Source organism: Aegilops tauschii, chromosome 5 (genome assembly GCF_002575655.3).
Source record: "Aegilops tauschii subsp. strangulata cultivar AL8/78 chromosome 5, Aet v6.0, whole genome shotgun sequence".
NCBI lineage: Eukaryota > Viridiplantae > Streptophyta > Magnoliopsida > Poales > Poaceae > Aegilops > Aegilops tauschii.
Genome location: NC_053039.3, coordinates 93,996,767 through 94,068,855, shown reverse-complemented (window position 1 = coordinate 94,068,855; position 72,089 = coordinate 93,996,767). Strand labels below are relative to the sequence as shown.

The 72,089-nt window shown below is 44.2% G+C and overlaps 2 protein-coding genes across 2 annotated transcripts; one reads left to right on the top strand and one right to left on the bottom strand.

Annotated features, from left to right (window-relative positions):
• The first annotated feature begins 20,730 nt into the window (after positions 1-20,730).
• On the top strand, positions 20,731-24,296 carry LOC109783774 (probable protein phosphatase 2C 78). The gene is made up of 4 exons (XM_020342371.4): positions 20,731-21,330; positions 21,755-22,122; positions 23,076-23,312; positions 23,414-24,296. Exons 1-4 carry the CDS (start codon positions 21,045-21,047, stop codon positions 23,672-23,674), a joined length of 1,152 nt encoding a protein of 383 aa, XP_020197960.1. The 5' UTR covers positions 20,731-21,044; the 3' UTR covers positions 23,675-24,296.
• A 502-nt stretch (positions 24,297-24,798) lies between these two features.
• Positions 24,799-27,009, bottom strand: LOC109783776 (uncharacterized). Its single transcript, XM_073498857.1, has 3 exons — positions 26,886-27,009; positions 25,633-26,358; positions 24,799-25,198 (listed from the first exon to the last, which is right to left on the bottom strand). Exons 1-3 carry the CDS (start codon positions 27,007-27,009, stop codon positions 24,945-24,947), a joined length of 1,104 nt encoding a protein of 367 aa, XP_073354958.1. The 3' UTR covers positions 24,799-24,944.
• Positions 27,010-72,089: the final 45,080 nt, after the last annotated feature.

Sequence of the window (72,089 nt, the reverse complement as noted above, 5' to 3'; positions counted from 1 at the left end):
ACTCTTATATAAAGGAAAACGCTCCCGAGGACACATGGGAATTATCGTCAAGCTAGTTTTCATCATGCTCATATGATTCGCGTTCATTACTTTGATAATTTGATATGTGGGTGGACCGGTGCTTGGGTACTGCCCTTCCTTGGAAAAGCATCCCACTTATGATTAACCCCTCTCGCAAGCATCCACAACTACGAAAGAAGAATTAAGGTAAACCTAACCATAGCATGAAACATGTGGATCCAAATCAGCCCCTTACGAAGCAACGCATAAACTAGGGTTTAAGCTTCTGTCACTCTAGCAACCCATCATCTACTTATTAATTCCCAATGCCTTCCCCTAGGCCCAAATAATGGTGAAGTGGCATGTAGTCGACGTTCACATAACACCACTAGAGGAAAGAGAACATACATCTCATCAAAATATCGAACGAATACCAAATTCACATGACTACTTATAACAAGACTTCTCCCATGTCCTCAGGAACAAACGTAACTACTCACAAATCATATTCATGTTCATAATCAGAGGGGTATTAATATGCATAAAGGATCTGAACATATGATTTTCCACCGAATAAACCAACTAGCATCAACTACAAGGAGTAATCAACACTACTAGCAGCCCACGGGTACCAATCTGAGGTTTTGAGACAAAGATCGGATACAAGAGATGAACTAGGGTGAGAGGAGATGGTGCTGGTGAAAATGTTGATGGAGATTGACCCCTCCCGCTGAGAGGACCGATGGTGATGACGATGGTGACGATTTCCCTCTCCCGGAGGGATGTTTCCCCGGCAGAACAGCTCCGCCGGAGCCCTAGATTGGTTCTGCCAGGTTCCGCCTCGAGACGGCGGCGCTTCGTCCCGAAAGCTTCCTTATTATTTTTTCCAGGGCAAAAGACACCTTATATCAGAAGATGGGCATCGGGGGGCTTCCAGGTGGCCCACGAGGCAGGGGGCGCGCCCAGGGGGTAGGGCGCGCCCTCCACCCTCGTGGACGGTGGGTGGCCCCCTCTGGTGCTTTCTTCGCCCAATATTTTTAATATATTCCAAAACTTACTTTCGTGGAGTTTCAAGACTTTTGGAGTTGTGCAGAATAAGTCTCTAATATTTGCTCCTTTTTCAGCCTAGAATTCCAGCTGCCGGCATTCTCCCTCTTCATGTAAACCTTGTAAAATAAGAGAGAAAAGGCATAAGTATTCTGACATAATGTGTAATAACAGCCCATAATGCAATAAATATCGATATAAAAGCATGATGCAAAATGGACGTATCAACTCCCCCAAGCTTAGGCCTCGCTTGTCCTCAAGCGGGAGCCGAAATCAAAAAATATGTCCACATGTTTAGAGATAGAGGTGTCGATAAAATAAAATACGGACATGTGGGCATCATGATCATTCTTAAAACAGCAACATATATATATATATATATATTGTCATATGATTTCTTATGCTAGAGTAACAATCTATTCACAATGTCAAGTATGAATCAGAAACTTCATTGAAAACTAACAAACTATAATCTCAGTCACTGAAGCAATTGCAATTTATCATAACATCGGAAAGAGTCAATATAAGAGCTTTTTAGCAAGTCCACATACTCAACTATCATTTAGTCTTTCACAATTGCTAGCACTCACGCAATACTTATGGGTATGAAGTTTTAATCGGACACAGAGAAAGACAGGGGCTTATAGTTTTGCCTCCCAACCTTTTACCTCAAGGGTAACGTCAACAATAATGCTTTATGAAAACCCACATCCAATTGGATATATATATCAGGATCTTTCCAACACATAGTGCTTGCCAAAGGATAAAGTGTAAAAAGGAAAGGTGAAGATCACCATGACTCTTGTATAAGGGATAAGACAAAAATAAAAGATAGGCCCTTCGCAAAGGGAAGCAGAGGTTGTCATGTCCTTTTATGGTTGGATGCACAAAATCTTAATCCAAAAGAACGTCACTTTATATTGCCACTTGTGATAGGGACCTTTTTTATGCAGTTCGTCGCTTTTATTTCTTCCATATCACAAGATCATATAAAGCTTATTTTGTCCACACTAATAGATCATACATATTTAGAGAGCAATTTTTATTGCTTGCAACAATGACAACTTACTTGAAGGATCTTACTCAATCCATAGGTAGGTATGGTGGACTCTCATGGCAAAATTGGGTTTAAAGATATTTGGAAGCACAAGTAGTATCTCTACTTGGTACAAAGAATTTGGCTAGCATGAGGGGGAAAGGCAAGCTCAACATGTTGGATGATCCATGACAATATAATTTATTTCGGATACGAGAAAACATAACCCATTACGTTGTCTTCCTTGTCCAACATCAACTTTTTAGCATGTCATATTTTAATGAGTGCTCACAATCATAAAAGATGTCCAAGATAGTATATTTATATGTGAAAACCTCTCTTTCTTTATTACTTCCTATTAATTGCAACGATGACCAAAACTATGTTTGTCAACTCTCAACAACTTTTATTCATCTTACTCTTTATATGTGAAGTGATTACTCTACATAAAGTCAATATGATCTCTTTATTTCTTTTTATTCTTTCTTTATTCCCTCAAGATAATAGCAAGATAGCAAAGCCCTCGACTCAAAACTAATCTTTATTATATATAGCTCACGGACTCGACTACATAGATAAGGATCAACACAAAAACTCAAAGCTAGATCATACTAAAACTTTATACTACTAGATCAAGATAGAACCAAAAGGATCGAACTAAGAAAAACGGTAAAGATAGAAGTGTGATGGTGATGCGATACCGGGGCACCTCCCCCAAGCTTGGCAGTTGCCAAGGGGAGTGCCCATACCCGATACTCAGTTCTCCTTTGGTGGTGAAGAAGATGGTGGTGGTGATGACAATTGTGCCTTCAGCTTTTTCATATTGTAGTTGAGGAGAGCAATTTCCTCCTTTAAATCATCGACCTCCAATTCCAGCTTCAAGATCTTGTCACATAAATCTCCTTTGCTTTTCTACCGAAAACAAGAAGGAATAGATCGGTTATTAGACAGGTTAGCCCTCTTAGGGAGACTAGACTTCTTGAACTTCACGTGCATATCCCCAGGTTGAGGTAGAGGAACATCCTCCTCCTCCGAACTTGAATCATCGATCCTCATCAAATGAGCATCCTCCTCATCATCAGTAGTTCGACCATAAGGAGATAGGTCCCCGTAGGTCTTTGGGTCAGCAATGAGATGTGAGACATAGCTCTCTCCGTCGGAGTCTTTGGATGACATCTTTCTCTAAATCTGCTGTAGAAACAACTCAAAACAAAAACAGAGGATTGTGTCGTGGTACGGTGGTCAAAACCTTCGGGAGATTATATAGTGATTTTTTACCGACCAAAATAAGTATCGCGCAAGAAAACGGAGTCCTGAGGGCACACGAGGTGCCCACGAGGCAGGGGGCGCGCCCAGGGGGTAGGGTGCGCCCTCCACCCTTGTGGATGCCTCATGTCCTTCCTGGACTACTTATTATTTTCCTATTTTCTTAAATATTTCAAAACGGAGAAAAATTGCTATTAGAACTGTTTTGGAGTCGGTTTACTTACCGTACCACATACCTATTCCTTTTTGGAGTCTGAAACGTTCTGGAAAGTGTCCCCTATGTACTCTTCCGAGGTTACGGTGTCAATAAAATTGGTTTCAACGAGATATAATGTTTGATTCTTTGACCATTCACCACGTTCGGATTTGTGCATTCGAAGTTATTGATTTTTATGGCACCGGAACGATAGACCTCCTCGATAACGTAAGGACCTTCCCATTTAGAGAGAAGTTTTCCTGCAAAAAATCTTAAACGAGCGTTGTATAACAAAACATAATCACCTACATTAAACTCACGCTTTTGTATCCTTTTGTCATGCCATCTTTTAACTTTTTCTTTAAACAATTTGGCATTCTCATAGGCCTGTGTTCTCCACTCATCAAGTGAGCTAAGGTCAAATAGTCTCTTCTCACCGGCAATTTTAAAATCGTAATTGAGCTCTTTAATGGCCCAATATGCCTTATGTTCTAGTCCGAGAGGTAAGTGACATGCTTTTCCATAAACCATTTTATATGGAGACTTACCCATAGGATTTTTATATGCAGTTCTATAGGCCCATAATGCATCATCAAGTTTCTTGGACCAATTCTTTCTAGATCTATTAACAGTCTTTTGCAAAATTAATTTAATCTCTCTATTGCTCACTTCTACTTGACCACTAGACTTTGGGTGGTATGGAGATGCAATTCTATGATTAACATCATACTTAGCAAGCATTTTACGAAAAGCACCATGAATAAAATGTGAACCACCATCAATCATAAAGTATCTAGGGACTCCAAACCTCAGAAAAATAACTTATTTAAGCATCTTAATAGAGGTGTTATGATCAGCACTACTAGTTGGAATAACTTCTGCCCACATAGTAATGTAATCAACAACAACTAAAATATGTGTATACCCATTAGAGGAAGGAAAAGGTCCCATATAATCAAAGCCCCAAACATCAAATGGTTCAATAACAAGTGAATAGTTCATACGCATTTCTTGACGTCTACTAATATTACCAATTCTTTGACATTCATCGCAGGACAAGACAAACTTACGGGCGTCCTTGAAAAGAGTAGGCCAATAAAAACCGGATTGCAATACCTTATGTGCAGTTCTATCTCTAGCGTAGTGTCCTCCATAAGCCTCGGAGTGACACTTGCGTAGGATCTGTTCCTGTTCATGCTCAGGTACACAACATCTAATAACACCATCTACTCCTTCTTTATAAAGATGTGGGTCATCCCAGAAGTAATCTCTTAAATCATAGAAAAACTTTTCTTTTGTTGGTATGTGAAACTAGGTGGTATAAATTTAGCAACAATGTAATTAGCATAATCAACATACCATGGAGCAGTGCGAGAAGCATTTATGACAGCTAATTGTTCATCAGGAAAGCTATCATCAATAGGTAGTGGGTCATCAAGAACATTCTCTAACCTAGACAAGTTGTCTGCAACGGGGTTCTCATCTCCCTTTCTATCAATAATATGCAAATCAAATTCATGTAGCAAGAGAACCCATCTAATAATTCTAGGTTTAGCATCTTTCTTTTCCATAAGATATTTAATAGCAGCATGGTCAGTGTGAACAGTTACTTTAGAATCAACAATATAAGGTCTGAACTTATCACAAGCAAATACAACTGCTAAAAATTCTTTTTCAGTAGTAGCATAATTTCTCTGGGCACTGTCTAGAATTTTACTAGCATATTGGATAACATTTAGTTTCTTATCAACTCTTTGTCCTAGAACAGCACCTACAGCATAATCACTAGCATCACACATAATTTCAAAGGGTAAATTCCAATCAGGTGGCTGAACAATAGGTGCAGAAATCAAGGCTTTCTTAAGTATTTCAAATGCTTCTACACAATCATCATCAAAGACAAAAGGAACATCTTTTTGTAAGAGATTAGTCAGAGGCCTTGAAATTTTTGAGAAGTCTTTAATGAACCTCCTATAAAAACCGGCATGACCAAGGAAAATTCTTATACCTTTAATGTCCTTGGGACATGGCATCTTTTCAATAGCATCAACTTTAGCTTTATCAACTTCAATACCTCTTCCAGAAATCTTATGCCCCAAGACAATACCTTCATTAACCATAAAGTGGCACTTCTCCCAATTCAAGACAAGATTAGTTTCTTCACATCTTTGCAAAAATCGGTCAAGGTTGCTTAAGCAATCATCAAAAGAAGTTCCATACACAGAGAAATCATCCATGAAAACCTCAACAATCTTTTCACAAAAGTTAGAGAATATAGCAGTCATACATCTTTGAAAGGTAGCAGGTGCATTACATAAACCAAAAGGCATACGTCTATAAGCAAAGGTACCGAAAGGGCAAGTAAAAGTGGTCTTTTCCTGATCCTCTTTTGACACAGGTATTTGAGAGAAACCAGAATAACCGTCTAGAAAGCAAAAATGTGTATGTTTGGATAATCTTTCTAGCATTTGATCAATAAAAGGTAAAGGGTAGTGATCTTTTATAGTAGCTTTATTTAATTTGCGGAAATCAATTACCATTCTATAACCTGTAAAAATTCTTTGTGGGATCAATTCATCTTTATCATTAGGAACAACAGCAATACCTCCCTTCTTAGGGACACAATGGACAGGACTTACCCACTGACTATCAGCAACAAGATAAATTATACCTGCCTCTAGAAGCTTTAGTATTTCATTTCTTACCACTTCTTTCATCTTAGGATTTAACCGTCGTTGGTGATCAACAACCGGTTTAGCGTCTTTCTCCAATTTTATTTTGTGCTGGCATAGAGTGGGACTAATGCCCTTAAGATCATCAAGAGTATATCCAATAGCAGCACAGTGCTTCTTCAGAGTTTTCAATAATTTCTCTACTTCCTGCTCTGAAAGGTTAGCACTAATAATAACAGGATATATCTTCTTTTCATCAAGATAAGCATATTTAAGGGTATGAGGTAATGGTTTAAGCTCAAACACGGGATCACCCTTGGGTGGACGAGAATCCCCAAGAATTTCAACAGGCAAGTTGTGTTTCAAAATAGGTCCCTGTTTAAAGGATACTTCATCTATTTCCCTTCTTTCATTCATAAACATATCATTTTTGTGGTCTGGCAAATATTGTTCTAAAGGATCATTAGGAGGCACGGCAATAGAAGGAAGACCAATAATTTCATCTTTACTAGGCAATTCTTTATCATGGGGTTGTCTACGAAATTTAGCAAAATTAAAATCATGAGACATATCCCCTAAACCAACAGTAACAATATCCTTTTCACAATCTATTCTAGCATTAACAGTATTCAAGAAGGGTCTGCCAAATATAATGGGACAAAAGTCATCTTGTAGGGAACCAAGAACAAGAAAATCAGTAGGATATTTAACTTTCCCACACAAGACTTCGAAATCTCTAACAATCCCAACTGGTGAAATAGTATCTCTATTGGCAAGCTTAAGTGTAACATCAATATCTTCTATCTCAGCAGGTGCAATATCATGCATAATTTCTTAGTATAAGGAATGAGGTATTGCACTCGCACTAGCACCCATATCACATAAGCCATGATAACTATGATCTGCTATTTTAACAGAAACAACAGGCATGCCTACAATAGGTCTATGTTTATTTTTAGTATCGGGTCTAGCAATTCTAGCAGCTTCATTACATAAGTAAATAACATGGCCATCAATATTATTGACCAAGAGATCTTTAACCATAGCAATACTAGGTTCAACTTTAATTTGCTCAGAGGGTATAGATGTTATAGCATTACTCTTACGAACCACAGTTGAAGCTTTAGCATGATCCTTTAAGGTGGTTTCTCAATATAAGCGGTAGGAACAATAGGATCAACATTATAAGTGATAATCTTTTCTTCAACTTTAATGGGTTCAACTAATTTTACTTTAATGGGAGGATGATATTTAAACCACTTCTCCTTAGGGAGATCAACATGAGTAGCAAACGATTCACAGAAAGAAGCTACTATCTCGGAGTCAAGTCCATATTTAGTGCTAAATTCACGAAAAGCATCGGTATCCATAAAAGATTTAACACAATCAAACTTAGGTGTTATACCTGACTCCTTACCTTCGTCGAGTTCCCAATATTCAGAGTTGCGTTTAATTCTTTCCAATAAATCCCATTTGAATTCAATAGTCTTCATCATAAAAGAACCAGAACAAGAAGTATTGAGCATGGAGCGATTATTGAGAGAAAGCCGAGCATAAATTTTTTGAATAATAATTTCTCTTGAGAGCTCATGATTGGGGCATGAATATAACATTGAATTGAGCCTCCCCCAAGCTTGAGCGATACTTTCTCCTTCGCGAGGCCAAGAATTATATATATAATTACGATCACGATGAACGAGATGCATAGGATAAAACTTCTGATGAAATTCCAATTTCAATCGGTTGTAGTTCCATGATCCAATATCATCACATAGCCTAAACCATTTCAATGCCTTTCCCTTCAAAGATAAAGGGAAGAACTTCTTCTTTATTACATCCTCGGGCATACCTGCAAGCTTAAATAATCCACAAACTTCATCCACATAGATTAGGTGCATATCGAGATGTAATGTTCCATCTCCTGTAAAAGGATTAGCTAGCAGTTTCTCTATCATACCTGAAGGAATTTCAAAGTAAACATTTTCAGTAGGTTCATTAGGTTGAGGAGCAACTCTTTGCTCTACTGGTCGGGGTGAAGATACCCCGAACAAGCCCCTCAAAGGATTATTTTCCATAGTAACAAGTGGCAGTAAATTTCAGCACACTATATAAATTTTTCCTTACCAAATTCCACCTACCAAAGGCGCTTCGCTCCCTGGCAACGGCGCCAGAAAAGAGTCTTGATGACCCACAATTATAGGGGAAATATCGTAGTCCTTTAGATAAGTAAGAGTGTCGAACCCAACGAGGAGCAGAAGGAAATGACAAGCACTTTTCAGTAAGGTATTCTCTGCAAGCACTGAAATTATCGGTAACAGATAGTTTTATGATAAGGTAATTCATAACGGGTAACAAGTAATAAAAGTAAACAAGGTACATCAAGGTGGCCCAATCCTTTTTGTAGCAAAGGACAAGCCTGGTCAAACTCTTATATAAAGGAAAACGCTCCCGAGGACACATGGGAATTATCGTCAAGCTAGTTTTCATCATGCTCATATGATTCGCGTTCATTACTTTGATAATTTGATATGTGGGTGGACCAGTGCTTGGGTACTGCCCTTCCTTGGAAAAGCATCCCACTTATGATTAACCCCTCTCGCAAGCATCCGCAACTACGAAAGAAGAATTAAGGTAAACCTAACCATAGCATGAAGCATGTGGATCCAAATCAGCCCCTTACGAAGCAACGCATAAACTAGGGTTTAAGCTTCTGTCACTCTAGCAACCCATCATCTACTTATTACTTCCCAATCCTTCCCCTAGGCCCAAATAATGGTGAAGTGTCATGTAGTCGACGTTCGCATAACACCACTAGAGGAAATACAACATACATCTCATCAAAATATCGAACGAATACCAAATTCACATGACTACTTATAAAAAATCTTCTCCCATGTCCTCAGGAACAAACGTAACTACTCACAAATCATATTCATGTTCATAATCAGAGGGTTATTAATATGCATAAAGGATCTGAACATATGAGCTTCCACTGAATAAACCAACTAGCATCAACTACAAGGAGTAATCAACACTACTAGCAACCCACAGGTACCAATCTGAGGTTTTGAGACAAAGATCGGATACAAGAGATGAACTAGGGTTTGAGAGGAGATGGTGCTGGTGAAGATGTTGATGGAGATTGACCCCCTCCCGCTGAGAGGATCGATGGTGACGATTTCCCCCTCCCAGAGGGATGTTTCCCCGGCAGAATAGCTCCGTCAGAGCCCTAGATTGGTTCTGCCCAGATTCCGCCTCGAGACGGTGGTGCTTCGTCCCGAAAGCTTCCTTATTATTTTTTTCCAGGGCAAAAGACACCTTATATCAGAAGATGGGCATCGGGGGGCTTCCAAGTGGCCCACGAGGCAGGGGCGTGCCCAAGGGGGTAGGGCGCGCCCTCCACCCTCATGGACGGTGGGTGGCCCCCCTCTGGTGCTTTCTTCGCCCAATATTTTTAATATATTCCAAAATTGACTTCCGTGGAGTTTCAGGACTTTTGGAGTTGTGCAGAATAAGTCTCTAATATTTGCTCCCTTTCCAGCCCAGAATTCCAGCTGCCGGCATTCTCCCTCTTCATATAAACCTTGTAAAATAAGAGAGAAAGGCATAAGTATTGTGACATAATGTATAATAACAGCCCATAATGCAATAAATATCAATATAAAAGCATGATGAAAAATGGATGTATCATCTAGCTTTGGGCTTCTTCACGTGAGTGGTAACTTGCTTGCCATTCTTCTTGAAGTTCCTTTTCTTTCCTTTGCCCTTTTTCTTGAAACTAGTGGTCTTGTTAATCATCAACAATTGATGCTCTTTCTTGATTTCTACCTTCGCCGATTTCAGCATCGCAAAGAGCTCGGGAATCATTTTCGTCATCCCTTGCAAATTATAGTTCATCACAAAGTTCTATTAGCTTCGTGATAGTGACTAGAGAATTCTGTCAATCACTATCTTATCTGGAAGATTAACTCCCACTTGATTCAAGCGGTTGTAGTACCCAGACATTCTGAGTACATGCTCACTGGCTGAGCTATTCTCCTCCATCTTGTAGGCAAAGTACTTGTCAGAGGTCTCATACCTCTCGACTCGGGCATGAGTCTGAAATACCAATTTGAGCTCTTGGAACATCTTATATGCTCCGTGGCGTTCAAAACGTTTTTGAAGTCCCGGTTCTAAGCCGTAAAGCATGGTGCACTAAACTATCAAGTAGTCATCATACCGAGCTTGCCAAATGTTCGTAACGTCTGCATCTGCTCCTGCAATAGGTCAGTCACCTAGCGGTGCATCAAGTACATAATTATTCTGTGCAACAATGAGGATAATCCTCAGATCATGGACCCAGTCCGCATCATTGCTACTATCATCTTTCAACTTATTTTTCTCTAGGAACATATCAAAAATAAAATAGGGGAGCTATACACGAGCTATTGATCTACAACATAGGTATGCAAAAACTATCAGGACTAAGTTCATGATAAATTAAAGTTCAATAAATCATATTACTTAAAAACTCCCACTTAGATAGACATCCCTCTAGTCATCTAAATGATCACGTGATCCGTATCAACTAAACCATGTCCGATCATCACGTGAGATGGAGTAGTTTTCAATGGTGAACATCACTATGTTGATCATATCTAATATATGATTCACGCTCGACCTTTCGGTCCCAGTGTTCCGAGGCCATATCTGCATATGCTAGGCTCGTCAAGTTTAACCCGAGTATTCTGCGTGTGCAAAAATGGCTTGCACCCGTTGTATGTGAACGTAGAGCTTATCACACCCAATCATCATGTGGTGTCTCGGCACGACGAACTGTCGCAATGGTGCATACTCAGGGAGAACACTTATACCTTCACATTTTAGTAAGGGATCATCTCATAATGCTACCGTTGTACTAAGCAAAATAGGATGCATTAAAGATAAACATCATATGCAATCAAAATATGTGACATGATATGGCCATCATCATCTTGTGCCTTTGATCTTCATCTCCAAAGTACTGTCATGATCTCCATCGTCGCCGGCATGACACCATGATCTCCATCATCTTGATCTCTATCAACGTGTCGTCACATGGTCATCTCGCCAACTATTGCTTTTGCAACTATTGCTATCGCATAGCGATAAAGTAAAGCAATTATATGGTGCTTGCATCTTATGCAATAAAGAGACAACCATAAGGCTCCTGCCAGTTGCCGATAACTTTAACAAAACATGATCATCTCATACAACAATTTATATCTCATCACGTCTTGACCATATCACATCACAACATGCCCTGCAAAAACAAGTTAGACGTCCTCTAGTTTGTTGTTGCAAGTTTTACGTGGCTGCTACGGGCTTCTAGCAAGAACCGTTCTTACCTATGCATCAAAACCACAATGAATTTTCGTCAAGTGTGTTGTTTTAACCTTCAACAAGGACCGGTCGTAGTCAAACTCGATTCAACTAAAGTTGGAGAAACAGACACCCGCCAGCCACCTGTGTGCAAAGCACGTCGGTAGAACCAGTCTCATGAACGTGGTCATGTAATGTCGGTCTGGGCCGCTTCATCCAACAATACCGCCAAATCAAAGTAAGACGTTGGTGGTAAGCAGTGTGACTATTATCATCCACAACTCTTTGTGTTCTACTCGTGCATATATCATCTACGCATAGACCTGGCTCTGATGCCACTGTTGGGGAACGTAGTATTTCAAAAAAAATCCTACGATCACGCAAGATCCATGTAGGAGAAGCATAGCAATGAGCGGGGAGAGTGTGTCCACATACCCTTGTAGACCGAAAGTGGAAGCGTTTAGTAACGCGGTTGATGTAGTCGGATGTCTTCACGATCCAACCGATCCAAGTACCGAACATACGGCACCTCCGTGTTCAGCACACGTTCAGCACGATGACGTCCCTCGAGCTCTTGATCCAGTTGAGGACGAGGGAGAGTTCCGTCAGCACGACGGCGTGGCGACGGTGATGATGAAGTTACCGGTGTAGGGCTTCGCCTAAGCACTACGACGATATGACCGAGGTGTTAACTATGGAGGGGGGCGCCGCACACGGCTAAGAACAATTGATGTGTGTTCTAGGGGTGCCCTCCCCATGTATATAAAGGAGGGAGAGGGAGGGAGGCAGCCTAGAGCGTGCCCAAGTAGGAGGAATCCTACTTGGGCCCCTAGTCCAATTCGCCCCCCCCCCCCCACCATATTTGGACAAGGGGGAAATGAAGGAGGGGGAGGGGAAGGAAGTAGGAGTCCTAATTCATACTTTCCTTTTGCCTCCTCTCCTTTCCCTTTCTCCCCACCTGGCTGGCCCTATAGGGGGCACACCAGCCCCCTAGTCCAATTCGCCCCCCACCATATTTGGACAAGCGGGAAATGAAGGAGGGGGAGGGCAAGGAAGTAGGAGTCCTACTTCATACTTTCCTTTTGCCTCCTCTCCTTTCCCTTTCTTCCCACGTGGCTGGCCCTATAGGGGGCACACCAGCCCCTTGTGGGCTGGTGTGTTCCCTTACTTGGCCCATTAAGCCCATATCTTTGCCGGGGGTTGCCCGGAACCCCTTCCGGTGACCCGGATCACTTCCGGTGTCCAAATACCATTGTCCTATATATGAATCTTTACCTCTCGACCATTTCGAGACTCCTCGTCATGTCCGTGATCTCATCCGGGACTCCGAACAAACTTCGGTCATCAAATCACATAACTCATAATACAAATCATCATCGAACGTTAAGCGTGCGGACCCTACGGGTTCGAGAACTATGTAGAAATGACCGAGACACATCTCCGGTCAATAACCAATAGCGGAACCTAGATGGTCATATTGGCTCCTACATATTCTACGAAGATCTTTATCGGTCAAACCGCATAACAGCATACGTTGTTCCCTTTGTCATCGGTATGTTACTTGCCCGAGATTCGATCGTCGGTATCATCATACCTAGTTCAATATCGTTACCGGCAAGTCTCTTTACTCTTTCCGTAATGCATCATCCCGCAACTAACTCATTAGTCACATTGCTTGCAAGGCTTATAGTGATGTGCATTACCGAGAGGGCCCAGAGATACCTCTCCGAATCACGGAGTGACAAATCCTAATCTCGATCTATGCCAACTCAACAAACACCATCGGAGACACCTGTAGAGCATCTTTATAATCACCCAGTTACATTGTGACGTTTGATAGAACACAAGGTGTTCCTCCGGTATTCGGGAGTTGCATAATCTCATAGTCAGAGGAACATGTATAAGTCATGATGAAAGCAATAGCAATAAAACTAAACGATCATTAATGTTAAGCTAACGGATGGGTCTTCTCCATCACACCATTCTCTAATGATGTGATCCCGTTCATCAAATGACAACACATGTCTATGGTCAGAAAACTTAACCATCTTTGACTAACGAGCTAGTCAAGTAGAGGCATACTAGGGACACTCTATTTGTCTATGTATTCACACATGTACTAAGTTTCCGGTTAATACAATTCTAGCATGAATAATAAAAATTTATCATGATATAAGGAAATATAAATAGCAACTTTATTATTGCCTCTAGGGCATATTTTCTTCACAAGTTCCTCATGTGGATATGGAGTCGCTGCCATGCTTCACTGCAGTCCTCAGTGTTCTTCATGATGCTGGGCTGCTCAACTTATGCACCGACATCTGCGACTGGAATGAAGAACTCATTCTTCAGTTCTATGCCACGTTGCACATCACTGGCAACGTCGAAGATGTGAATTCATGGGTATTGGACTAGATGGTAGAAAATACTCACTACAATGCACCGGCCTCTGAATTGCTTCATGCCATCCTAGTCAGACCTCCCGTTGAAGGTGCAAGGCTTATCTATGTTGAACCTGAACTATCAGATCATCTGATGCAAGTGCTGATGAAGCCTTTGAATCCAGGCCAAGCTCCAAGGACCAAATTCCTCGTCAAGCAATTGCTCTATGTGCCAAGGACTATATACAGGATATTGACCAAAACCCTCAGTCCAATCAAGGGCCACAACACTGATGAAGAAGAGGTTGTTGGCATCATGAAGAATCTGCTTTTCAACATCATACATGGTATTCCTATCAACTACCATGATTTCTTCATGAGGACTTTGGCCAATCTCGCTCTGTCACCGTTTGAATTGAAGCCTTACGCTCCCTGGATTATGAGATTCATCAGATCAAGGTCTTCAATTCATTACAAGGCTGACTTTCAAAATCATCTCAGCTACTTGCCCCCAATTGAAGTCCTCAAACGGACTATTTCCTCAGCTGATGAGAAGGGCAAGGCTGCTGTTATTGATGAAGGCACTCATCCATTGGATGGACAGTTTCGCAAAGCTGCATCTTATTCCACCAATGATGACCCTGCCACTCATGACACTGCCGCAAATTCTTTAACAATATCCTCAAGCCACTTCTCCAAGGGTGATGACTGATCGTGAGCTTCTCCTCAGTCTTCATCAGAAGGTGGATCGCAATCACAAATGGGTCAAGCGTCAGTTTGGTTCAATTCTTCAGAACATGACGATCACGCAGAACACTGTGAAGAAGAACCATTACTGCCTCCATGAAGTTTTTGATCGCACCTGGGTTGTCCTGTCTCACCTCTACGGTGAAGAAGATCTCAAGCAAATGGGATTCAAGCAGGAGTTTGACTGGTCTCAGCCACCTTCGAAGAAATTTAAAAAGGTCAAAGTTCCTCACTTGGTGGCTAGCTCTTATTCTTCATCGCGCGAGACTGATGAACATGAAGACTTGGACGACACTGCGGCAAGCCCTACTCCAACGGAGGACCCCCAACAACGCTGGCGCTCCTCCATCCACATCATGATGATATTCTTCAGGGGTGTTAGTCCTCATTTTTTCATCCCTTTTGGTCATTCGATGACAAACGGGGAGAAATTTGAGTTAGTCCTCAAGCGGGTCTATATATATGGGCGTTTTTTTGCTAAGTTACAACTCTCGTTCTTCTGAAGTATTTGTTGGATCGAGTTGTAAACTTAAGTCCTATGGTGGTCTGATACTTTTGCTCTGTTTCTGCATGCTATTTCCTCATATATGTTAATGCACGCATGCTGAATTACATCAGTCGCCATATTTCATCATGCATTTCAAATTCTTCATATCATATGTAAAATGCGTGTATGAATTACAAGATATAGGGGGGATCTCCATGATTCTACTCTACAATGTGCATTGCTATTCAAAGCAAATTCCTCACATATGCACATCTTCAGGGGGAGTTCTTCTATATATTGCAATCAAATTCCTCAATATCAGTATTTACACTTCATATGTTTATCCCCGTTGAAAACTTAACATATATTGTCATCAATCACCAAAAAGGGGGAGATTGTAAGTGCATCTAGTGCCCCTTAGTGGTTTTGGTGTATTGAAGACTTATAGGTTAAGGGACTAATGTGTTTGTGAAGTGTACACAGGTCTATAAGTCTATGAGGAGTTTGATATTTACAGAGAAAGTCGACCCCTAAAAATGAGTGTCTTCAACTGAAGACTTTCTGAAGACTTTGAAAGTGAAGAAATTGGTGTGACCTTGAAGACTTGATATTCATGCGAGGAATATGAAGTGTGAAAACTTTTGTTTTCGTAGTTTCGTTTTGTCTTTCTTGAGTCGTAGGAAACACCATACTGTTAAAGGGGGTCGAGGTAAAACTAAGGAAAAGTTTCCAAGTGATGCACATCTCAAAATCCTACACCTACCAATCCTTTCGAGTGAAGCCATTGGAAATCTCATATAGTTCAGGCAATTTCTTCAGTGACAGAGATGAAGATCTTCTGGTCTCTGAGGAATTTGTTCTGACTGAGGAGTTAGGAATTCGCCAGTGCGGATTGCCTACAAGTGAGGAGCATGATAGCCCTGAGGAATTTGAGAGCTCAAATTTACGACCGTTGTTGTGCTACGCGCCAGCTGTCCCAAAATATCTACCCACCTAACGGTCATATCATTGAAGGGCATTTATGTATTATCATGTCGGGCTGCTCCCTAGGCTATAAATAGCCGCCCCCTGCAACCACTAGCTGGTTGGCTGCTCCGAGAGAAACTGACACTTGTCATTGAGAGCATCCCATCCTCCGAGGACTTTGAGCGAAAATCATCAAGTGAGGGAAACCCAAACCCAAACACCTACAAACCCAAAGTGATTGAGCATCACTGAAGAAATTGTTCCTGTGTGGAACCGACGCTTGTTACCTTTGAGGACTGTGCATCCTCCAGACGGTTAGGTGTCATGGTCTAGAGCATCCAAGAGGAAGTTGTGGATCGCCGAGTGACCGAGTCTGTGAAGGTTTGGAAGTCACCTGAAGACTTACCACGAGTGACTGGGCGAGGTATGTGTGACCTTAGCTCAAGGAGAATACGGCGAGGACAGTGTGTCTTCGGGTTTAAATACCTAGCCGCCCCAACCAGACGTACGACTGTCACAGCAGTTGGAACTGGTCTACCAAATCACTGTCTTCACCGAGCTACTGGTTCTATTTCCTCAACCCTTCCATTTCCTCATTCATATACTGTTGTACTTGATCATTACTGTTTGAAGACTTTGACTGAAGACTTTCTCAATTTCCCCAGTTCAAATTCTTCAGTCACTTTGTCTTCAGCCTGCTTATCCTGTGTTTACGCTACTTGTACTCTGTGCTTGTTTTCATCTCATCATGATGACTGTGCTAATACTCTGTTATGCTTGCATCTGAGTACTTATTCCGCTGCTAAGTAGTTCGTTGCTCAGGAATTTCCTCACCCTGAAATTCCTCAGTGACGAATTTGTAAAAATCGCCTATTCACCCCCCTCTAGTCGATATAACGCACTTTCAGTGGGCAGCAACTCTCACCCCTGAGTACGGAGGAAGTCCAGTCAAAGTACCCGCACTCGGGGCATCCTTGCAATAGAACCAACTATCCTACCAGCCCTTGACGGAATCAGGGAAGCTCGTCTTGGGGAAGGCACTTTGCCCCCTGAGTTGTATTCCCAGTCCGCCACATTGCTGGGTTATGTGAGTCTTCGCCCCATCTGGCGAGTCCTTTTTCGCAGTCATCGACCGCCAAGTGGATATGTGCTTAAACAGACCCTAGTGGGAGTAGTAGGCGATGAAGTTTTTGCAAGGAGAGACGAACGCAGACAAATAAACTACAGTGTTTGGCAGAAGATGGTGAAGTTGCGCCTTGAAGAAGTCCAGAAAAGGCATGGAAAAGGGGTGGGCGGCATAGAGAAACCTCGCTCGATGTGGGTGACAAGGAGGATGTGCTCGTCTGCGTGGGGCGCATGCTCGATCTCATCCGCCTCCAGCCGCCTCCAACTATCCTCTGGAATCAGCCCTCATAGGTGAGCTCACGCAATTGTTTCTTCATGATGCACGATGGGACCCATTCCCCCTAGGCTCGGGCCGCCGCTCGACGATGAACCCTTCGTCGCCTTCTCGAGCTTCGCTGTCGTGTCCTTCCCCATTCTCTAAGAGTGGATTGGCACGCAGAGTTAAGGTGGAGGGGACGAGGAGCAATGGAGTGTGCAGAGTGAAAAGGGGATCTGCTCCCTTTACCCTAGCGCCCTTGTCTCTTTATACCACGGGTAAATCCGCCTCGCGAGATCTGCGTCCGTCGATCTCCGGATCCAACGGCACCCATGCGATTTGCCGCGCAGAGGAAGGAGAGCACGTGGCGGATTTTTGAGGCAGAAATCAAGGCGACGTGCCCCACTTTCCCCACTAGACGTGGCGTAACCGCTTCCATGCATGTGCGCGGGTTTTTGAACTGCGATATTTTGGCCGCGAATCAATCTGATTGATCACCCTCGATTCCGTTCCTAGAGACACTCCTCGGTCCGCCGAGCACCCTCAGTGGGTCACCGTGCACTCAGACACACAATCAAAACCGACTGAAGTCATCTTCAGGACTTCAATGGGATGAGCTTGACGCCCCTCCATGGGTTAACTTGGCCCTTGTTCTAGGCCCCAAGGCACGAGTCTCATAAACATGGACTCGGCGATGGCCTGTGCTGGTGTTCCCCCGGGATAATGAGTGGCATCTCTTCGGAGAATCAGCCCACGCGTTGGCATCGTCACTCGAGTTTCATGGCATGTCCGCATTTGGACCTCTAGACTATCTCTTCCGAGAGACATACAAATGCCACCAAGTTTTGCTCAATAGTCAACATGACCCGATCAGTCGGGAAACTCTTAGTCCGGAATCCGTTGTGGTTTCGCTCAGGTCACGATAGGTTATCACTTGGCGACGGATCCTGAGTGCTCCCGAAGCACTTGGTCTGAATCAAGAGTTCATCCCATTCATCCTACGAAACCTCGACCGATTCCGGGCCTAATGGTGGGGTCACCTACTAAGGGTTGGGTTACAGACCTGACATCTAGGCCCCACCTAGGGCCCCACACCATCATTGGGAGGTCTCAGGACCATAGGCGCATTCGAATGTGCACTTCAGGGTATCCACTTGGATATAGTCCAGCCATTCGGACGTCTTCCCGCCAGTCGGCCTCCCCAACACCACTCGGACACAGGAGGAGGGGAGGCAATGTGGGAATTGCAACGTTCAAGAGGCTTAACGTTGGACTTCAAGTGTAGTTATAGCGGCAGTTTCCAGTAACGCCTATAGTTACTCCCCCTCCTATCTCCCCTTGTAATGTAGCTTTAATGAGGGCGGTCGCACTCTATATAAGCCCCCTCCAGCACCATGGCAAGGGTTCGCAACCTATTGTAACCAGACACCCCCAGAGAACATAAAGCTCCAGAGCTCGAGATGTAGGGCTATTACCTCTCGGAGAGGGGGTCGAACATGTAAATCCGAGTGTCACACCTGCGCCGTAGCTAGGTTCAGCTCCTGTTCATACCCCTAGTACTCACTGCCAGAAACGTTGCCTCGACACCGAGCGCACACAAACTTTCAAATCGCGAATTTCCATCGGGGATCGATCTGATTGATTGCCCACGATTCCTTTCCTAAGAATCACTCTTCGGCCCGACAAGCGCCCTCAATGGTTCACCGTGCACTCGGGCATGTAATCAAAACCAACTGAAGTAAACTTCAGGACCGCAAAGGGACAAGCTCAACGCTCCTCTACGGATTAACTTGGCCCTTCTTCTAGGCTCCAAGGCGTGCATCTCGTAAGCTTGGATTCGGAGATGACATGTGCTAGTGTTCCCCCAGGATGCCGAGTGGCAACTCTCCGGATGATCAGCCCGCATTCAGACCACTAGTCTATCTTCTCCGAGAGACATACGAGTGCCACAAAGTTTTTCCCAGCAGTCAACATAACCCGACTAGTCGGGAAACTCCTGGTCCAGAATCCGTTGTGGCTTCGTTCAGGTCACGATAGGTTATCAGTTGGCAGCAGGGTCTGAGCGCCTCCGCAGCATTCGGCCCGAACCAAGAGTTTATCTGATTCGTCCTTCGAAACTTCAACTGATTCGGGGGCTAATGATGGGGTCACCTACTAAGAGTAGGGCCATAGACTTGACATCTAGGGCCCAGCTAGGGCCCCACACCATCATGGTAAGGTTCCTGAACCACAGGTGCATTCAGATGCACACTCCTGGATATCCACTCGGATGGTGATTGAACCATAGAGCTCACAAATATTGAGATTGACGAAGTTGGCACAAACATCTCGAAGTCGACGAAAACGTCTCTTCCCACTAAACACATCATCGAAATTCATAAAATAAATTCACAAAAATACAAGCATCCATACCAAGTCCATGGACTTGAACCCTGATGGGATACTTCGACCACAAGAAATCTAATCATTTGTGCTCACTTCATATTATGACGTCAATTTTGATCACCTAACCTTAGATATGTGTGGTGAAAAAATATGGTAAAATTAGTATATGAACCAAAGATGCCCCTACAATGAATAGTATATTTCTCATTTCCCTCATAAAAATTATATTTCTCACTTCTAATATGATACTCCCTCCGTTCCCAAATATAAGTCTTTTTAGAGATTTCAACAAGGGACTACATACGGAGCAAAATGAGTGAACCTACACTCTAAAATGTGTCTATATACATCCATATGTTGTAGTCCATTTGAAACCTCTAAAAAGACTTATATTTAGGAACAGAGGGAGTAGAAAAAAAGTAAAACAGTAAATATAACGCAAGATAAATATACTAAAGCCGTTGTCTATGATTCTTGCATGCCGTGCACGTAATGGTGGTCAAAGCTTGAAAATACTGATAGCACGCATAATAATGTGTCATATTCATGGACAGATCAAGTCTCTTGAGTTGGTCACCAAACAACACGACCCCGTATTTAGAGGGCATTTAGACCTGGCTAAGGTCTCGCTGACTTGACCACTGACGACCTGGCTGGTCGACGCATGGCCGTCACCACCAGGCCGGGGCCCACCAGATGAGGACTTGACCAGTCAGCGTCCGGTCCTCCGGGGGCAAGGGTAGCCGTCCAAGTGCCCTGCGCGCCAAATCCGACGGTAGGCCGTCGCCTCTGTCTTTTAATGGAATTCCTCCCGACTGCCAGCTGCCGCGCCAGGAGAAGCACCGATGGAAAAGCTTCGCTTTGGAGCGCCCCACTAACAATAGCGAGGAAAAACAGGGTGGCAAAGGATTGGACTGATCCGTCGTTTTGGGTTGTTGTCTGGTGGGAAGAAGCGAGCGATTTCGCGCGGTTTTGGATGGCGCCGAGGTGAAAGCTTCGGCCGTGCGGAGAAATTTCATCGAATTTTGGTGGCGGCGGAGGAGGAAGCTGCGATCTTGGCGAGAATTTTGGGAGGCTGCGACTATATTGCCGAGGAAGCCCGGGGAAGGAAGGGAGGAGGAGGGCGGGGAGAGGCCCGCGATGCTGCGGTGGCTGGCGCGGCCGGCGGAGCGGTGCCTGGGGCGCGGCGGCTGCGGTTGCGGTAGCGGGGCCGGCGGGGGAGGGGACGGGTTGCTGTGGCACGCGGAGCTGAAGCCGCACGCGTCCGGGGAGTACTCTTTCGCCGTGGCGCAGGCCAACGAGAGGCTGGAAGACCAGGGCCAGGTGGTGACCTCGCCGGCGTCCACCGTCGTCGGGGTGTACGACGGCCACGGCGGGCCCGAGGCCTCGCGCTTCCTCTCCTCCCGCCTCTTCCCGAACCTCCACAGTGAGTGCGCCGCTGTATAATATAAACTCCATTTACGAGCGCTTTTCTTTTTAGATTTAGCTTAGACTTCCTGTAAGTAATTTGCTGAAATGGACTACATGACTAAATTCTTGATGTACTTGTTTCTACACATGTTTCTCAAAGTAGTAGTGTGAGTTTGAACCAAATGTCATGGTGGTTTGTTTCTATAATTCTGTTGTGATACTTCATTTTGCATGCTTTGTTAGCCACGTCCTCATGTAGATTTTGTTTTCTTTTGTTTCACTTTGATTGCCCCAAATGGCGTAATGATGGATGATGTTAGCTCTATCTGATCACACTGTTATGTGGTTAATTTACACACTTTTTTCTGAATATGTTCTCTAGCTAAACCGAGTTTACACATTCATATAGCTAAGCAGTCTTGTGGTCTGAACCATGACAGAATTTGCATCAGAGCAAGGAGGCATGTCCATAGACGCTATCAAGAAGGCATTCCATGCTACAGAAGAGGAGTTCTTGCACCTAGTCAAGGGGACATGGCTCAAACAGCCAAAGATCGCCTCAGTCGGCTCATGCTGCCTTGTTGGAGCAATTGCCAATAATAAACTGTATGTCGCCAATTTAGGTGACTCCAGAGCTGTCCTTGGTCATAGAGGACCCAATGGCCGGGGAGTAGTGGCCGAGAGGCTGTCTAATGATCACAATGTTGCCGACGAGGCGGTAAGAAAGGAGGTCATTCAGCAGCATCCTGATGATTCGCAAATAGTCGTCTACAGCAGGGGTGTTTGGCGGATTAAGGGCATCATTCAGGTACCAATCAGCAAATCATGTTAGTTTGGATCCTTTTCAGGTGCATCCGTGCATGGCATTCTATTTGCAATCATGTTTTACAAACATTATGTGACAGTTGGCTGCTACTAGAAAATCTAGTACGCAAGGTGGTCTCCAAAATTTGTTAGTAGTTAATTAACATGTCAGGAACAATCATAGCATGCCCGCAAGACATAAATAGCGTACTGCAAAACAAAATTACATCTGATCTCAGCATAGGTGACCTGGTCCTAGTTTCTTGTAATTCAAAAGTGTTTGCAGATAATGCAAGTGAAGTCTGATGTTATTCTAGAAAATCTAGAACGCCGAGTCCATGAGTGCATGCCTCATTCAGTTTAGATTTTGGGAGGATTTTACTACTCTTCGTGAATCTCACTTGATGAAAACATTAAACTCCATCCTGAAATTGATAAGCAATCAAAGGTTCTAGCAAAGTTACATACTGATATCCCATCTACTAGCTCTATGTCATGATGCCCTAAATTATTTACTCAGATAAAGGCAACAGTCTAATTCTATTTGGACGTTGCCTTGGTTTCATGTTCAGTATACGTGGACACATCTGTTCTCGATGTCATAACATAGATTCCAATGCTCTTTTGCAAAGCACTCCTCGATCTAATACCAACATAGGAATATATTCTTATGTTCCAAAAAGTCAGCAACTTAAATTGCTTGCGCAGTGTGGCAAACCCATATGCTAAAGCCATTGTCTCCTTTTTGTATTTTTCTAAAGCCTACAGTTAGTCGATCTCATCTGGGCGAATACTACATGATCTAAGAAAAGATGCCACCGGTTGCCTGCATTAGTTATCATCACTATGCTTTGTAATGTTCCTTAAAACTATAAAAGCAGTTCAAGACGACAAACCTGCTTTCACAGTGACAGTCATGAGCCACACTCGACATTATTATTTCTTTGATGCTTTCAGATTTCCAGATCATTTGGGGATGCCTACCTGAAGAAACCTGAATTTGCCAGAGACCCTATATTCCAGCAATATGTGTGTCCTGTACCGTTGAAGCGGGCCGTCATAACAGCTGTGCCGTCGATCAAAGTACGCCAGATAGGGCAGCAAGACCTCTTTGTAATATTTGCATCGGACGGTCTGTGGGAGCAGTTGACTGACAAAGCGGCGGTGGAGATCGTCTTTAAGAACCCGAGAGCGGTAAGCCAAGCTCATTTAACCTCGTCACGGGGAACACCTATACGCTGTTCCATTTTATGCAGAATATGATGTGTTGTTGCATGGAAAATGCATGTGCTCAGGGAATAGCGAGGCGACTAGTGAGAGCGGCGATCTCTGAAGCCGCGAGGAAAAGAGAGATGAGGTACGCCGACATGCAACACATCGAAAGAGGGATCAAGCGGCATTTCCACGACGATATCACGGTTGTGGTGCTCTACCTTGATAGTCACAAACACGATGCGCAAGCGAAATTCGGTAACCTGGACAGTTTCAGGTTCACCAATGCACCGGTGGACATCTTCTCGCCATCAGGCCAAACCGTGGAACCGACGGTGATGTGAGCTAGTGTTGTGTCTTAAGAAGGGATAATAGATGGTAGTGAAAGGAAAAGGAACAAACCAGATGGAATTTGAAGTCACCTAGACCGAGCCAAGCACATCTTTTTGTACATATACTGTGAGTATATAATCAAACCCACTCTAGGTAAGCTGATGTCTCTACACAAGAATTCCATTGCAGTTGGAGACGCTTTGTGTATCGGTTATGCAAGATTAGATTCCCCAGAAAAAGAGAAAAGGAGGGGGAAATCTAAAGATTGTTCTCAGGATCCTTTGCATGCATCGCAAGCTAGGAACTGTTTGATCATGAAGCTTTGTTCGTCACTGTGATACGTGGGTCCAGGATTCCAGGCGAAAAAATAATGCAAGATTGCTTAGATTTGTGTGAGCACTAGTGTAGCATTGCCGTATGGGCAGCCTACTGTTTGTCAGCTGCCGCAAAAGAAGAGCCTTCCCCAGCTTTTGCTTCTTTTCGTTAGCTGGCATTGGTGTCTTCTCCTTGTTGCATCATGGCTTTGCTTGAGTAGAGTGTTATTCTTTTTCTTTTTCTAGTCGAGTAGAGTGCTGCTGATATTGTAGTCTTTTCTGTGAAATCCCAATATCCCATGTCCCAATGGTTGTTTCATATTGCGGCCTGTGTGTGGATTTCTCAAATTTGAGATTGCAAATTTGCAATAGGGTGAAATTGCTGAGTCTAGCAGGGCACAGCCATGAACAATTGTAATGTGGCTTCATAGCGGGCATTGTTTTAGATAATACTCCCAGCAGGTCTACTTTTCCATCTACAAAATCTTTCCAAACATCCCAAGCAGATCCTAACAAAGTATCAACAGTTTTGGAGGACCCAGCAGGCAACACACTACAACAATTGCCCAGTGTAATGTGTGATCACATTTGGTTTTGGATTTAGCACCTTGCAGGGTAACGCGTGTACAAGATCTGAAGCCGCTCTTTACATATAGAACAAGTAAAACTGTGATCAGAATGAAACAGCACCGACGAAACCATCTGTAAATTCAAGAACGACGGCTCGGGCATATGGTGAAATGTGGATCCATAAACCAGTCCAAACCCACAACGCTCAGCCACAAGATTACACAACGATAGAAAACAACCAGGCTTCAAGATTGACTCATAATCATGCGCACAACTATATAACACACATCAAAAGTATCCATTGCAAAGCAACAGTATCAACCTAGTGACGATTTAGAGAGCATGGTAACAAGATAATAATAATCGTGGGAAGGAAGTAGCAACGGTGTGCAGCGGATCAGATGCAGTTCACAGGGTCCAAGCAAAAATTAGTGGAGTAGCCTAGTAGTTGGAACAGTGGCGCCGACGGTAACAGTGGTAATAACAGTGGCAGCGGTAGTAACAGCGGACGGTGGACAGCCTGACAAGTGACCCCACCCTCCATCCTAAGGTTGCTCAGGCAAACGCCGGGCCCAGCGTCAGCGAAACAAGAACCAGCATCAGCAGCGCCGCTCCTCCCGTAGCCTTGTGGTGGTCTCGCGCCGCGTCGCTCTGCAAGTAGGGCCCAGGACGCAGTCAGACAGTGATGACCAAGCTAAAAAATATTGGCGTAATGAAAATGGACACCACTTGGATGGCTCCACGTGTCCAGAAGCAGGAGACTTGGGTCGGCACGACGCCCTGGCACCCAGGCATCATTTTTGCGCGCACCGAACGGGGCCGTACCCAGAGGGCATTAATCGCGCTGGGCCCAGTAGGCATCGAGTGGGTGCAAACCATCTCGCGTGCGTGCGGGGAGGGTCCGTGTGGTCTTGTTGACCGTACGTCCACTCGCCGACACGCGGGCCCTAGTAGGCGGGCGCGAGGCGGAGGCCATCAAATCCGGTTTAGCGCGCCCGGTTTGGAATCCGCCGGCACGGATCCGTCTACCGCGTGTACGTGGAGCGTGTAGCAGTGCGGTAGTAAATGGGTGTAGGGATACGTACCGACATGTCGGCGGCGGACGGGCCGGGACCGGGGGCGAGGCCGCGGCCGGTGGTCGGCGACGAAGCGGCGGAGAGGGGGGACGCGGCGGGGGACACGTGCTTCTTTGTCTTGGGCTTCTTGCTCGGCGCGGGAGCCGGGGCGGCGAGGACGACGGGCGCCGGCGCGAGGGCCGGAGGAGACGTCGACAGTGCCGGCGCGGGAGCGAGCGCTGGGGGCGAGAGAGCCGGCGCGGCCATCGGTGGCGGCAATGTGGGCGCGGCCGTGACGGGCGCCGGTGCCGGGGGAGACGTTGCGGGCGCGGTGGCCGGGGCCGGCAATGTGGGCGGCGGGGAGCTGACGGGGGTGGGCGTGGGGGGAGGCAATGTGGGTGGGGCGGTGGCCTGGACGGGGGCAGCGGCCGGGGAGGTGAGCTTGGTGCTGGAGTGGGAGGGGGAGGCGGCGGGGGAGGTGGAGATGGGGTTTTGGGACGATGAAGGGACTTGGGTGCCTGTGGTGGTTGGAGAGGCGGCAGTGGGGGACTGGGCTACGGCGCCGGAGTGGGAGGAGGAGGAGGGCGCGGCGGCCGGAGACTGGGAGTGGGCGGTGGAGGCGGCGAGGAGGAAGAGGGCGAGAAGGAGAGCGAGGGGGCGAGCCATGGCAGGACAAGCTGATGGTGCGCTTGGGGTTTGTGTTGTGTGAGAAGAGCAGAGAGCGAGCTGGGTAGTACTGGTAAAAAGAGGCGCACACTGGCTACTGCCCTACCGGCCAGCTTGCGTGCGTGGTAGAGTCACTTCTTTTCCTTGCCAGAGTTTTTTTTTACTTTTTCTTCAACTGGGTGACACTGGCAAGGCATCTCTCTGTGAGCATTGAAATGCCAAAATTTACTACCCGTGGCTGATGTTGATGAGACAGGCTGCGACACGTCGTGACTCAATTGCTTTTGCTTTTGGTGGAGTTCAGCCCCCCAAAATTGAATAAATTGTATGGCACACACGTAGATTCACAAAGAAGGTGTCCCGGCAAAAAGAAAAAAAAAACAAGTAAGGTGGCTAATAATTTTTTCTTGTGAATAAGAGAGGCCCTTGATCATTTGTCTAGTTGTTTTTTTCTTAACACGGTATGGTACAAACACGCATAGCACCCACCCTATCCCTATTAGCATCTTTGAGAGACTGAACCGACACATCATTAAGAGAATAAAAAAAGGACCGGTAGCAAGCATGTCTCGCGAAGCTCTTGCGAACCCTCGCTCCCCCCCCCCCACCGCCATTACCACCACCACTCCCCCTGCACCCGCAACCAGCCATCGCCATGCCTCCAAGCTGACGCGGGCCGACATCTCCAGTTCCTTCTTTGCGGCGGGAGCTGGAGGCTGTGTGGTTGCTGCTCCCCTTCATCTACGGGGCCTTCCCAGATCTCCTGCGACCGATCTCCTCGGTGCCACAGGAGGTGCTGATGGCACCCAGGGAGCAATGGTGGAGGGAGAGGGCGATGCGGATTCGAGACGACTCATTGTAGTGGTAGATGTGCAAGAGGGAGTGGAAGGAGGCGGTTCAGGAGGTGGAGGCGGAGAGCAATCCGGTTTCGAGGTCTAGGGCGGAGAGTTTTGCGCAGGTATGCTGCGACCAGGCGGATCTGGAACAAATAAACCTCGCGAGGAGGATCTACTTCGAGGCCACCGATGCGAAGAGGGCAACGATGTCATCATTTCCTTCATCACCGTCGCCCGCTGGTGGGATTTGTGATGTGGGCGAAGGTAGAGGCGAAGTCTGGAGATCAGAGGAGTCACGCATGGTGGGACTGCATTCCTGGGCTTGTTCCCGGCATGGATTCCGCCATATCCAGAGAAGGTAGATCCCCTGCCTTATCTATCTCCGGTGCCAGCAAGGGATTGACAGATGCATGCGAGGCAGTTGTCCATCAGGGTGATTCTAATTGTTTGCCGGAGTTTCGGTTAAGGAACAATGGAGAGAAGGTTCAGGCGCTGCGGTTGAGCGCAATTTCGCCATTGCTGATGCTCAGGGAGCGGGGCAGAGGCATGTTCAAATTGAGATCAATTGGGGAATCTGCTGATGGAGACCCCTTGGGTCGCTGGAAGGTGGGGACACATGTCAGTGGGTGCAGGGAGGTGGGCACTGATCATTTTGGGCAGTTGTGGGGTGAGGATGCACTTTCCTCTTCACCCCCAACCACTCCCCCATCTGGTGTGAGTCCTCCAAGAAGACAAACCCTAGTAAGAGGAAGGTGTTAGGCTGGATCCAGAGAGAGCAATTGAGGGAGAAAAGGTTCACAGTGGTGGATTGCTTTCTGATAACCCACAAGTATAGAGGATCGCAACAGTTTTCGAGGGTAGAGTATTCAACCCAAATTTATTGATTCGACACAAGGGGAGCCAAAGAATATTTGCAAGTATTAACAGCTGAGTTGTCAATTCAACCACACCTGGAGATTAATTATCTGCAACAATATGATCAGTAGCACAGTAGTATGATAATTTTGATAGCAGTGGTAACAATAATAGTGACAGTAACAGTGATAACAAGGGTTTCGTATCAGTTGTAACAGTAACAATAGCAATAGTAACTTAGCAAGAACAATATATGGAAAACTCGTAGGCATTAGATCGGTGAATTCGTTGGATGATATTCATCATATAACAGTCATAACCTAGGGCGATGCAAAACTAGCTCCAGTTCATAAATATAACGTAGGCATGTATTCCGTAAATAGTCATACGTGCTTATGGAAAGAACTTTCATGATATCTTTTGTCCTACCCTCCCGTGGCAGCGGGGTTCATAAGGAAGCTAAGGGATATTAAGGCCTCCTTTTAATAGAGAACCAGAACAAAGCATTAACACATAGTGAATACATGAACTCCTCAAACTACGGTCATCACCGGAAACTATCCCGAATACTGTCACTCCGGGGTTTGCGGATCATAACGCATAGCAGGTGCATAGAACTTGCAAGATCGGATCTAGAACATAGATATAATGGTGAAAACATAAATGGTTCAGATCTAAAATCATGGCACCTGGGCCCAAAGTGACAAGCATTAAGCATGGCAAAGTCATAGCAACATCAATCTCAGAACATAATGGATACTAGGGATCAATCCCTAACAAAACTAACTCGATTACATGATGAATCTCATCCAACTCCCTCACCGACCAGCGAGCCTACGAAGGAATTACTCACTCTCGGTGGGGAGCATCATGGAATTGGCGATGAAGAAGGGTTGGTGATGATGAAGATCGAAGATCCCCCTCTCCGGAGCCCCAAACGGACTCCAGATCTGGCCTCCCGATGAAGAACGGGAGGTGGCGGCGGCTTCATCTCGTGAAACGCGATAATTCTTTCTCGGTGATTTTTTCTCTGAAAATAGGATTTTATAGAGTTGGAATCAGGGTCTGCAGGGCCACCAGGTGGGCACAACCCACCTGGGCGCGCTAGGAGGGGGGCGCACCCTGGTGGGTTGTGCTCCCCCAGGGACCCCCTCCGGTGGTTCTTGGCTCAAGTATTTTTCTTTTATCGTATAAAAATTCTCCAAAAAGTTTCATTCCAATCTGAGAACTTTTATTTCTGCACAAAAACAACACCATGGTAGTTCTGCTGAAAACAGTGTCAATCCGGGTTAGTTTCATTCAGATCATGCAAATTAGAGTCCAAAACAAGAGGAAAAGCGTTAGGAAAAGTAGATACGATGGAGACGTGTCACTTTCTGGCGAGAGCTAGGGAGTGTGAAACCCAAGAGGTTTGGAATTCAGTTGCCCGAAATCATCCTGGGGAGAGAGGCCAAGGCCAGACTTCGAGGAGATTGTGAAAGGCAAGATCACGACAGAGAGCAATAGGGGGAGGAGGGAGGGAAGGGAGTGCATGCCCACCACCACAGCAGATGCAGGCATAGGGTCCACCGCTGGATCAGGGAGGATGCCGCAGTTTGCTTACCCTCCTCTGTTTGCCTTTGGTTTCCCAGGTGCACCCCTGCCATGGATGTTTGCTGGTGGGTACCCATACCCTCCTCTGATGTTTCAAGGGAATCGGTGGGATGGAAATCAGGGACATGGATCTGATCAAAAACATAAAGTGAAGCAACGAGGCGATCAGGGGTATCATAGGAAGTTACAGAATCAGAGTGCAAGTCGATACAGAGAGAGAAACAGAAAAAAGAATCTAGAGAAGAATAGTGGGGGCAGTAATTCTAGTGGGGCTGGTCAAAATCACCCAAAAGACTTCACTGACTATCCATATGTGACTTGTTACAATTTTTGTGATCCTGGACACCACGCACTATTAAGTGAAGGTCCTAAGATGACACATGTATAGGAGACCGAATGATCAAACTATATGTGATGCATTAATCGCAAATGGTACAGTAATAAAATCATCACCAATAAAATGAACTATGTGCGATGGCTGAACCATCAAGCACGATTCAGATTAGAGTTGTGTTGCGATGAGACAAAAGAACACAAACGATTACCCATGACAAGATGTGTGCGATAGCCAACATACAGTTCATTCGGATGAACTGTTTGCGATGTTTCAGAAGAACACAAGCGATTCGGCTTAACAAGATGTGTGTGATACCCAGTAAACAGGTCAATAATAAGAATTGTGTGGGAAGACCGATAATCATACAGACGATTCCTGCTAATAAGTTGTGCATGTTGTGGGCAAGTGCCTACCGGTAAACAATTGTTAGTGATTGATGAAATCATCACCTACGCGTCCCGTAGTTTAATCCGTATGCGATGTGGTTTGCTCTATCTGCACAACATCTATGCTCTGTCTACAGAACAACAACATATATATTCATAACAACATGATTGCATAACCAAAATAAACATCCCATTACGTAATTGACTACAGACAACATTTGCACCACCTCAATAAACAATTACATGCATACTAAACAAGGAGAGACGATCATCAAATCATCTACTTCTTCTGACGCTTGCCGCCACTGCTCTACTTGTGGCTCGATCCCTCGTCTGGGGCAGGACGAAGGCACTTCCTCATGTCAACGATCCGCCTGCTGATAACCCACAAGTATAGGGGATCGCAACAGTTTTCGAGGGTAGAGTATTCAACCCAAATTTATTGATTATACACAAGGGGAGCCAAAGAATATTCTCAAGTATTAGCAGCTGAGTTGTCAATTCAACCACACCTGAAGGACTTAATATCTACAGCAAAATTTTCAGTAGCAAAGTAGTATGGAAGTAACGGTAACAGTGGCAAAAGTAACAGTAGCAGTTTTGTAGTAATTGTAACAGTGGCAATGACAAAGTAACTTAGCAAAGATCAATATGTGAAAAGCTCGTAGGCAATGGATCAGTGATGGATAATTATGTCAGATGGCATTCATCATGCAACAGTTATAACCGAGGGTGACATAGAACTAGCTCCAATTCATCAATATAATATAGGCATGTATTCCGAGTATAGTCATACGTGCTTATGGAAAAGAACGTGCATGACATCTTTTGTCCTACCCTCCCGTGGTAGCGGGGTCCTAATGGAAACTAAGGGATATTAAGGCCTCCTTTTAATAGAGAACCAGACCAAAGCATTAGCACTTAGTGAATACATGAACTCCTCAAACTACGGTAATCACCGGAAAGAATCCCAATTATTGTCACCTTGGGGTATGCGGATCATAACTGGTAATAGGTGTCTACAACTTGCAAGATAGGATCAAGAACTCACATATATTCATGAAAACATAATAGGTTCAGATCTGAAAGCATGGCACTTGGGCCCTAGTGACAAGCATTAAGCATAGCAAAGTCATAGCAACATCAATCTCAGAACATAGTGGATACTAGGGATCAAACCCTAACAAAACTAACTCGATTACATGATAAATCTCATCCAACCCATCACTGTCCAGCAAGCCTACGTTGGAATTACTCACGCACGGTGGTGAGCATAATGAAATTGGTGATGGAGGATGGTCGGTGATGACAACGACGTCGATTTCCCCTCTCCGGAGCCCAAAACAGACTCCATATCTGCCCTCCCGAGGAAGAACAGGAGGTGGCGGCGGCTCCGTATCATGAAACGCGATGAACTCTTCTCCCTAATTTTCTCTCCCCGAATAGGGTTATATGGAGTTGGAGTTGAGGCCAGGGAGTCTCCAGGGGACCCACAAACCAGGGGGGCGCGCCCCCACCCTTGTGGACTCCTGGTGGGATCCCCTCTGGTTGATTCTTTCGCCAATATTTTTTATATATTCCAAAAATATTCTCCGTAAATTTCCAGGTCAATCCGAGAACTTTTATTTCTGCAGAAAAATAACACCATGGCAATTCTGCTGAAAACAACATCAGTCTGGGTTAGTTACATTCAAATCATGCAAATTAGAGTCCAAAACAATGGCAAAAGAGTTTGGAAAAGTAGATACGATGGAGACGTATCAACTCCCCCAAGCTTCATCCATTGCTTGTTCTCAAGCAATTCAGTTGACAAACTGAAAGTGACAAAGAAAAACTTTTACAAACTCTGTTTGATCTTGTTGTAATATGTATAGCCAGGATTCAGGTTTTCAGCAAAGATTATGAACTATCCATATTCACAATAACATTTACGCCTCACATTTACTCATATCAATGGCATAATCAACTAGCGAGCAATAATAATGAATCTCGGATGACAACATTTTTCAAAACAATCATGATATGATATATCAAAATGGCATCTCGCTAGCCCCTTCTGAGACCGCAAAACATAAATGCAAAGCACCCCTGAAGATCAAGGACTGACTAGACATTGTAATTCATGGTAAAAGAGATCCAATCACAGTCATACTCAATATAAATTAATAACAAAGCATACAAATGACAGTGCTGCTCTCTAACTGGTGCTTTTTTTATAAGAGGATGATGACTCAACAATAAAAGTAAATAGATAGGCCCTTTGCAAAGGGAAGCAGGGATTTGCAGAGGTGCCAGAGCTCAATCTTTTAAAACAGAGATGAATATAATTTTGAGAGGTATGCTTTCATTGTCAACATAACAACCAAGAGATCTCGGTATCTTCCATGCTAGATACATTATAGGCGGTTCCCAAACAGAATGGTAAAGTTTTTACTCCCCCTCCACCAACAATCACACTCCACGGCTAATCCGAAACAACGGGTACCGTCCATACCAACAACAGTCCTGGGGAGTTTTGTTTGAAATTATATTTTGATTTGATTTAGAGCATGGAACTCGGCATCCCGATTACCAGCCAATTTCTCATGAATGGCAAGTGAATAAACACTCATCGTGAGAATAACCCACCTAGCATGGAAGGTACTGAGAGTCCCCAGTCGCTACATGAGCGATTCAGGCATACAAAACAGAATATTATTTGAAGGTTTAGAGTTTGGCACATGCAAATTACTTGGAACGACAGGTAAATACCGTATATAGGTAGGTATAGTGGACTCATATGGAACAACTTTGGGTTTAAGGAAGTGGATGCACAAGCAGTATTCCCGCTTAGTACAGGTGAAGGCTAGCAAAAGATTTGAGGAGCGACCAACTAGAGAGCGACAACGGTCATAAACATGCATTGAGATTAACCAACATTGAATGCAAGCATGAGTAGGATATAAATTACCATGAACATAAATATCGTGGAGGCTATGTTGATTTTGTTTCAACTACATGTGTGAACATGTGCCAAGTCAAGCCACTTGAATCATTCAAAGGAGGATACCATCCTATCATACTACATCATAACCATTTTAAAAGCATGTTGGCACACAAGATAAACCATTATACACTCCTAGCTAATTAAGCATGACATGAGTAACTATAATCTCTAATTGTCATTGCAAACATGTTTCATCGATAATGAGCTGAATCAAGAACGATGAGCTAATCATATTTACACAAACAAAATAGGTCGAGTTCGTACTAGATTTTCTCCATCTCAATCACTTCATCATATATCGTCATTATTGCCTTTCACTTGCACGACCGAATGGTGTGAATAGTAATACTAAGAGTGCATGTGCATTGGACTAAGCTGGAATCTGCAAACATTTATTCAAAGGAGAAGACAAAGTAATATGGGCTCTTTGTTAGATCAACAATAATGCATATGAGATCCACTCAACATTTTCATCATGGTCTTCTCCTTACGACCCAAAGAAAAGAAAAGAATTTCAAAGAAACACACTGGAATATTTTTTTGAGTTTTTGTTTTTCTGAAGAAAGCAAAATAAGAACGAGAAAAACTATTTACACGAGAAAGCTCCCAACAAGCAAAAGAAGAATGAGAAATATTTTTGGGTTTTCTTTAAATACTACCACTAAATAAACTAGAAAGAAACTATAACTATTTTTTTTGGTTTTCTCAAAGTTTTTCAAACACGCAAGAAGAAAGCGAGAAAAAGAAATAAACTAGCATGGATAATACAATGAAAAAGTATGAACACCGACAACTGAAATGAGTGTGTGAACATGAATGTAATGTCGGTGAGAAATATGTACTCCCCCAAGCTTAGGCTTTGGCCTAAGTTGGTCTATGCCCACGGATCAAAGTAGCCCTCTCCTGTGTACTGAGGAGGATCCTGAGGGTTCCACTGGTTAGCGAGCTCTTGTGGCTCCCACTGATAAATAGACTCCTCATATGGATGAGGTGATGGTTCTGGGTCAGGAACTGGGGATCGCATCCGCTCCAAGTATGCATAAATGTCCTCGGGCATGATGAGGTACCTGCCTGAATGAATATCGAACAAAGAAGGTGCAGGCAAAGTAATTATTTGACAAGTACCCCGACTGGATACTAGGTTATAGAGGAGCCTTTTGTCATCACCTTTAGAAATAAAATCATGTGCTACCATACTATTATAGTCCAAATATCTTGTGGGTAACAACATTTCCTCCTTCTCATTGTCGGTGCAACAAACCCTGGGTATGTTGACCAGATTGTGCACAGGCTTAAGGGCAAGGGTACAATATCCAAGACAAGGCCAAGTAAATAGATAAGCCCTTTGAGAAATCAAAGGGCAGATCAAGAAGACCAAGTCAAGCTAAAGAAGCAAGACACCACTAAGGAAGAATCTCCCTTGCCGGGCAGGAGAGCCTGGCGGGGCCGAGGTTGCTTCCAAGACAAGCCTCAAGACTGTCCCGACAAAGCTTGTCGTGCACGCCAAGGGCGAATCACCCCGCCATGGCTCCACCGCTCCACCTAACAGCGACGCAAGTCATCGATCAGTGCAGTGGCGAGCCCCCAAGTGACTAAGTGGCAGCTATTTAACACATGGCAACCACTTTCTGTGGACATCACCCCAAATGACACCCGTCTAGAGACGTGTCATGCAGACAGGTGAAGAGGTGGCCAAGCAACCCGACAAGGCTTGCCGGGCACACCGCGATGTGACACAAAGCGACGCATTTAATGCGCTCTGCCCTGTCTGCAGAGTTAGGTATGATAGCACTGTTGCTATCTAATCAATACACAATGACTGATTTGCCATTGTGGTGACCCCTTGATCTATAAAAGGAGGGCCAAGGCAACCATAGAGAGGATTCAGACCCTTGTACACCCATACGCGCGTAGCAGTTCTCGCCCCGAGGCAACGCTACCGGGCAAGAATGCTGCGTCTCCACCACGGTCCTCCCATCATCCACCAAAGCAGGAGTAGGGTTTTACGCCTCACGGCGGCCCGAACCTGGGTAAAATTGCCCGTGCGATATCTGCCGTGCTGCGCTATGCTCCTTCGCTCTTTGTGCAACGTGCTCATCCCCCTACCAAACCAAAAGGAGCCGATGGCTCCATAGGTGGCCGTGGTTTCCCATGACATCTTTGGCACGCCAGGTAGCACTACAAAAAAAACACTTCCATGATGATACATGTTTGTCACAGTAGGTCACATTTCTGTCATGTATGTACATCCATGACAATTTTATGACAGAATCAAGATAGTCATACATGTGCTGTCGTAGAACTGTTCCATGACAATACCAAAATTATCATCACGGAAGTGTTCACTTCCGTGACGATAAATGACACGTCATGGAAGTGCTTTCGTCAAGGGTAACCGACACGTGGCATCCACCGCAACGGGTCGCCGTTAAGCTATCAGGTCTGATTTTGGATCCGATAACCCGTTAACAGCCCGGACCAATGGGGATTTTCCACGTGTAAAATTCTCATTGGCCGAAGGAAACACGTGTCAGCTCGTCATTGGTCAGATAGGCGCCTATGATATGTCGACACGTGCGACGGCCCAACACTGGCCCATTTAGCTTACAAAGGCCACCCCGTTTGACTTGGTCAAAAGTTAGCGGGCCGGCCCATGAAAAGCCTGTTAATGATTTGTTCGCATATAGCCCATTTTACGACCCAGTACCTCACGGCCCGTTAGGGCCTTCCTGAAATCGGCCCAACACCGCCATGTGGGCCGTCGCATATAAACCAGCCAGTTTCACTTTTGTCCCATGTATGGCCCACGACGTCTTTCGGCCCATATGAGGCCTTTCGTATCTTTAGGTCCTTTAGTGGCCCACAGTGACTCTGGCCCATAATGAATAGTAAATTTCTTTGTACCCATTAACGGCCCATGATTCACATGCACTGGTACAACAGGTGCTATACAAACGGTTTTTAACCCCTTTCCGCGACGGCGTTTGGAACCGTCACCTAGTGAGTGACTGCGATAGGGGGGTCCTTCCCACACGACCCAGAAACCATCGGGGATATGCCCTCCTGGCACACACACTCGGCAGAATGAGGTTGTGTGCGACCGGCGAGCGACCAAATACGGTTATACATACAATAGTACTAAAAAAATACAATTATACAGGCGAAATTGTTTCCGGTCGTAAGTACATCCCACACAGTCAGTCCCCGCTAAACATTTCCGTTCGTATATACATCCCACACAGTCACTCTAAGGAAAACATTTGCGCAAGGTGGCGTAACGCAAACAGTTTTCAAGAGAATGTCGTGTGTGATTGTTCATTGATCCAACACGGTTTATTCCTAGAAACTGTGTGCGTTGCCTGAGGTCATCGCCCACAGTGTTTTCTCAATAACCGTTTGCAATAGGAAAACCCAATTAGCAGGCTAATTGCCCTATTATTAATAATCCATTTATTAATCTAATTGACATTCATATTAAGCACATAATATATTTCATTTCCATATTAAGGAAGTAGGATTTCATAATTGAAATACATCCGAGTACAACATGATATATCTTCAGCACTCAGCTACCCCATTACACAACTGCACCAGCACCAGGTTTCACATGCAACATTTAGAACCTTTCGAAATTAGCATCATAGACGGTACATAGACAAATGCATCTCATCTGGAAAACTGTTGAAGTGGAAGGCGAATATTGAGCCTTCATTCATGTTGAAGGTCTTTGCAACTTTAGGCCAGTGCCTGTGGATGATTGACCGTCTATCCTTCGTCCTCTTCAAGAACACTTCAATATTGAACCGTGGGTGTTGTATGATAACTTCCTCGCCTCCTGACCATAGAGGTGGTTTGAGAGGTAATCATCAGTGAACTGCTTTGGAGAGGCCTGAAAACAAGGATGTGCATAAATATCTTCTCTATATTGGAAATGGAGCAAAGGAATAAAAAAAGGCAAGGTATAATAGTTAGTACCATCTTGTAAACCTCAGTGCTTCCCATTGTTTCCCTGCAACACATATAAGGTAGTTAGTCATCATGTTAAGTAAGGGTTCGCATGCTATCAGTAAAATATGTTGATGAAAATAAGCACATTGCAGATTCATCAAATTAATTCAAGCCACATGGAAAACCCATTTATCCAAACCAAGCATGAGTAAGAACTAGGAAATATAGCACTTGTATATGTTTCTCATGTATTAAGTGCAGCCAAATTCGGTTTATTCCTCCCATGGTATACAATAACAGAATGCAGCCACAACAATTGAACATCGCATTGCAGAATTGAACCAAGCAGTTAACTAAACATCACAACAAATGAACCAAACGTTAACTGAGCACCACATTGCACAATATAACATACTCCTAATAGAAGATCAGACGGTTAACCAAACCAAGAATGCTTAAAAACTTGGAAATATAGCAATTGTATTTGTTTCTCATGTATTTAGTACAGCCAAATTCGATTTATTTCTCACATGGTATACAATAACAGAATGCAGCCACAACAATTGAACATCGCATTGCGGAATTAAACCAAGCAGTTAACTAAACACCACAACAAATGAACCAAACGTTAACTGAGCACCACATTGCACAATATAACATACTCCTAATAGAAGATCAGACAGTTAACCAAACCAAGCATGCTTAAGAACTTGGAAATATAGTAATTGTATTTGTTTCTCATGTATTTAGTACAGCCAAATTCGATTTATTTCTCACATGGTATACAATACCAGAATGCTCCCACAACAATTGAACATCGCATTGCAGAATTGAACCAAACAGTTAACTACCACAACAAATGAACCAAACGTTAACTGAGCACCACATTGCACAATATAACATACTCCTAATAGAAGATTAGACAATTAACCAAACCAAGCATGCTTGACAACTTGGAAAATTGCACCCTGAAGAATTGAACATCACATTTGCAGAATTGAACCAAACAGTTAACTGAACACCACATTGCACGACATGTAGAACATATACACTAGAGCAGAAGATTGCATGGTAAAAGTAGATAACACAATTCACTTGTTAAGGAAGGCAGTAGCTAGCAAACTGAACATGGGTCCTTATAGTGAGCTAATAAGACAAACTACTCCTCATTGTCGGAGAAATCAATGATGATTGGCTCCTTGGACATGGAAGAGGGCGAGGCCTCCGCATCGTGGGTGCCCTCGCCGTAGTGGTGAGTTGCTTGAGCCGCTCGGGGCACCAACCTGCTGGTCTCGAGATGAGGTAAGCATGTGCACGCTGAGAAAACACCTCGTAGTCTTCGTCGAAGGCACCGATGGTGGCCTTGAGAAAACTCCACGAACTGTCATTTAAAGCAGCCAACCGCATCGCGGCGTCAGCGCGCGAGGCGTCGACGGTGGCCTCGACGGCGAGGTGCTCCTCCAAGATCCGGGGGTTGGCACGAATGGCAGCCATCGCGACCTCATCCGCGCATGCGGCCGTGATTTGCTTCTCCGCTGCCAAATGCTCCTTGAGATCCTGGCTATACTGTGTGCACCATGGCTTAGGGCGACGCTTATTTGGTGGTGGGGTCAGTGATTTGGGTGGAAGGTGTCGCGCCGATAGTTGGGGCATGTGGGATGTGGAAGGAGGAGGAGGATGGGGTCGGGTGTGGATTACCTGCCTGGATAGACGAGGCCGAGCAGCATGAAGGAGGGTCGCCGGCGAGGAGGCGGCGCTGCAAGAAAGGGGTGAAGGTTTCAACTTGGAAAGGAAGGCGAAAACAGGGGAAATGTGGCTTTTGGTAAGGGGGACGGGCGGGGAGGTAGATATTTCCGCGGAAGCCGAAAATTTGGAATCGCTTCAGCGAAAAAACTGGCGCGTACGGTGTCATCAGACACGGTCCCTTATTTAGAGCGGGCTATGGGCTGTAGCCGTCGCACCTTCTTGCGTAAGCCGCATGCGTACTATACTCTGACGGTGCTCCAAGATATTTTGTGCTGCATCTCACATGGTTGGTTATAATAAAATGTATGGGATCTACTTGATTTTTCGTCTTGAATTGAGTTACATAATGGGGTCACAGCGGCAATGGACGGTGTTTGAATTGCTAGACCTTTTATCTGCAGTGAACATGTAACTATATGTGTGTCGTAAAAGAATTGGAATTATTCAGGGTTCGTTTGGACATTTTATACATTAAATTGGTTTTCTAGCCATTTCAGGTGCACAATTCAAAATTAAACTACATGCACATGCTCCGGTGCACCAACATGGGTTGTAAAATCATATATGTGTCCATGGGTTTATGCTTATGTCCCATGCAAGAAATGGGGATGAATTTCGAACACCACGGCACCGTGGCTCTCCAGCAAACGTCGATGTACTTGCTTTTGTAATTCTAGTAAATCCAAAAATCGTCCGAAATTCATGAAACTTGGCATGCTATCATGGAGCGGCATCAACATGCCGTGGTAAAATTTTTGTCCCATTCGGGGCAGGTTTGGGTATAAGCTTCTCATAAACCAGAGCTTCTCACAACAAGTGTGATGGTTTCGGTAGGGAACGTTTCACCTTTCTGGACGAAATGATATCCATTGCCTCTTCTCGATTTCAATTTTTTTCCTACTGTCAACATAGAACAACATGAGTGTTGTGTCAATTTTTGGGATTTTTTGGGGTTCGCTTGGGCATTTTTATACATTAACTGGGTTTTCTATGCATTCGTGTGCATAATTCAAATTTGAACTACATGCACATGCTCTAATGCATATAAATTAGTTGAAAATTCAAATCCGTGTCCTTCATTGCATGCTTAGGTCCCATGCAAGAAATGAGAATGAATGTCAAACACCCTGCCATCGTCACTCGGCCGCAAACATTGAGATATCTGGTTTTTAAATTCTAGTAAATCCAAAGCTCGTCTGAAATTCATGAAACTTGGCATGCTATCATGGAGCGGCATCAACATGCTGTGGTTAAATTTTTGTCCCATTTGAGGCAGGTTTGTGGATATGCTTCTCACAAACCAGAGCTTCTCACAACAAGCCTGATGGTTTCGGTAGGGAACGTCCCACCTTTGGGGATGAAACGATATCCATTGCCTCTTACTGCTTTCAAATTTTTTCTCGTGTCAACATAGAACAACAGGAGTGTTGTGTCAATTTTTGGGAACTTTCGGGGTTCGTTTGGACATTTTTATGCATTAATTGAGTTTTCAATGCATTTATGTGCATAATTCAAATTTGAACTTCATGCACATGCTCTAATGCATATAAATTGGTTGAAAATTCCAATATGTGTCCTTGGTTGCATGCTTAGGTCCCATGCAAGAAATGGGAATGAATGTCAAACACCCTACCACCGTCACTCAGCCGCAAACATTGAGATACCTGGTTTTTAAATTCTGGTAAATCCAAAATTCGTTTGAAATTCATGAAACTTGGCATGCTATCATGGAGCGGCATCAACATGCCATGGTAAATTTTTTGTCCCATTTGGGGGCAGGTTTGGGTATATGCTTCTCACAAACCAGAGCTTCTCACAACAAGCATGATGGATTCGGTAGGGAACGTCCCGCCTTTGGGGACGAAACGATATCCATTGCCTCTTATTGCTTTCAAAAATTTTCTCATGTCAATATAGAACAACAGGAGTGTTGTGTCAATTTTTGTGATTTTTCCGGGTTCGTTTGGACATTTTTATGCATTAACTGAGTTTTCAATGCATTTATGTGCATAATTCAAATTTGAACTACATGCACATGCTCTAGTGCATATAAATTGGTTGAAAAAACAAATCTTTGTCCTTGGGTGCATGCTTAGGTCCCATGCAAGAAATGGGAATGAATTTCAAACACCAGGGCACCACCGTTGATTGCCGGCAAAATGTTGAGATACTTTGTTTTTATTTCTAGTAAATCCAAAACTCGTCTGAAATTCATGAAATTTGGCATGCTATCATGGAATGGCACCCGACATGCTGTGGTATTTTTCGTGTCCATTTTGAGAGAAGGCGCACTCGAATAACAACCAACAAAGGCATTTCGAAAAAATAGCTGCCACTTTAATATCTCAAATGTTTGTATAATTCAAACCGTGTGCATTCTGTTAACCATTCATGTGACGCCACGTGTCTTGGTTTTAATGGCTATAGGTTTTAATGGGTCTTGATCGCAATCGTTTTAGATAGAACACCCGTATGCAAAGTGAGAGCAGGATTTGTGCATCCCTTCAACGCAAATGGTTCTTTTGGAGGACCCGTGTGCAACCACTTACAAACAATATGGTAAGATTTGCATCTGTCATATTGGGTATGTTGCCATTTGTCAAACTAGAAAGATTGACATTTGTTGATCTAGTAAAATTGCCATTTGTCAACCTTGTAACACTGCGATTTGTCAAACTATGAAGCTAAAAATCACTAGCAGTATCTAATTTTTGCAACTAAAATTCAATAATTAAGCAAAGATGGAGGCGAGGAGGCATGTTCAGCCTGACGTGCAGTGGGCGGCACAGTACTATTCGATTTGACAGCGGGCGGCGCAGTTCCCGATATGGCTTTAATGCAGACGAGGGAGAGGGTAGCGGTTCCTGAAATGTTGAACGACCAATGATGCATCCTCCTTCAATTAGCATCGTGAATGCATGAGGGAAGTAATGGAGGAGGACCGGGAAAAGAGGCAGCACAATGTGAATGCAACGCAGTTTGCACTCATATAAAGGTGCCCCTCCATTCCAATGCATCTACCACATCGTACACACCTAAGCATTTGCCTAAGCACCTATGCTAAGCGCAAAAGTGCTCACTCCAAACCCATGGTGGTGATGTGCGCGAGCGGCCAGCGGCTGTGCCAGATGGTCCACGACGCCGGCCTGCGGCATGGCACCGTGGATCGTCTCCAGACGGTGTTGGCGACCGGCTGGTGGATGGCCGCCGTCAACGCCAGCTACGACTCTCAGTTGGACCAGATGATCGTTGCCACCACCAACAAGTTCACCGTCGTCAAGAAGCTCGCGGACGACATCGCCGTACTCCTCCAGCCGCGTGCCCGGGCTCCTCATTGCCTGCCACCCTAATCGGCCTCCATGGTCGGAACCTCTTTCAAGCACTGGTAGCCCTACGACTGCCCGCCGACACCACGAAGAATGTTCACCTGGAGGTCGCACTCGTCACGAGGCGCCTCGCCCTGCAAGAATTCGTCGACCTACACATCCACGTGTACGAGCAAATCGTGTACATAGGTATCAATAAGGCCAGTGAGGATGCTACGAGGATGGCCTTCTTCAACCGGCTGGAAGCCTTGGATGCCTTTGCTGAGAAGCACCTTGACCTCGCCACAAAAGCCGCCGGTTGGTGGCCCAGCGCACTGAGTTGAGGAGGAGGAGGTCGTACATTGATGGATGCATCTTTGTTCTTGCCTCCTGTAACCACCACTGCGATCGCATCATCGTGGCCTTAATTCTTATTGTGCTATTGCATTCTCGTTCCAGTCAATACAGACATGTGATCCCTTTGCTTAATTATATGCATCACTGTAACTAGTACTCCATCCGTCAATTTATAAGTTGTGCTGCCAATGTTTGGGGCCGGCGCACGATCACACACGTTTGTGTGCATGCGGTTGCGCCGGGCGCGGCGCGACGATGCAGTTACCCGCTGCAAAAACTGCCATGCGGGGACGTGGCATTGACCATTGGGCGGCAATAGTCGGTCATCTGGGTGCCCAATAAAGGATGCAAAGAGGGATCCTACAGCAGCAAGGACCAGCTTCCCTACCGATAGCTCATCTAACAGAACTCCCAAGTTAACTGTGCTGAGGATTGAGTAGTCATGAGATGGGTGACCGGATGGGAAGTGGCCTCGATGTTAAATTAACTGATGTGATGGGTCACTGTAAACATTTAATTGCGTCGAATGTATATAGTGCTCCATCATATTAGTTGAATTAACCTCGAGGTCCTTGTTTTGTAATTTTTGACATTTTTTGTTTTTTGTACACATGTTGATTGGCTTGAAGAAGGTCTATCTCGTTACTTTTTGATAATTTTTGTTTTTTGAACACATGTTGATTGGCTTGAATGAAGGTTTACCCTGTTACTTTACGACATGTTTCCAAAACATGGACCTCGAGGTTAATTCAACTAATAGGACGGAGCACTATATACATTCAAGCAATTAAATGTTTTTCAAAAAAAGTGATATGATTTCCGTGAAACTTATAAGTCATGTATGTCAAATTAACCTCTCTGTACTTGTTCTCGAATTAACCTCTGGGCCTTTTTCCCACGTATCACACACATCTTGTTAAGTTGAACCGTTTATGTTCTCTTCCCTAATCGAAAATAGTTCATTCGACTGAACCGTATGCCGTATATCACACACACCTTGATCTGGCTGACTATTTCTGTTGCTTTCCCTAATAGCAAACAGTTCATCAGAGCGAACTGTATGCCGTATATCGCACAGACATTGATATGGCTGCCCATTTCTGTTGTTCTGTCTAATCGCAAATAGTTCGTCTGGATCAACCGTATGTCCTGCTTCGCACACGCAACTAAAATCTGAACCGTGTTTGATGCATCCGTCATCGCAAACGTTTTGCACCTTTTTTGACGTTTTTTACACCACCGTTTGCGATTATTGCATCGCACACAGTTTCGTCGAAGGGTCTCTGATCGTAGTGTCGCGTTAGCAGCATCCTGCAGTAGTGATGAGCCGTTTCCACCCCGTGTCAACTTTCGTCCTACCGATGGCCCATACGTTCTTGGGCTCATTTCCGGCCCTCGATTACTTCCGGCCCGTTACCGGCCTGTTCCCCTAATGGGCCAAATTCGGCCCATGGTTTGAATCGGCCCGTTTGTGGCCTGTTAACCCATTGCGTCGTTTCCAGCCCGTCCTATATTCCGGCCCATTAACGACCCGTTATGCCTGTGATAGAATTAAGCCTTTGCTGTCTTCTGGCCTGTTAATGACCCGTTACCGTGCTGGCCTGATACCAATATGCCCGTTTACGACCCATGTGGACCCATTTATCGAACAGCCCGAGGCCCATCGATTCTACGGCTTGTTGGAGGCCCATTTATTCAACGGCCCGTAGGAGGCCCATGGCTCCTATGGCCTGTAGCAGGGTCAAGGTTACCACGGTCCGTATATGGCCCATGGTTGTTGCGGCCACTAGCAAACCAGGGAAAAAGAAGACTAGGAAATAAATAAGCCCGAAACTAATGTTAGGCTATTAAGGCGATTGCACATATTACATCCACTGGGCATCAAAGTTCGCCACCAGTGCAAATGTAGGGAACACCCTACACTATACAAAAATGGCTTGCTGTTTTCTTCAGCCGATGGCTGCACATTTAGAACAAATTTTGTATTGCAACAAAACAAATTACAACCATAAAACAAAAGGAAGGTTCGCATAAAAGTTAACAGTCTGGCAGATAAATGCACCACCAGAAGTTCAGAAGCTCAGTTCATTTGACCTGACTGTTACGTTTTCATTCTGTACTGTCCGATAGAGCACCATAACCTTCTCCTTCATTTCTCCTAGGCTCCTGAACAACATAGCAAATGTCTGTCTGTCTGGTTTCAAAACCATGCATATCTTGACGACATCGAACAATGGCTGTCCTTGTTTCACAAAGGGTCTCTGTTAGGGAATGGAATTGTGTCTGGAGCGCAGATATAACATTGTTTTGAGCTTGCATATCTTGATCATGAGGCAGTTTGGATGAGATTGCCTTAACAACCGACCCAGTATTACGCAGGAACATGCTTTTGGCACTGTTAGTGGACAGGTACTGACCCACTGCAGCAAGAGGTGACATTGCGGTTATAGTTGCCTCATCACCTTCAGAAGGTGGCGGTTCCACCATTTTTTCCATAGCTTGCTGAAAAGTTGAGTTTTTACATTAGTAGTACCAGAACAGAAGATATTAAGGAGGCAGCAAAACCAAACAAAATAGCTTTGGTCTATATATAGAACTTATTCTGGTGAACCCGTGTAAAATATTAGTTGTATTTTACTGCAAAGTACATCAGAAAAACAGGTTCCAAACATATGACCATGTACCATGGCTAATGTATTGTCTATTTCTTCACATTGTATTGACAGAGAAGGATAAAGAGACAAGGTTTATAATACGGTAAGCATATATAGTATGACATCATTCATATCACAAAAAAACTGAGAACAGACAAACATGCAATTGTAACGTTGTGTGGGCAAGTCCAGCACAGAACTAGATTACGTATCAAGATCAAAGGAACATCAGTCCTCTCTTTTAAACCTTGTAAGGTGCAATGATACGCTAAGAAAATTGTGTATAAAATTGAAAAGAGTAATATACATTGGCTGCAAACCATGCAGTTCAATGCACGAGTCAGAGTAAGCAGTAGTTAAAAGGCATGGGGATGAAGGACTTACAACAGCGGCTTTAACTGGTGTAGTCATGCCCTTCGTCTTGCTGGTGTGACAGTCCTTGAAGATTTCCACAACATTTGGTTCAGGTACTTTTTGGTCCTTGCAGGATTTCCTTTGCATTTGGAACAAGTCAATATAGATCAGATAATATGGCACAACGAAAAGAGTGAAACAGTAGCTAATTACAAGAGCCTCGCAGTGTGCAATATAGCTACGAGATCCTGTCGTCTGTTGTAATTTCACTTTCGTACGGTTGGCCTTGTTCTTTGAACAGTTCACCTACAAGAAGATAGATTTGTGAGGCACATGCGTAAATAGGAGTTCAACATGTGATTTGATCACATACATATAACGTACCTGATACTTTGGATCAGACAAGTGTTTAACGAGGCCTCTCCAGTCTTCATCCAATATATTTTCCACTGGAGATGTTTGGGCAAGTTCACTGTTAGCCTTGCCTTCAAAGTGAGTTTTCCTCAAGTTATACAGATACTGCGGTGAGCAGACTTGAAAACATGGGTGCAAGCTTGTCTGGTTGCATCATCTTGGCTATCCAACTTGAACCTCATATGTTTAAAATTATGGGAGTCTCATTATCAGCAACCTAGAAAGTATGGGACAGAGCAAGACGATATTACTAGTTTCCATACATAACAATACTTACAGATAAATGGTCAAGGAAGGTGTTGAACTGGGTTTCGTCATTGTCATTCCTGTACTGAATCCATGTTGGGAGGATACGTGCATGACACCTAACGGCAACCGCTGCCTCTGATACTAACTTGGCTGACTCTGTAGCATCACGTGGCCTTTTTAAACCTGCCCCAAAATAGATCTCCATTCTTTCTCCTATAGATTTAGTTAACCTATCGAGCATTATCCCAGATGCTTGTTTCCTCTTGCGCCTAGGTGCTAGTCCAACAACGAACATAGGAAGTGTTAGTGTACATCAAACTGTGATACTACATATAAAGAAGCATGCAACTGTAACTTGACTCCAGCAACTACCTTCTTGTTGTTGAAGCTCACAAGGTTCATCTGATCTTGCCAACTCGTCTTGTGTCAAGACTGCTTTGGAATTAGTGTCAGGTGGCAAGGGAGCTTGGGAACATGTTGCTAGCTGAGTTGACAAACGAGTAACTCATGCAGCTGGTGGTACTGTGGAAGGTGTTGCAACAACTAGGGCTGTCTCTGCTTGTTTGGTGGCAACTATTAGTTTCTCTTTGGCTTGTTTTGCAGCTCGTGTAGCACGGGATACCGCGTTTGTACAATTTTCTGCTGGACTTTGACCTTCTATTGCACCATCAGTACCAGCAGAATCTGCATAATTCTTCCGCTTCCGTTTCTGTGTGTCCTTAGTACTAACACCATCCCCTGTCATTCTGTGTTCCTTACTCTTTCTTTGTGCCATGTTAAGTCAAGCTGGCAAGAAAAAGGAATAAAATTTAGTTATTTAGAACAAATTGATGTGTGATACAGACGAACTGAACTTTGATGTTAGACAACCACATGATAGGAGGATGTAATATGTACGAAAAACAAGACGACGTGAGATAATCAGAACTATAATGTGTAAACTAAGCAGAAGGCATTTCAATAAATTAGAAGCAATGCAATGGAAGGTAGACACCATATGAAAGATGCTACAAATATCGCTTTGCCAAGTTAATAGTGTCTCGTCATAACTGGCATTCAAACAAATGTGAAGAAGTACAAGAAATAAATCATGTGCAAGATGCAAACAACATCACACTACCAAGTTAAAGGTCTCTCGTCATTAGTGCCATTGCATATTCACAGCATTGCATGTTCACAACATTGCATATTCATAGCTTATGATGTGTAAACTAAGCAGAAGGCATTTCAACAAATTAGAAGCAATGAAAGCTAGACACCATATGTAAGACGCAACGAATATCACTCTATCAAGTTAAAACTGTCTCTTCATTAGTGCCATTTCAACAAATTAGTAGTACAAGCTAGAAAATAATGCGAGATGTAAACTATTTCAGACTCCCAAGTTAAACGTGTCTTGTGAAAAGTGATTGTTGCAGGTTACACAACAATAGTACTTTGATGTAAGAACATGGTGTGATAGACAGATATTGTATGTTATAGAAACAGGAACATGTGTCTTATTCACAAGTATAATGTGTAAAGTAAGCAGACGTAATTCAACAAAATTAGAAGCAATACAAGCTAGACATCATACATAACATGCAACCACATATAACAGTGCCATGTTAGAGGGAGCACCTGTGATGGTGCACTAGGGGAGACGTGCTCATCATCAACATAGCTACGTTGAGTGTCTATGCATGTATTGTCTTGCAAATCTTCTTGTGGGGTGTTGGGGTAGAATCTATAGAGGCCCTCCATTTGGAAGAAGCACCTTTATCCACTGCCTTGCTAATTTCCTTCTTATTTATTGATTTTGCATTGTCAAGTAAAACTGACAAGGAAATCAATAAAATTCACTCTTCAGAACTCATTCATGCATGATACTGACAATCACTACCTTGATGTAAGGCAAACACATGATACGAGGATGGAATATGTACGAAAAACAGGACGACATGACATATTTACAACTATTTGTGTAAACTAAGCAGAAGTAATTTAATCAAATTACAAGCAATACAAGTGAGACACCGTATGCAACATGCAAGACAATATCACACTGCCAAGCTAGAGAAAGCACCTAGGATGCCGGTTTCGCCGGAAGACCGCCATCAGTCCCTGTCTTATTTTTTCTTCCTATTTCTTAATTGTATTGCCTTGTCAAGTCAAACCCACAAGAAAAATGAATAAAAATTCGCTTTCAGAACTCATTCATGCAGGATGCTGACGAGCACTACTTTAATGTAAGGTGACCGCATGATAGGACAATTGAATGTGTAAGAAAAAAGGACATCATTGCATATTCACAGCTATGATGTGTAAACTAAGCAGAAGGCATTTCAACAAATTAGAAGCAATGAAAGCTAGACACCGTATGAAAGATGCAACGAATATCACTCTACCAAGTTAAAACTGTCTCGTCATAAGTGCCATTTCAACAAATTAGAAGTAGTACAAGCTAGAAAAGAATGCGAGATGTAATCTATATCACACTCCCAAGTCAAACGTGTCTTATGATAAGTGATTGTTGCAGGTTACACAATAGTAGTACTTTGATGTAAGAACATGGTGTGATAGACAGATATTGTATGTTCTAGAAACAGGAGCACGTGTCTTATTCACAAGTATAATGTGTAAAGTAAGCAGATGGAATTCAACAAAATTAGAAGCAATACAAGCTGGACATCATACATAACATGCAACCACATATAACAGTGCCAAGTTAGAGGGAGCACCTGTGATGGTGCACTATGGGAGACGTGCTCATCATCAACACAGCTACGTTGAGTGTCTATGCATGTGTTGTCTTGCAAATCATCTTGGCGGGGGGGGGGGGGTGGCGGAGTAGAATCTGTAGATGCCCTCCGTTTGGAAGGAGCACCTTTATCCACTGCCTTGCTAATTTCTTCCGCTTTATTGATTTTGGATTGTCAACTAAAACCGACAAGAAAATGCAATAAAATTCACTCTTCAGAACTCATTCGTGCATGATACTGACAATCACTACTTTGATGTAAGGCAAACACATGATACCAGGATGGAATATGTACGAAAAATAGGACGACATGGCATATTCACAACTGTTTGTGTAAACTAAGAAGACGCCATTTAAAAAATAAGAAGCAATGCAAGCTAGACACCACATGAAAGATGCAACCAATATTACTCTACCAAGTTAAAAGCATCCCATCATAAATGGCGTTTCAACAAATTAGAAGCAGTGCATGCTGTAAATCATATGAAAGACGCAACTAATATCACACTTCATATACTAAAGGTTTCTCATCATATTGATTGATGCGGGACACAAAAAAACCAATAGTTTTGTGTAAGGACATGCTTAATAGACAGATGTACTATGTACTAAAAATAGGAAGGCATGTCACATTAACATGTATAATGTATAAACTAAGTAGAATAGCACATGCAATTTAACCAGATTGGAAGAATTACAATCTAGACACCATATGCAACATGCAACCACATATCACACTGCCAAGTTAGAGCAAGCACCCGCGATGCTGGTGTAGGGGAAATGCGGTCATCAACTACAGAGCTACGTTCACTATCATCATCTAGCCTTGCCGTTTCTTGAGAATCATGTGGGGAGGCTGACACTGTATTCTTTAAAAGAGCGTATTTTCTCACAGTAACCCCCTGGCGTGACTGTCTCATCATAAGTGATTGATGAGGGATACACAAGAACATTAGTTTGATGTAAGAACATGGTTAATAGACAGATGTACTAGTATGTACCAAAAACAGGAAGGCATGTCATATTCAAAGGTATAATGTGTAAGCTAAGCAGATGCAATTTAACCAAATTGGAAGCAATACAAGCTAGACATCCGACTGGAGTGGTGAGCATGATCATCGAGGACCTGAGAGCCTTGTGGGTGGCGGGCTGCTTCGCCACCATCGTGGCTTTTTTGTTGGCTTCCAGGTGATGTCTGTCTGTGCTGGGCTTGTCACTGGCTCGGCCAGTGCCCTGACTAGCTATTTGTCTTTTGGTGCTCCCGGGATGGTGGTTCATGTAAAAAATATCTTTCCTTATCTTAATAAAGACCGACTTTGGCCTTTCAAATACAAGCTAGACACCATATGCAACATGCAACCACATATGACACCGTGAAGTTAAAGCAAGCACCTGGGATGGTGGTTCATGGTGAGCAAGATCATCAACTCCAGAGCTACGTTTACCGTCTCCATCTGTTGAACGTGCAACCTTTAAAGTGCCGACACGTGTCTTGCCTGCCCGCGAAGAAAGCAAGAGCGACTTCTCTCTTTTATTCGTGCTTCTGTCAAGGTAGAGTCTGAAATACCCATGCATAAAAACACAATAGTGAGAGTATGGGTGAAGTGTGTGCAAAACTAGTGCACTCTAAAAGTAGCTGATAGAAGGTGGCTGAAAAATAAATGACAGGAGACATATGATAGCTCTACAACATTGCATGGCAAACAAAATTAGATTCTACTCCATATGATTTTGTAATATATGAGCACATGGATGGCTGGGAAATGCAGGTACTCCAACACATCACCACATGTGGTCCTATCAAAATAACAATCAACTAAAAATAAATAGGTCAGATGATTTTTTATGAACCGTCCGATCTATAAGGAACCGGCAGATGGCCTTCGTCCACCTCCTGCCAGTCACTGTTGACGATCTTTCTCGAACCGCCAGCGACCACTGGCCCAGACCCCTGCCTCCGCTGCCCCGCCCTCCCCTCGACCTCACACCACCGCTGTGCTTGGCAACGCCCCCCGGCCATCCCTTTAATCCCGGTCGACCTCCAGATCGGGCGCCAGCAGCTCCTAGGCCCCACACACCCCTAAGATAAACACCGAGGCACTGCTTCCCTGGTGTAATAGGCGGACTAGCGCCTGTTATGCCAGGGAATGCTTCCTTTAATTGGGAATCAACTGACCAGGAATTGAAATCCAGGGGGGCGACGGACCTCTAGCTAAGGTGAAATAGTATATGAGGAGAAACCTTGTGCGATGAATACCGTGCAAGCAGACACGTAAGATTTGCACGAATAAGGGAAGAGGAGTACCATTTACGGTTGCCAGTGCTGTGTCCTACAGATGTCGCGGCGATTTTCTTATTTTTACCGGGGAAACCGTGTTTTGGAGGAGGGTGGAGCCTTGGACGAACCCATGGCCAAATTGTTGACTATGTTGCGGTGGTTGTCTGTTGGCGGAGGGGAAGCAGACCCGAGGCGGCGAAGGACGGCGTAGCGAGAACAGCTCCAGTGCGGTGGAAGGTGGTGAAGTTGGAGCGGCAACGGTGAGGCGCAGGACGGCGTGGTTGAACTAGCTTGGGTACGGCGCACGTCGGTGTCTTGGAGGCAGCTACTAGCCGTGGAGGGTGTTGCGGTTGCGGTGGACGACAATGTTGGGTATCGGCTCCAGCATGATGGAGGAGGGCGGCGGTTGATGGGTGGGATGGGGTGGCGAACGGAGGACGCCAGGGTTTTGCGGCTAGTGGAGAGGTAGTTTTGGCTTCCACGAAGTATGAATGGGGAATCATCCTGGGGGCGGGGCGGTGGGAGCTAAGGGAGAACCATTTTCGGTCTGGGACACACTTGTTTTTGTTTTTTTAACAGATGGGATGCGCTTGTTTGAAATTTGGGGAAAGTACAAACTTTGCCCCCTAATAAATTTTGGACCTACTGCGGGTCGGGGGTAGGATGGTAATCCCAGGTGTCCCAAATAGTGGGCGGGAGCGATTTGGGCCGCGCGCATGTGTGCTTAGCCGGTCATTGTGTGTGAATGTTTTTCGGAGGTGGTTGCATGGCATCTGGATGAAGCTACAAATCTACCCCGGTTTAGACCTTTGGACGTCGGGCCGTTAGGTTTCACGGGTTAGAGTTAGAAAAGTATTTTCCTTCTACCAAACACTGGTCTCACGCGGTTTCGGGCGAGTAGAGGCTCTTTTGGCGCTTCGTTCGAAATTTTGAAACAGAAGCATTCATGTTTAGAGTAATCTTGAACTTTGAGGATTGACCTAAATAGACAACGTTAAATTTGACCTTGTATATTTGAAAACCTCATTAAATTATGCGCTTCTTTTTAAAATTTTGACACTTGAAAATCCTATAACTATGATTATTTTGGAATGGAGGAGGTAAATTTGAATCTATTTTGTACACGACTATATATGCTATTATGTACAAAAGTAGAGCAAAGATTGGTGCCCCCATAATTTAGATATGATTTACAAATCGCATGATATCGAATTCAAATAATTGAATGGACTTCATGTTGAATTCGAACTTTTTAAACCACCTTAAGTTGAATTCAAATGTATGCTAGTTTATAGCTAGCTATTTATAATGTTCATTGTGTAACTTTTGTATGTATAATGTGCTTTACACACAAAACATGAACTATACTCACGTTTATATTCGATTGCTAAAGCGATGCATTGTTTGGAGTTCAAAATACTAACTCTGTGGATCAATTATGTCGAATAATAACATAGACATGCTCAAATTTGATAGAATATAGATGTCTGATGGATCAATCACCGTTCCTTACGCGAATTGCAAATATCATGATCCCATCCTAATATTTGGACACAATTTATATTTTTAATCAATGTGTACATCAGTATTTTACGTGTAGTTTCACTCTCCATCGGTGGTCTCTCACACATGCTCACACACTCTCTCCCGAGGTGTCTTTCACATAGACATGCTCTCGAATGGAATTCTAAAATGGCCCTTACATTTTGGCAAAGCGTAAAGGTACTCATATTATAAGTCTTGCTAGAACGGCTCGTTTTTTATCAGAAGCTTGTGATTTAGTTTTTGATGCAGCAAGTCAGGGAAAAAGTTTCTTAATTGTTGGTACAAAAAAAGAGCAATAGATTTAGTACATCAGCTGCAATAAGGGCTCGTTGTCATTATGTTAATAAAAAGTGGTTCAATGGTATGTTAACGAATTGGTCAATTACGAAAACTAGACTTTCTCAATTTAGAGACTTAAGAGCAGAAGAAAAAATGGGAAAATTCCACCATCTCCCAAAAAGAGATGTGACAATCTTGAAGAGAAAATTATCTACCTTGCAAAGGTATCTCGGCGGGATCAAATATATGACGAGATTGCCAGACATTGTGATCGTCCTTGATCAGCAAAAAGAGTATATAGCTCTTCGGGAATGTGCCATTTTGGGGATTCCTACTATTTCTTTAGTCGATACAAATTGTGACCCGGATCTCACGAATATATAACCCTCCCTCCCTCTCGTAACCATTTTTGACCATTTTCACTAACCTTTATCACAAGCACTCTTCCACTCACAAGCATACACACGCACAATCCCCATCGACCCTTTCTATATACATAGACCTGCTTATGCGTCTCCCGCACGCACATTATCTTTAGGACTGTCTCTCACGCATTGTCTCCACCTCTCTTCCTAATTGACGAGTATGATTCTAGTAGAGCATTCTGTAGGATGCCCTTTAAAGTTAGGTTGGATGAATAGTAATATCAGAGATAAGGGGTTACCTTAGTCCGAGGACCTAGGGTTACAAATCCTAGACGGCTTTGTCAGTGGACACAGAGTCCTTCACGACTCTGCTATCTTTGTCTTGTACGGCTAGTCCTCCATGGGTCTCCCCAAATGCGTCACGGGCCGACCAATGTGGCGCAGGAAGGAACCGAACCAAGGGCCTCACCTCGGCCCACCGGACCTCACGCGGTGACACACCCTCTGCCCCCAGGTCTCGTTATCTTCTCACACCCACACATACCAACACAGACACCACACAAAATATTTTATCCTCGTGCCTTTATCCCCTTCCCCTTGCATATACACACTCAAGGGCATTTCTTGCCTTGACATCATATTCGTCTCTCTCTCTCTCTCTAGACCTCTCTCATTTCTCGTGCTATCTCTCCCACGTCCCCCCGCCGGCCCCTCTATCCATGCCTCTCTCGAATACGTAATACACACACATACCTCTCTAGGGCCTGCCAAATACATCAACTACACATTCACACATGTTACATCACGTACCCCATTGATCTAAAAAGCCCTCTCTTCACGTTTATTTGGCATACAACATTCCTTTTGAATAAAACCACACAAAGTGTGGCCAAAAAATTATTTTAGAATTTCTACATATATACAACATTACAAAGTTATATGGAGGAGTATGAACGTTAATTTACATTGCATGGTGCCCACAATGATATTTATTCCGCACTGTGAATTTTTATATTTTTATACTATATATGAAGTTAGTCATAATAAAGAGAAACGAAGAGCATCTCTCTCTCCATCGCATACACCCCCTCTACGCCCCTTTCATGTACGCACACAAACTATCTCCAGGTCCTCTAAAAGTACGCCCCCAGCACATTCACGCATGTTTCATCTTTCTCTCGCGATATATATAGTGACGATCATTGTATTTGAAGCGAAAGCACGATACGTACATTGCACTTCAGAATCCACTCATTATGGTCACCATTTATGTTTTGTGGTTATTATACAGTCACGGGCTCACCATACAGCTCTGTATTTGCTCAAGACACGACTAGTTGACCAGTTAAACGCTCCACGTGGCACCTCTAGTGTTGCATCACATTATCGCACTACCATTGGGCCCACCTGTCGGCGTGTATAAGAATGAAAACAAAGGATAAAAATATATTGGACGGTGGTTCGAAGTCATGACCGCGGGCACAGCGGACAAGGCGGCCTTGTATTGGTATGCTGAGCCGTCTGTTTTAACACACAAGAGTTGGTGTGGTGATTATACACACACGCACGCATGCACACGAACTGCATGCACGCAACACTCACACGAATACACTCAACCACGCACGCACGCAACACTCACACGTACACACACAACCACGCACGCACACAACACTCACACGCACGCACACAACACTCACACGCACACACACACATGCATGCACACACCACACGACCAACACACACTCTCACGCTCAAGTGCTCAATCTACACGTGCATGCGCACACATCAGGCCCTGACAGACACATACACAACCAGGTGGTTCCCGCGCATGGGTTGGAGTCTTGTCGCGCCTGCCTTTTTCCTATGCGAACTGACAGGTGGGACCCACAAGGAACGTGGTCAATTTAACTAGTCAACATAGTGCCACGCAAACTATTTGGCCGGTAAACAGAGTGCAATCCGATGCTGAACGGTGAGCAAGTGACCGTATAATCACCGCAAAACATATATAGTGACCGTAATGAGCATATTCTGAAGTCCGTTGACCGTATTACGCTTTTCGATTGAAATACACTGACCGCGCATGTATTTATCTCTTCTCTCGCTCTCTCTATGGAGCCGAGTAACCAACGTGCCAGTGCCTAAATTGGCGCACGCCACCCTATTATTGCCGTACTGGTTTCGTAAGAGCGAACAACCATTCACTCTACTATACAAACTGTAGATACGAGTTACAAATGCTATGAAGACGAATACAAATATTTGAATCCACTTTATGCCCAATTTCTCTCTGTAGGCCCTCCAAAAGTACATCTCTACACGTTCTCGCATCTTACATCTAACAACTATGCAATACAACACTACTACTACACTCTAACACAATAAATCATATGTGTTTTTAGTTTTACTAGATCTCATATTGTTACTTAATTATTTAGTTTGCATACATTAAAATTGCCTATGAAATGTATGGCTAGTATCATCCACCGCACGGGAAAATCCCGCCCTTGCCTGCTTAATCGGGTTCGATCGATGGATCGTGCGAAACAGCAAAACTATAGTAGTACTACAGTACAAGTAACAGTTCACTAGGCCGCCGTGTCGTGTACTCCTCCGTCGTAAGAGTGGAGCACTCGCTTTCATAAATGTTCTAGTCCCTTTCGCCGACATGTGGGACAGCAAGCAACCGGGTCCATGTGCCATACTGAAATAACAGTGCAGAGCAGCAGGGGTGAAGCACCCCAGTCATGGCGCCGGCGTAGTAATGAGCAATGAGGCATTAAATCACAAAGCTGCACCTTTACCGCAGTTAAGTTGGAGGGACGAAGTAATAATGCTAAAAAAAGAAGTTGGAGGGATGAAGCAACCATCACTTCACTCATTGCTGAATCCACTTCTCCCTCATCTTCTTCAAGTTAACCACGTGTTGCTTCTGTCGTTGTTCTGCCTCATGTGGGACGCGAATCGGCTTGGTAAAGCACTGACATGTGGTACCGCATGTTAGCAAACCGCCAGGCCAACATCCTCTAAAAATAAGAAACCTCCCCCGCCATCCACGCGGCAAAATCACCTCCTTTTTACTAATCTTGATACTATAATTTTTTAGATCAATATAATCGAGATTTGTATAGATAGCACACAGGAGCAAAAACAAGTGGTACGGTTAAGGGCATCCACAATGTGAAGCCAAATGTGGAAATAGCTTTTGGCATCGATGGGAACCATTGTGGATGGTGCTGCCAAAGCCAAAAAGATGGAATCGAAGCTCCCTAATTGATTGATTGAAGGAATAAAAAACACAACCTCTCTCCTCTTTCTCCCGTGCTTGGACGCATGTACAGTATAGAGCACAGTGTCTACTCCCCTGTCCCTTCTATCACAAATCACAAAGCAATGAGGCTTCAAATCACAAAGCACGGACGAAGCAACCATCATTTCAATCTTCGCTGACTCCGCTTCTCCATCGTCTTCTTCGAGAAACCACCTTACCGCACTAAGCTGGACAGACGACGCTATTGTGTAGTACTAGTACATTTACGCGTCCTTTGGTTCAACGGACTTCCTGGATGCAAATAAGGCGGTTGTCTTGGCTTGCAGGCGGCACTTGTGAATGACTTACCGTGGTCTCCCTCAATGGTGTTCTCCGTCCAACGCACTTCGCCAAACCACAACGTTCGAGATATCGTCGACGTCACCGCAATGGGGAACGAAGTCAAATAGTTACTACCTCCAATTTTTTGTACACAAGGCCAGTATATCAAAATTACAATTTGTAGAAGGCCACTAACACTAATCGAGGAAAAATTGATGGGGTTTGCCTCGTACTAGCAACCAAAGACATTAATATACCCTTGCATGCATGCGGAAGTGAGAAGGTTGGTTTGCATGGCACTGCATTAATGAAGCGATGAGGAGTGAGATGGTTAGCTCTTTGGGCGTTGGAGAAAAAATACGCATTAATGGACACATCAAATGAGGATTTGTATCGATCAATCCCGTGAAGGAAAACCCCGCCTTTCTTTTTTAACACAAGTAGTACTCCTACGTACGTACTTGTATCCTGTTTGGATCTAGGCCTTGCATTGCCATACTTCGCCACACATTTTTGCCAAGCTTGCCTAAAGTTTTCAAAATAAAAAGGAGGTACACTTGCGCACGGCTGTTGCGGTCGCACCACACCCTCACACAGTCGCTCCTGCATGCCGCAAACCCAACCAAGGGAACGCACCCTCACCGACACATGCTACCGCATGTGATCAAACCAAACTCAGCCATCCTACCGCTGACACATAATTTTCGTTCATACAATATGTTTATCCAACCGCGTGTTGGGGAAGATCCGTACGGCCCATGCAGTGGTCTGTTGGGGAAGAAGAAGAGGTGAGGAAGAACGGTTAGGAGACGTAGGATATTCATCCAACTGCTTGAAATGGTCGACTGACCCAAATGATGAAAGTCAGGAGGCTTGCATAAATATATGTTTTTACACAACAAAAGATCCCTAAAAACAACAACATAAATAAATACTATCACTGCTCATGGAATGAGACGGCCTCGTCATCTTTGGCTGTTGGCGCAAACCAGCCATAGCTGCCGACGTGTGTCTCCGCACCGTGGTTGTCCTCGGCCTCCAGCTACTCGTTCACGCGGAGCGTGCGGGCGCTCTGCACGGACAGAGCACCGCCCGGTTCAAGTCTAGGACATCCGGTTCGGCCTGCAGGAGGGCCTCGATGGCAGCGGCATTCGCGCATTTCGCGTCGAGTTGAGCCTTCGCCGCCCGGTTCAAGTCCAGGACGTCCGGTTCCGCCTGCAGGAGGGCCTCGATGCAGCGGCATCCGCGCGCTTCGCGTCGAGTTGAGCCTCCGCCGCCCTGTTCAAGTCCAGGACGTCCGGTTCCGCCTGCAGGATGGCCTCGATGGCAGCGGCATCCATGCGCTCCACGTCAAGTTGAGCCTGCCGCCCGGTTCACATCCACGACATCCGGTTCTGCCTGCAGGAAAGCCTCGATGGCAGCGTTATGCACGCGCTCCGCGTCGAGTTGAGCCTCCGCCTCCCGGTCCTCCTTTAGTATCGCCAGGTTGAACTGCTGGTCTGCCTGCACCATGGGGGACCCGGATGCCGGCACAAAGTCAACGTCCATTGTCTCATACGCATCGGGGGCCTTCTGCCCGCGACCTCCGCCATGAACATTGGATCGGCCTCCTCCTTCTCGGAGCTGCCGACTGGCTGGCCGGCAGGCAGCCGGAGGACGATGACGTCCCAATGGAGAACATGGTAGTCGACGATCCGACGCCAACCCCCTCCTCCGCGCCGTCCTCGCGCGGTGCATTCACTACAAAAAAATACACTTCCATGATGATACGTGTTTGTCATAGTAGGTCGCGTTTTCTGTCATGCATGTACATCCATGACAAATTTATGACAGAATCAAGATAGTCATACCTGTGCTGTCATAGAAGTGTTCCATGACATTGCCAAAATTATCATCACGGAAGTGTCCACTTCCATGACGATAAATCGCGCGTCACAGAAGTGCTTTCGTCAAGGGTGACCGACACGTGGCATCCACCGTAACGGAACGCCGTTAAGCTATCGGGTTGGATTTTGGATGCGATAACCTGTTAATAGCCACGACCAATGCCGATTTTCCACGTGTAAAATTCTCATTGGCTGACGGACTGACACGTGGACTGGCCCAAAAGTGGCCCACAAAGTTTAAATGGGCCGGCCCAACCGAAGGCCCATAAGATTTAGCGGACCATAATGGGCCGGCCCAGCTAAAGGCCCACAAAATTTAGCAGACCATAATGGGCCGGCCCAGCTAAAGGCCCACACGATTTTGCAGACCATAATGGGCCGGCCCAGCTAAAGGCCCACAAGATTTTGCGGACCACAATGGGCCGGCCCAGCTAAAGGCCCACAAGATTCTGCAGACCATAATGGGCCGGCCCAGCTAAAGGCCCAACATTCTCTGTCAAATCGGCCCGTCAACGGCCTGTCCTAAACTTGTCATCAACGCGGTCCATGGTCACTTCTAGCCCGTTAACAGTCCGCTAAGTAATTGGGCCGAATTACGGCCCGGTGTATTTCTGGACTATTAAAGGTCCGGCTTCATTTGGGCCCATTTACAGGCCATCAAAACTTTCGGCCCATAAACGACCGTGAAGGATTTGGGTCATATTCGGCCATGTCTGACATTTGGCCTGTTAGAGGCCCACTATAGCTTTGGGCCACTTACGGCCTGTTGTCATTTTCGGCCTGTTAACGCCGGACGTAAACCATGGGCCATATGTGGCCCAAACGTCATATCGGGCCCATTAACGGCCCATATAAAAATGACGATAATCTAGCCCGACCGAAGTTCCGGCCTGTTAAAGGCCCGTGTATTAGGTCGGCGCATTTACGGCCTGTCAAAGATCCACATCGTAAATGGGCCACCATTTCGGCCTGCTAAGTCTAGTGGGTTATTTGGCACAATCAGGGCCCAATCTCACTTTCAGTCTATTAAAGGCCCATGTTTTTTATGGGCTCGAGATATTTACACCTGTAAACGGCCTATTTTTACTGAGGGCCCAAATTATGTTTAGGCCTGTTAAAGGCCCACTATGGGCACAGGCCTACCAGAAAAATATGAAAGCTTATGCTGATTTAGGCCCATATATGTTTAGTGGGCTACATGCTAATTTCGGCCCGTAATCGTTTTTAGCCCAATTGGAATGGGCCCGACGAATGTTGGCATGTTGGGCTCCTACGAAGCTTTCGGCCGAATACATTACTAAGATAAACCTACACTATACAAAAATAGCGTCGTAATTACTGCAGCCTGAGGCAGCATCATAAATGTTGTATCACAACAAAATAAATTCCAACCATACAACAAAAGGCCTGTTGGCATAAAGTTTACAGTCCTTCCAGATAAAAGCACCATCAGATGTATAGAAGCACAGATCATTTGACCTGAGTGCTAATGTTTCAGGCTATAGAATCTGATGGAGCAGCATGATCTCCACCTTTTTTCCGCCATTGCTCTTGAACAACGAAGCGAATGTCTGATAGTCTGGTTTCAAAACCATTCATATCTTGACGACATTTCTCAACCACTATTCTTGTTTCCGAAACAACGTCCATTATGGATTGGACTTGTGTCTGGAGCACAGATATATCACTCTGTCTAGCAGGAAGATTTTGTTCAGTAGGCGATTTGGACGAGGTTACCTTGACAACCAACCCAAAATTACGCAGGAAGGTGCTTTTTGCACTGGTAGTGGAGAGATACTGACGCACTGCAGCAAGAGGTGACATTGTGCCTGTAGTAGCCTCGTCACCTTCAGGTGGTTGTGGCTATTCAATCATTTGTTCCATAGCTTCCTGAAAGTTTGAACTTGTAGATTAGTGTACCAGATAAGTTACTAATGAGACAAAAACAAACAAAGTAGGTTAAACGTTTATACATAACTTATTTTGGTGAACTACTGTAATACATTAGCATGTATTGTAGTGCCAACTACATAATAAAATCACTTTAGGAACATATGTCCATGTAGCATGCCTACTGTATTGTCTATTTCCTCACATTCGTTGACATCTAAGGATAAAGAGACATGGTTTAAAGTAGGATGAACATAGTATGACATCATTCATATCATGGGCAAACAGATATAAAACAAACAGGCTATTTTATCATTGTGTGCGCACGTGAACATAACAACTAGATTACAGATCAAGACCAAAAGAATATCCTTCATCTCTTTTAAACCATGTAAGGTGAAATGATACGTTAAGACAACTGTGAATAAAAGTGAATAGAGTAACTGACATTGGCTGCAAACCAAGTAGTTAAATGAACACATCACAGTACCAATCAGTTCAAGGTAGGAGGAGTAAGGACTTACAACAGCGGCTTGAACTGGTGTGCTCATGCCCTTCATCTTGCTGGTGTGGCAATCCTTGAAGATTTGCACTGCATTCGGTTCAGGTTCTTTTTGGTCCGCACGGGCTTTCCTCTGTATTTGGAACAAGTCAATATAGATACGATAATATGGCACAAAAAGAAGAAGGAAGTAGCAGCTATTTACAAGAGCCTTGCAGTGTGCAATATAGCTACGAGATCCTGTTGTCTGTTGGAATTTCACTTTAGAACGGTTGGTTTTGTTCTTCAAACAGTTAGCCTAGAAGAAGATACACTTGTAAGGCACATACATAAATACAAGTTCAATATGTGGTCTGATCAAATACATATAGCCTACCTGATACTTTGGATCAGACCAGTGTTTAACGAGGGCTTTCCAGTCTTCATCTGTAATATATTCCACTGGAGATGTTTGGGCGATTTCATTGTTAGCCTTGCTTTCAAAGTGAGATTTTCAAAGGTGGTACCGATACTGTCGCAGAGCAGACTGAAAAACATGAGTGCATGCTTGTTTAGTTGCATCATCTTTCGGATCCAACTTGAACCTCATCTGTTGAAAAAAGAATGTGAGTCTTATTAGGAGGAAGCTAGAAAGTATGGGACAGAGCAAGACAATATTACTAATTGCGATGATAACATTACTTACGGATAAATGGTCAAGGAAGGTGTTAAACTGGGTATTGTCTTTCTCATTCCTGTACTGGATCCACGTTGGGAGGATACGTGCATGACACCTAACGGCAACGGTTGCCTCTGATACTAACTTGGCTGACTCTGTAGCATCACGTGGCCTTTTTAAACCTGCCTCAAAATGGATCTCCATTCTTCCTCCTTTAGATTTTGGTAATCTGTCAAGCATTATCCCTGATGTCTGTTTCCGCTTGTGTCGTGGTGCTAGTTCAACAACGAATATGGAAAGTGTTAGTGTACATCAAACTATGAGAGTACACATAAAGGAGCATGCAACTGCAACTTGACTCGGTCAGGTACCGTCTTGGTGTTGATGCTCATGAGGTTCATCTAATCTTGCTAAGTCCTGTTGTGTCAGCAGTGCTTCAGAAGTAGTGTCAGGTGTGAAGGTAGCTTGGGAACTGGCCAGTTCCGGAGCAAACGAACGAGTAACTGGTTGAGATGCTGGTACAATTGAAGCAGATGGTGCAGCTGGTGGAGCAGGTGATACTGTGTTTGTAGATTTAGCCGGTGGACTTGGACCTTCTACTGCACTATAAGTACCAGCAGAATCTCTACGGCAGAACCTTTTCCGTTTCACCCGACGAGTAACAGCACTCCCTACTATATTATTTTCCTTGCTCTTTTTTGACTTTGCCATGTCAAGCTGTACCCACAACACAAAAGAATAAAATCACTCTTCAGAACTCATTGATGCATGATACAGACAAGCAATACTTTGATGTAAGACAACCGTATGAGGATGGAATATGTAAGAAAAACAGGACGGCATGACATATTCACAGCTACGATGTGCAAACTAAGCAGAAGGATTTTCAAGAAAATAGAAGTAATGCAAGCTAGACACCATATGAAAGATGCAACCAATATTACTCTGCCAAGTTAAAAGTGTCTTGTCATAAGTGGAAATTCGAAAAATTAGAAGCAGTACAACGTAGAAATCAATGCAAGATGGAACCACTATCAAACTGCCATGTTAAAAGCGTCCAATCATGAGTGACTGATGCGGGATACACAATAGCAGTACTTTGATGTAAGAACATGGTATGATAGATAGATGCAGTGTATTCTAGACACAGAAAGCCATGTCATATGCACATGTATAACGTATGAACTCAGCACGTGCAACTTAATCAAAATAGAAGAAATACAGGCTAGACAACATATGCAACATGAAACCAATTATCACACTGTCAACTTAGAGCAAGCAGCTGCGATGGTGGAGTATGGGAGATGAACTCATCATGTAGACTTGGGACTTCAACTTCATTAGCAGTAGTAGTGGCAAATCTAGAGAGTCTCTGTTTGCGTCAGTCCGGAGGACCACCAACATCCCCTAACTTACTCTTTTCCTTCCTATTTTCTGATATCGCCTTATGAAGTCAAAACCACAAGAAGATGAATAAAATTAGCTCTGCATAACTGGTTGATGCATGATACAGACGAACACTACTTTGATGTAAGGCAAGCGCAGGATAGGAGGATGGAATATATACAAAAAAGACAGCGTTTCATATTCACACGTACTATAGGAGGATGGAATATGTATGAAAAAATAGTAAGCGGAAGGCATTTCAACAAAATTAGAAGAAATGAAAGCTAGGCACCATATGAACATGCAACCAATATCACTCTATCAGGTAAAAAATGTCTCGTCGTAAGTGCCATTTCAAGAAATTAGAAGCAGTACAAGCTAGAAGACACTGCAAGATGCAACCTACATCACAGTCCCAAGTTAAATGTGTCTTATGGGTAAGTGATTGTTGCAGGTATAAGTTGTAAGATACGCAGATGCAATTCAACATAATCAGAAGCAATACAAACTAGACATCATACGGAAAACACAACCACGTATAACAGTTCCAAGTAAGAGCAAGCACCTGTGATGGAGTAGGGGAGATGTGCTCATCATGTACACGTATGTTCTAGAAACAGGAACACGTGTCATATTCACAGGCATTATGTGTAAAGTAAGCAGATGCAATTCAAGTTAGAAGCAATACAAGCTAGACATCATACGCAACATGCAACCACATATAATAGTGTCAAGTTAGAGCAAGCACCTGTGATGGTGGAGTAGGGGAGATGTGCTCATCATCTACACAACTACGTTGAATGTCCAGCCTTGTGTTGTCTTGCGAATCTTGTTGGGAGGATGGCGGAGTAGAATCTGTAGAGACCCCCTGTTTGAGTTGCTCCGAAGGACCACCATCATCCACTGCCGGACTAATTTCCTTCAGCTGTAATGATTTTGCATTATGAAGTCAAACCGATAAGAAAAAGGAATAAAATTCACTCTTCAGAACTCATTCATGCATGATACTGACGAACACTACTCGGATGAAAGGCAAACACATGATGCGAGGATGGAATATGTATGAAAAACAGGATGGTGTGACATATTCACACCTATGATATGGTAACTAAGCAGAAGGCATTTCAACAAATTAGAAGCACTGCAAGCTAGACACCATATGAAAGATGCAACCAATATCACTCTGCCAAGTTCAAACTGTATGGCGTTTCAACAAATTAGAAGCAGTACATGCTAGAAATCATATGCAAGACACAACCAATATCACAGTGGTGACTTAAAGGTGCCTTATCATAAGTGACTGATGCGGGATATGCAAGAATAGTAGTCTGATGTAGAAACAGGAACACATGTCATATTCACATGCATTATGTGTAAAGTAAGCAGATGCAATTCAACAAAGTTAGAAGCAATACAAGCTAGACATCATACGCAACATGCAACCACATATAATAGTGCCAAGTTAGAGCAAGCACCTGTGATGTGGAGTAGGGGAGATGTGCTCATCATCTACACAGCTACGTTGACTGTCTAGCCTTGCGTTGTCTTGCGAATCTTGTTGGGAGGATGGCGGAGTAGAATCTGTAGAGAACCTCCGTTTCAGTTGCTCGGAAGGACCACCATCATCCAATGCCTTGCCAATTTCCTTCAGCTTTATTGATTTTGCATTGTGAGGTCATACCGACAAGAAAAAGGAATATCATTCACTCTTCAGAACTCATTCATGCATGATACTGACGAACACTACTCTGATGAAAGGCAAAGTCATGATACGAGGATGGAATACGTACAAAAAAATGGACGGCTTGACATATTCACACCTATGATGTGGTAACTAAGCAGATGGCACTTCAAAAAATTAGAAACACTGCAAGACACCATATGGAAGGTGCAATCAATATCACTCTGCCAAGTTAAAACTGTCTCGTCATAGGTGGCGTTCATCAAACTAGAAGCAATACATGCTAGAAATCATATTCAAGACGCAAACCAATATCACACTGCCAACTTAAAGGTGTCCCATCATAAGTGACTGATGCAGGATACACAAGAAGAGTAGTTTCATGTAAGAACATGGTGTGATAGACAGATATAGTATGTACCAAAAACAGGAAAGCGTGTCATATTCACATGTATCATGTGTAAGCTAAGCAGATGCAGTTTACACTAATTAGGAGCAATACGAGCTAGACACCATATGCAACATGCAACCAGATATCACACTGCCAAGTTAGAGCAAGCACCTTGGATGGTGGAGTAGGGGAGCGGAGACTTGGACCTTGTAATGCACTATCAGTACAAGGAGAATCGGTACAGATGCTCCGTTTACGTTGCTGCAGAGGACCACCATCATCGCCTTCCTTACTCTTTTCCTTCCTCTTTCTTGATTTTGCCTTGTCAAGTCAAACCCATAAGAAAAAGGAATAAAATTTGCTCTTCAGAACTCATTGATGCATGATACTGACGAACACTACTTTCATGTAAGGCAGCCGCATGATAGGAGGATGGAATATGTATGAAAAACAGGACGGCGTGACATATTGACATGTATGATGTATAAAGTGTAAACTAAGCACAAGGTGCTTGAACTTGTTAGAATCGATGCAAGCTAGAAACCATATGAAAGATGAAACTAATATATATCACTCTGCCAAATTAAAAGGGTGCCCTAACAAATGTATTTGACCAAATTAGAAGCAATACATGGCAACATGCTAGAAATAATATGCAATATGCAATGAATAAAGGTGACTCATCGTAAGTGATTGATGCAGGATACAGAAGAGAGGTAGTTTCATGTAAGAACAAGGTTAACACATAGATGTAGTGTGTACCAAAAATAGGAAGGCATGTCATATTCATAGGTATAGTGTGTAAACTAAGCAGATGCAATTTACCCTAATTAGAAGCATTACAAGCTAGACACCGTATGCAACATGCAACCACATATCACACTGCGAAGTTAGAGCAAGCACCTGTGATGGTGGTGTAGGGGAAGTGCGGTCTTCAGGTACAGAGCTACGTTCAATATCTTCATTTAGGCTTGCTGTTTCTTGAGAATCATGTGGAGAGGATGAAATTGCATTCTTTATAAGAGTATTGCGTCTCATATTAACCCACGCGCGTGACTGTCTCATCATAAGCGATAGACGCAGGATACACAAGAACAGTAGTTTGATGTAAGAACATGGTGTGATAGGCAGATGTAGTATGTACCAAAAACAGGAAGGCGTGTCATATTCACATGTATAATGTGTAAGCTAAGGAGATGCAATTCAACAAATTAGGAGCATTGATGAGGGATACACAAGAAAAGTAGTTTGATGTAAGAACATAGTTAATAGAAAGACGTAGTATGTACCAAAAACAGGAAGGCATGTCATATTCACATGTATAATGTGTTAACTAAGCAGATGCAATTTACCCTAATTAGAAGCATTACAAGGTAGACACCATATGCAACATGCAACCACATATCACACTGCCAAGTAAGAGCAAGCACCTGCGATGGTGGTGTGGGGGAATTGCGGTGATCAACTAGAGAGCTACGTTGACTATCTTCATTTAGCCTTGCTGTTTCTTGAGAATCATGTGGGGAGGATGACACTGCACTCTTTAAACGAGTAGGGCGTCTCACAGTAACCCACTTGGGTGACTGTCTCATCATAAGTGATTGACGAGGGATACAAAAGAGCATTAGTTTGATGTACGAACATGGTAATAGACATATGTAGTATGTATCAAAAATAGGAAGGCATGTCATTATCAAAGGTATAATGTGTAAAGTAAGCAGATGCAATTTAACCAAATTGGAAGCAATACAAGCTAGACACCACATGCAACATGCAACCACATTTGACAGCGCGAAGTTAAAGCAAGCATCTGGGATGGTTGTGTGTGGCAATTGAGATCATCAACTGCAGAGCTACGTTTACTGTCTCCAACTGCTGACACTACACGCATTAGAGCGCTGAAACGCTTAGTGCTTATCTTCGAATTACACTGGAGCGACTTCTGTCTTTTCTTTCTGCATTCATCAACACTGCGTCAGAGTCTGAAATACCCATGCATAAAAAAACAATAGTGTGAGTATGGGTGAAGTGTGTGCACAATTAGTATAGTGTAAAGGTAGCAGATAGCAGGTCGGCGAGAAATAAATGACGGGAGACATATGATAGCACTACAACATGCATGGCACACTAAATTACTACAGGATTCTATGAAAATAACAGTCGACTAAAAGCAAATAGGTCAGTCCATTTTTTCTGCACCGTCCGATGTACAAAGAACGGGCAGATCGCCTTCATCTACCTCCAGCCAGTCAGTGTTGACGATCTTCCTCGAAACGCCAGCGACCACCAGCCCAGTATTCCTCCCCTGCCTGCGCCCTCCCCTCGACCTCACCGCACCGCCGTGCTTGGCACCGCCCCCCCGGCCATCCATTCAAGCCCCGCCGACCTCCAGATCGGGCGCAAGCAGCTCCTGCGCCCCACACCCCTATGATAGACACCGATGCGCCGCTTCCCCGGGGAACAGGCGGACTAGGTGCTCCACGCGCCTAAGCGGGTGCTGCTTCTTTTAATTGCGGTTCGACTGACCCTGAATTGAAATCCAGGCGGGCTACTGACCTCTAGCAAAGGTGAAATAGTAAAAGGGAGGAAACCTTGTGCATTTAGTATCACGAAGAAGATGCAGTAAGAAGCGCTCAACTAGTTTCTTTCGTGGGATGAATACGGTGTGAGCGGAGACGTAAGATTTGCACGAATAAGGGAAGAGAGTACCTCTTTCTGCTGGCAGTGCTGTGTCCTCCTTCTGTTTTTTTGACGATCTTCTTGTTGTTCGCCGGAACCAGAAGTTGTGGAGGACGGTGCAGCCTTGGACGAACCCATGGCCAAGTTGTTGAGTGTGGTGCGGTGGCCGTCTGTTGGCGGCGGGGAAGCAGATCCGAGGCGGCGAACGACGGCGTAGCGGGAACAGCTCCGATGCGGTGGATGGTTGCGACAGTGGAGCCGCAGCAGTGAGGCGCAGGACGGCGTGGTCGGAATGGTTCTGGTACGGCGCACGTCGGCGTCGGTGTCGTGGAGGCAGCTCTGCCTCGGCTTCAGCTGCTAAGTCCTTGAGGGCGTTGCGGTTGCGGTTGCGTTGGACGATGACGTCGGGGTACCGGCTCCGGCGTGATGGAGGAGGGCGGCGGTGGATTGGCCGCTATGGGGTGGAGGACGGAGGAGGCTGGGGTTTCGCGACTGGTGGAGAGGGCGTTTTCGCGCCCACGGAGTATGAATGGGGAAACGGAGGGAGGCGGGGAACTAAGGGGGAACAATGTTTCGGTTTGAGACGCGCTTTTTTGAAATTTGGGGAAAGTTACAAACTTTGCCCCCATCTAAAATTTCGGGCATATTGCGGGTTGGGGGTAGGACAGTCATGTCAGGTGTCCCAAATGTGGGCGGGATAGATTTCGGCCGAGTGCACGGGTAGGCGCCCACGACGTATGAATGCTTCTCGGAGGCGGTTGAGACTGGCGTCTTGGTGAAGTTACAAACCTACCCCGGTTTAGACCTTTGGACATCGGGCCGATAGGCTACACGGGCCAGAGTCAGGACAGTAATTTCCTACCACCAAAACATTAGTCTCGCGCGGTTTCGGGTGACCAGAGGCCTATTTGGCGCTTCATTCAATATTTGGGAGCAGAAGCATTAACATTTTCGGTTCTCTTGAATTGAACTTTCAGGATTTGTCAAACCTCACAAATCTTTACTCTTGAAAATCCTAAAGCTACGATTATTTTGGAATGGAGGGGGTACATTTGAATATACATTGTACACGAGTATATATTAAAAAATATGTAACTTACCTCACTTCATGCATGGTTACAGATATAATCTCCTTGGTTGCAAAAAAAGTTAGATATGCGTATGAATATATATAGCATGTTCAAACTCACAACAAAGATTGATGCCCCCTTTTACATCTGATTTACAAATGCCATTATCTCGGGTTCAAATAGATGAATGCACTTCCTCTGAATTCGAATCTTCGAAACCCCCTTTATGTTGAATTCGACATGTATTCTATTTCGTAGCTAGCAATTTAGAATGTATCCATGCAAGTGACAAATGTATAAAGTGCTTCACACTAACAATTTGAGACGACGATTAATCCCTGTTTAAACCTTAGAATGGTGTAAGTATTTTTCCCCTTGTACAAGGCATCTCTTGCCAATCGTAGGTTATACGGTGAGGATCAACCCAGACCCATTTTCCTGCAGGAAAAACCATAAATCGTTGACCACCATGAGATATTGATAGTTGTTTAGTATTGGCGCCTGACCCGTCAGCTAAGAAGACCCAGTCATGGAATAACCTTACCAAGATGGAATGGACAGAAGAATTGTGGTTATGCCACCACCGGAAGAACCCAGAGAAGGAATTATACTGAAGATCTGAGAAGACTGACACTGTCAGGAATAAGGATGGAGTATACGAGTTTTGGTGGAACCGTAACAATGATTCTAAGGGTGGTAGCACCCCAGACCCTGAGATGATCGATGGATTTTGAGGAGACCCCAAACCTAACCTATTTCTTTCTAGCCTCTCTGAATCTCGAGGACGAGATTCATTTTAAGGGTGGTAGGTTTGTAACATCCCAAAATTCTAAATTTTGGAATGTTATAATAACAGATAGATTGGATTGATTGTTTGATTGATTGACTAAAAGTGAGTGGAATTCGAAATCTTTTGAAAGTTAAATGAGAGGGAATAAAAGGACTTTCCCAAACTTTCATTTTGCTTTTATGATCTCCATGAATTCAAATTCTTTTCACCACGAAACCCTGGAGAGAAGATGACATGACTTCTTCCATTTATTTAAATGACAAGGGGTGTTGAAAATATTTGAATTTCATTTGAAAATATTTCCCATTTCTGAAACTTTATGCAACTCAATGATTTTCACGAGAGAAGATAATATGACTTCTTCAAAACATATGAAATATGAGTTGGGAGTTTCAAAGGATTAAATTCAAAGTCCCATTGAAATTATTTTTCAATATTGGAGTTATTTGATTTTTATTCAAATTATTTTTCTCCAAAATAAAAATATACAGAAAATAGGGTAACATGATTCCCTACATCAGAAAATTGGAGAAAAATAAATTTGAAATCATTTTGGTATTTTTAAAATGATTTTTATTGGATTTTATTAAGGCAGTAGCACTGTTTGATTTATTAAAATTTGTGTGGATTTTATTTGATTTTACAAAAATTCCCATGCTGTAGGAAATCTTTTTCTGAAAATTTTGGTATATTATATGCCTATAGTATTTTTTATTTTTTCATTTAAGGTTTTCCTTATTTTCCTTGCGCTGTTTAAAAAAAAAACTTCATCTCTCCCGAACTGGGCCGGCCCAGCTGAGCCAGCCTAGCCCGCGCCGCCAGCGCCTAGCTCCCGCCGTGCCCGACAGGGACTCGCCGGAGTCCGGCATCTCCCCGCCGCCGGATGCTCCCTCGCCCAAGAAAGGCCTCGACCCCGTGCCTTTATAAGGGCGGCCCCGGACCCCCTTTCCCCTCGATCCCCACAACCGCCGCCTCCCGCCGTGGCTTGCTGCCCCGCCGCCGCCGGATCTCACCACCGCCGCCGTGTTTTGCCGCCGCCGCCGCCTCACACACTCGCCGGAGCAACCTGCACCTTGCCCCGCCGCCGAGGACGAAGCCGCCGCCCATCGGAGCCGCATCCGCGCCTCGCCACCGCGCCATCCCGCCGTCACCACACTCGCCAGAGATGCGACTCGCCGGAGCCGCCGCCACCGCGGTAAACCCTAATCCGATCCGCCGCCGGTTTTAACGAAAAAAACCGACCCCGACCGGACCAATCCAGATCGGTTTTTTTTTTTAAAATAAACCGTTTCATTTTATTATTATTTAGCGAATGTTTTCTGCTTAGGTAGTTTTAGCGAACGTTTTTCGCTCGTTAGGATTTCGTAACGAACGTTCATTATTTAGTTTTTTTCTTTTTCTGTTTATTTTACGTCAGGGACCTATCCGTGAATATAATTATTTACATATTGGCCCCTAGTTTTCAAACGATCACAACTTTTTGCTCGTTTGTCCAAATCTAACGAAACCAATGCCCACTTCTTCGTTATGTTCCCCTCTATCAAGTAATCCAACTCAAACATGTTTTTGAAAGTTTTAAAATTTGATTTAGAGCAGATTTGAATTCAAACTTCTTTTGATCATAACTTGAGTTTCGTAGCTCCGATTTAGTTGATTCTTTTTGCAAATCGAAGCTCTTGACCTAAACTTTCTGATAAGGCCAAATTCATATAATTTTGGTACTGTTAGAAATTGTTTTATGTTGCAAGAGTTATTTGCTTGGTTTTGATGTTTCCCGAATCGTCTTCCTCGTTCTTTCTGATCTTTTGAGTGATTGCTTATGTGTGGTTACCATTGCTTGCTTACGATAGATTGACCGGAGTGTGACGAGTAGATCTATCCAGAGTTTTGAGTGCGAATCATCTTCATCAACATTGCAGGCAAGTAACACTTTGATCATACTTTCCATACCCAGTTTTATTGCATTAGATCTATTCCTCAAACAATTGCATGATTAGGATCTAATTAAACTGTGGGAATTGGGAAGTAGTTGAGGTAGTACCTATTACCTGTTCTTTTATCAAACCCTT

What these genes read in the sequence shown, in the direction of transcription:
- LOC109783776 (XM_073498857.1), bottom strand. Translation starts at nt 27,009, where the DNA reads ATGAAGGGGAGCAGCAACCACACAGCCTCCAGCTCCCGCCGCAAAGAA. An exon ending in GTGCAGGGGGAGTGGTGGTG is followed by an intron (nt 26,359 to 26,885) that starts GTAATGGCGGTG and finishes GGCAGTAGCCAG; the next exon opens with TGTGCGCCTCTTTTTACCAG. An exon ending in CGTCCGCCGCCGACATGTCG is followed by an intron (nt 25,199 to 25,632) that starts GTACGTATCCCT and finishes CCCTACTTGCAG; the next exon opens with AGCGACGCGGCGCGAGACCA.
- LOC109783774 (XM_020342371.4), top strand. Translation starts at nt 21,045, where the DNA reads ATGCTGCGGTGGCTGGCGCGGCCGGCGGAGCGGTGCCTGGGGCGCGGC. An exon ending in CCTCTTCCCGAACCTCCACA is followed by an intron (nt 21,331 to 21,754) that starts GTGAGTGCGCCG and finishes GAACCATGACAG; the next exon opens with AATTTGCATCAGAGCAAGGA. An exon ending in TCTTTAAGAACCCGAGAGCG is followed by an intron (nt 23,313 to 23,413) that starts GTAAGCCAAGCT and finishes GCATGTGCTCAG; the next exon opens with GGAATAGCGAGGCGACTAGT.